Genomic DNA, 72,089 nt, shown 5'->3' with positions numbered 1-72,089 from the left:
TTTCCCATATCTTCAAAAGCCCCCAATTGATGAAAGAATGATTGATAAATGCTTGATAGGTTTTTTGATTGTTGTTGAAGACTCCAAAGATCTTCTATTTTTCTACATAGAAGGCTCCTTGCAATCGCTCCAAAATCTTTTTCAGATTCGATCCCTTAGACCTTCAAATGAAGAAAGAGAGCTCTTATGTATGAAACCCTAGATCTTAATTTCATCTTTAGACTAACCTAGGATTTGAATTTCCTACCAATATTTTGGGGTTAATCATTATAATATCATAAAAATATGCTCTTAAAATTTCGGGAAAAATGTCGAGGACCGTGTGCAAAGTGCACATGGTTTGACCAACTTTTCGGCAAATTTTCAAGGCCGTTAGATATGATGATATTAGAGCGAATCCCAAAGTTATAGCTAATTTCAAGGTGTTTTGATATGTGAAATCAGGCCTTAAAGATCAAAATAGGACATAATTAGGATTTATGATAAAATGATTACTTGGAGGAATAAAATGAAAAAAGGGCATGCTTAGGATAAAGGGCCCAACTTTATAACATGTGAAGAGGTGAAATATGAATTTAAATTTAATTAAATTAATTAATTAAATACTTAAAGGAGATGAGAAATGCAAGATGCAAAACACACTAAGGTGGGTGCTAAACCAAGCGTGGAATTGTACCACCTTAGCAAGGGTGTACAGTTTACGACGCTACATTTTTGTATCAAAAAATCCTTCTAACATGGCTCCATAAACCAATGGATTTTTTAACATGGTTTGTTTGATAGTAAATGTAGACATATAAATCTGACCACCTAGTTAAATAAATATTTAATATTTATTTAAAGCACATCCTCCCATTAATTAAATTAAATTAAATTAATTTCTCCATTATCATCTATTTGATTAAATGAATTATTCAATTTACTTAATTAAATTCATCTAACCACTTTCTAACCTTTAATTAAATAAATCACTTTATTTAATTAAATCCCCTTTTCACCATTTTAATTAAATTTACACTTAATTAAAATCATCATTGCATATAAATAAATAAAATTTATTTATAACCCCTCCACTCACATTTTCCTACAAATGCAAGTTGCATCCATTTAGTTGAAATAAATTTTTTTTATTTTAATTAAAATTCTATTTCCTCCCACTTGAATCATAAACATTCTTCTAGAATGCCCCTAATCCCACTTAACTAGCCTTAATTCTTCCAATCATATTACATCCCTAAATTTGGGTAAGTCACTTCTCAAATTTGGAAGAACATCTTCTAAATGCATTAAAGACTTTATCTCTTCAACAAGTTAACTTGTTGAGTTCCCCAAATTTGTAAGTCTCTTACAAGTTAACCTTCAAAGTCTTCCAAACAATTAATGGTTAACTCAACCTTACCCCTTGGTTAGAGAATTCATCTTTAACTTAACCCTCATCTAACCCAGGGGGTCTCATCAACCACTCATTTCTTTGACCCTAGTTATCACTTTAACCCTTGCACAAGAGTTTGCCTCTTGGGTAAAAGCTTTATCCATTGGTTAATCCTAATTAACCCTAATCACATCCTCCTAGGGTGACCCTCATGTCTTATCAAGCATTTAATGCCTCTTACATCTCCTCTCAAGCCACCTCTTGTTGACAATTGTCACCATTTCATTGGTGAAAATTGTAAACAGGGATTGAGTAACTTTTTATCCTAGCCCTTGTTAAGATTATTGAATCTTAACCATCCATTTCCCTATTTCCTCTATAAATCGAGCTCCCTTTCTTCATAATCCATCATCCAAGTTTTATGCATCGACATTATAGTCTAATTATATCAAGCATTTTAGCCTCTCTTTGTTAGAATGACATTTTAGCATTTAGAAACATTTCATATCATGGTATATCCATGTTAGTATATCATGTTAGTATAGTTTGTTAATATCTTTATCACATCATCATCTTCATCATAGCTTAGTATCATAGATTGAACATATAATATAGATCTTAGATTGCATTCATGCACATAGATCACAATATCACACATTATTGGAGTTGTCATTCCTAAGTCATTTGCTCAATGATCCGAGACAAAAAAACATTGGCTTTAGGGATCCTATGAGATAGAGAACAATGAGACACATCTTGGGAAGTTAACTTGTTTAAACTAGTTTAAGTTAGTTAATCTTGGTACTCAAAATTTTCATTGGTATGTTGGCCTTTTTTTAATCTCAATGTTAGTATTTTGATCACAACAAATCTGAGCATACATTTTTTGCGCCCACCATAGGGCCCGTCCCCAAATCTAATATCATTTTTCTTGTAGGTTGAACACAAAGATGATGTCAAAACATCATAATTTTGCTTTTGCGAGTTTTTGTAGCGCATCCACAACTTACTTTTGTTGGAATGCATTAATACCGACAATAAACTGAGAGGGGGGGTGAATCAGTTTACTAACAATAACATGAATTAATTTAAATATAAACCTTAAACTGGAGCACAACCCAATGAAGAATATAACATGAAAGAACAACACACATAGCACCAGTATTTTGATTTGGAAAACCTAGAAGGGGAAAAACCATGGTGGGAAACCCTACCCACAATCAGATGAATACTTTGCAGTAGTATTGTAAATAATTAAAATGGGGTCCACACATACAGAAGCCAATAGTCTAGAGTGCACTACTCATCACAAAGGGAAGTCTCACTAACTTACAAAATCATCAGACTACAATACAGAAAACAATGAACTGAGAAAGTAGCATCTACTAATGCCTGATACAGTTCTAGTTAAGCACCAATGTCTGCTCTACAATACAAAACCTTTCTAACCTTCACCTAAATGATATGCATTTATTCACAATTAATTATTTCTCTGGTAATGTAGACTTAACCAACCATCAATATCAAATTCATGAATAAGACACCTATAAATACATATAATTAACCTTAATGACAAGGTTGGCTAAACCCTAAAGCCATAAACCCATAATTACCAAAATTACATAACATGATACCACCGGACCAATATTATGATTTACATTTCATGGCATGTACCTAAATCAAGTAACCAAACAATTATATCCATCGAGGATTCCGCTAAGACCAAAATCTAACACGCTTCACTTGCTGGAAGAAACCCTCAGTGAAAGTTTAACCAGATCCAAATAGGACCACCATAATAGCACACCATCCAAAGAAAAGTCACCAAACACTTGGGATATGATCAAGAAGAACCAACAACATGATAGAAATCGATTCCATAAGCTGGACCAAAAATCCACAGACCAAGTCACTAAAATAGCATGTTGGCATATGCACACTCCAATGGGACATTGCATGTGATTGAAGGTTTTGTCATTGATGGAAACCTTGCAATCCGATGGCACCAACAAGGCATTACACCGACAAGTTAGTGCATTGGCATCAGCAAATCACACTTTACACTGGCACTCAGGACACCGCCACCGGCACAGAGAAAGGAAGTATACCGACACAGAGGCCGACAGGATTTTGTTATATTATATTTTGTTTATTATTGTAAAACTTTGTAAGATAACTTGGCATATTGTAAAATGATTCTTGTATATAAAAGAGATCATTGTAGACATTTTGTAAAGATCTAAGTAAGTGAAGAAAGTGATGTATGCGAAATATTAAGGCAGACCTATCATGCGAAATATAGGTTAAAGGGTTTATGTAAGAAGTAGAGCAGCAACCGGTACTAGATCAGGCATTATAGATGCTATTATAAAGCAGTACAAGATATTGGATTTGTATAATCCACATTGTAAGTCAATGAGACTTCTTATTTGAGCAGTGAGCTCTAGGCAGTTGGCCTTCCTGCATGTGCAAGCCCCTATTGTAAGTAATATTCTCTTATTGGCAAGTAAGTGGATATTGTGGGTCACAAATCCCACTGAGGCTTTTCCCACACTGGGTTTCCTCATTAAATCCTTGTGTTATGGTGTGCTTTTCATGTGGATGTTCTTAATTCTATTTATTGCATTATTTCTTGCATAGTAGTACACTATTATAATATGTTCTGCATGTTTTAAGTTAAGAAATTATGTACACCGGTTAGATACTGATTCATCCCCCCCTCTCAGTATCTGTGGGAATCCTAACAATTGGTATCAGAGCTTGGTCCTCTATTTTCAGAAGCCTAATAGCTTGAGGAAGATCTTGACACCCGTAAAGATGGAAAATCTGATGAAGCAACTTGAAGGAGCTCTTTCAGACTATGATGTAGAGAAATTGAAAAATACCAAACTAGAAGATGATTTGAGGGCAGCCTAGGATATCATTTAGGCACTTCAAGAGAATCTTACTATTGCAAGAAATAAGAGAAGAGAACTTTGAGAAAAGTTGCAAAACGAGAATGATGAAAAGGAATCACTTAATTATCAGACAAGCAAACTAAAACAAGAGAACATGACAACAAAGAATGAGATGCAGGATATGACTATGAGATTTTGTAAAGAGATTGAGGATAGGAAGAAGATTGAAGAAGAATTGACCAGAAGACTAAGTGATGCAGCAAATGAGAACACAAGACTTAGCTATGAAAATGACATGTTGAAGACAAATTTGATGCACACTCAGAATGACTCAAATGAACTGATGAGACAGAAGGAAGTCTTAGAAAGAGAACTAGAAACTGCAAATCAACATAAAGAAAAATTTAAGAAAAGCTCAGAGGAACTTGGCACCTTGCTAAAGAATCAAAAACCTAAAGGTGACACTTCTGGAATTGGCTTTGAAGTTGCTCAAAGCTCCGGTACTGCAAATACTCAGGATCACAGCAAACCAGTAAGACAACCTAATGCTTATAAATTCAATGGAAAATGATTTAACTGTAATAAGTATGGTCATAGAGAAAATGAATGTAGACCTAGAAATTATTAGAATATCAAAACACCCACCGGTCAATCTTCAAAATGCAACAAAGTTGGTCATAACTCTGAAAATTGTAGAATGAATGTGAGATGCTATGTTTGTGGAAGATTTGGACTTTTATCTAATCAATGCAGAACACAAACCGGCTTAGGTTATGGGAAATCTATTCAGAAGAATAATGTAACTTGTTATGCATGTAACAAGACTGGGCATATTGCTAAATTCTGTAGAAGTAAAGGATCACCGGTAGACAACAAAAGTTTGAGCTTGAAAGGTAATGAAGAAGTTGATGAGGTTAAGAAAGAATTCTCAAAACAATGGATTAGAAAAGCTAATCTAAATATTGGGAATACTCCTTCACCGGTAGAACTAGTCAATGCTTCACCGATAGGACAGAGTGATGCTTCACCGGTAGGACAGAGCAGTGCTCCACCGGCAGGAAGTTCATCATCTAATTGAAGAAAGTTTCCTTGAGGGTTTGGCAATCTAATGACATGTGCTATTATTCCCTCGGTTAGAGAAAATAAGTTGAAAAATTACTTATTACCGGCAGACAATGTTAAGTGAATACTTAACCGACATGCATTTAATGTGGTAGATGGCAAAAAGACACTATAAAATTGAGGTTTTGGCTCCATTTCATTTCATCGAGATTCCGAACCTACGAAGAGCTCAAATATTTTGAGCTAAGGCATTTCGAGCTAGAGGCAAGAACACTTCAAGCAATCATCCATCCTAAAGGTAGTAAAAGGTATTTTATCATGGCATCCACCTCTACAATTGAATATATAGCAAACCCTATTATTGTCAAAGTTATAAAAATACCTAGGCCCATATTTCAATTAGTTCCTGAGGTAGCAAAGAAAGATGATACCTTAGGTGCTTTTTCCCAAATTCCTAAGGGAGTTGTTTATGCTGAAGACCCCATAATTTACATCCACTGTAACATTGAGGAACTAGGAGATGAAGAGATTAAAACCATGTTTAAAACTGTGATATGTGATAAATCCGGCAATGTAAAATATGAACACAAGATCATTGAAACCCTAGGATTTACAAAGATCCTTAGTATTCCTAAATTCCCCAAGGATGTGATTAGGATAGTCTTAAGCAAGGTACATGGTGAATTTTTCTGGCTAGATGCAATCCACAAAATCACTAAGGAAGCTATGAAAGTTGTCACAGGGTTACCGACCACCGGTAAAAGGCCAAACAAAACTAAGAAGGTATCCAATGACCTAGTTACAAACCTAACTGGTGCAATGTCCGAAAAAAGGTCCTTAAGAGTAAATGATGTAATATACATTAATGTGAGATTTATCAACATGATATTAGGGTATAAAGCTACTCATGCAAATAGACTTAATTCAGTTTCAAGTTTATGCATTAAGAGTGCTTATGATATGGTCACTAATAATGTAAAGATTGATATATGTGAGTGGTTGAAGGATGAATTAATTGACAACTTAGGCAAGATTAAGAAGGACAAGAAAGGAACTTTTAGGTTTGGAAATCTGCTAGTATGTCTGATGCTACATATAACCAAACAGGTTCCTGGTATAGGCTACAAAGAACTTGGATATGATATACCGGTAGGTAAACAATTAACAGGACTATTCAATAACATGGGAGAAGACAAGGAAAACAATATCCATGATTTCTTTCAAGCACTAAAGGCCAAAATGAAGAAAAGAATCAGGTTATCACAAAAGATTGTTGACAAATATAAAGATGAAATATGCTTTGTAATCAAGAAGAATGAGATCTGGATGGAAGCAGTCATCCCTAGGACTGTTTGGGTAATAGAGATGGGCTACAAAATAGATGATCATATAATTGAAACTTATGCTAAAGCACTTCTAGAAGCCCCTAGAGAACCTAAAGAAGAAATATTTGTTAGTGCAGAAACTATTGAAAGCCAAATACAATCAAAGAAAAGAGTGAAAAAGGTTGAGGCAGTTGTGAGAAGAGATTCTAGATAGGCAAAGGCCATTAAAGAAGATGTGTTGAAGCAAACCGGTATAACAAAGGATGAGTTAGCAGCTCCACAACCTGAAACTGAACTATCACTGGTAGGTACTTCTTCAGAGAGTGACATGCTTGCAACATTCAAGAGAGTTGTAAGGAAAATAGATCCCTCATCGGCAACCACACCCTCACCCAGGAGGACAAGACAAAAACAACAAGGAGTGAGATCTCCGGTAAGAAAGGCTACACCAAATAAGAAGAAACTGACACCCAAAAAGAAGAAAAGGACAAATAAGGACTTGGCCCCTCTTGACATACTGTCAAATGAAATAACAGAGGAAGGAAAATTGAAGAATATAGAGAAACTATATGACACTCTAACAACTAATGAAAAAGAACAAGTAGAAAATAGTGTTATATTGCATATGGATATGTATAAGAAATTTTTGATGGAATTTGTAGATGATGTACCAGATGAATTGTTTAAAAGATTGGAAGCAAGGAGACAAGTAGTAATAGAACTAGGCAAGAAAATAAAGATAGAAAAGCTACTTGTTGTATATCCAGTGAATTCACCCAAAGAAATTGATGACTTAATTGTTGAAGCCAACCGGTCAATATTTTCTATTGCACACCAACACATTGTTTTAATGGTTGGAAGAGTTAATGAGGTGACTGAGGAGACAGAAAATGCATGGAACATTTTCCTAGTGGAAAAAGAAAAACAGGAAGAATAAATGAGCCACAAACCTATAAAGGTATATCAGAAGGAAAGAGACAAGGGTAAAGGTAAAGTTGGTGGACCACCTAGTATCAAAGTTAAAGACAACTTACCCCCACCTCCTTTTATTACTCCATTGGTAAAAATGACAGTTACAAAAGATCAACCAGCAGTTGAAAGTATGGATGTAGAGGATGGTAATCCTAATCCTGAAGTCTTATATACTGTGGATGTTGATACTCAAAAGATCAACATTGTGGTAGACAAAGATACAGCTAATAAAACTGAAATGGCTAGTGAGCCTTTGGTAGCTGAGCAAATTGATAACACACAAAAGAAACTAGTAGATAACCAAGAGCAAAAGGTAGAGACTTAGACTGAGACATTGCAACAAACAGAAAAAAAAATAGAGCAAAAGGCTCCGAAACAGGAACAACAATAGAAACAGGAACATGTTCACAAGGAAACAGTGCCACCGGCAACTGGAGAAGTAGAAAAACCATTGCTTAGGGAAATGCAGACACAAACATACTTACCAGAGGTCAATACAAGCTTGGTTACTTCCACTGGTGGTACTCAGAATGTTGGTTCATCATCAGGCTACAAATCAACTAATGTGACTGAGGTACTATTGGATTGAATTAAAAAGATAACAGATTGCAGCTCACAAGCTTATAAGGCAATTGATGACACCATACCAATTTTGAAGGTAATTTCTCCTAACTGTAATATAGACAACAAATATTCTTTAGGAAAACTTGATACCTTGTGTAAATATATCACAGAAAACATTGAGAAAATAAAGGAAGAGAAATTGAAGGATAAAGTAGAAATTAAAAAGTAGAAATTCTTTGATGAGCAAATAAAGAAGTGTACCATAGATTTTGACACACTTCTACCGGAATTGTGTAATTTATTGAAAGAGTACAAAACTTTGTACAAAGACACCTGTAAGACAAAATTTTTGACTATATATATAGATAAGAAGATGAGCAAGGTACAGGATGAAATCAATAAACTTGTAGATAATTTTGTCAACTCACCTGATACACTATCAGTTTTTGAACAAAAGATAACAAATTTTGAGGAAGAATTACTTAAATTGGAAAGAGAAAAAGAGAGAATAGTGAATAAGGCAAAGCATCTAAGAGTAAAACTGAGTCCAAGACTGGACTATCTAGCATCACTGTGGAAGGAAATATCTTAGGCACTAATACAGGGATGGAAAACACCAGCAGAGCATTTGCAGCATCTCACCGGTACAGCTAACAGAATAGAGACAACAATAAGAGATATTAAAAAGTTTATCGAGATTATAAACTTGATTTTGGCGGATCTATTTCAAATTGTAACTACCCAGTTACAAGGTTGAACCTAGAAACTCTACTAACATCTTGACAACCTTTGTCATTGATGCCAAAGGGGGAGTAGTGGGATGAGAAAATTCAACAGCACAAGAATCATATGCTCAGGGGGAGCACACACATTTTTTGTAACTTTTTTGGACTTCACATTTTTTGGATACACTTTTGAAATTTCTCATGAGTGTTGCCATCAATTCCAAAGGGGGAGATTGTTGGCATATGCACACTCCAATGAGACATTGTATGTGATTGAAGGTTTTGTCATTGATGGCAACCTTGCAATCCTATGGCACCGACAAGGCATTACACCGACAAGTTAGTGCATTGGCATCAACATATCACACTCTACACTAGCACTCAGGACACCGACACTGGCACAGAGAAAGGAAGTATACCGGCACAGAGGCTGACAGGATTTTGTTATATTATATTTTATTTATTATTGTAAAACTTTGTAAGCCGACTTGGCATATTGTAAAATGACTCTTGTATATAAAAGAGATCATTGTAGACATTTTGCAAAGATGTAAGTAAGTGAAGAAAGTGATATATGCAAAATATTAAGGCAGACCTATTATGTGAAATATAGGTTAAAGGGTTTATGTAAGAAGAAGAGCAGCAACCGGTACTGGATCAGGCATTATAGATGCTATTGTAAAGCAGTACAAGATATTGGATTTGTATAATCCACATTGTAAGTCAGTGAGACTTCCTATTTGAGCAGTGAGCTCTAGGTAGTTGGCCTTCCTGCATGTGCAGGCCCCTATTGTAAGTAATATTCTCTTATTGGCTAGTAAGTGGATATTGTGGGTCACAAATCCCACCGAGGTTTTTTCCACACCGGGTTTCCTCATTAAATCCTTGTGTTATGGTGTGCTTTTCATGTGGATGTTCTTAATTCTGTTTATTGCATTATTTCTTGCATACCGGTACACTGTTATAATATGTTCTACATGTTTTAAGTTAAGAAATTATGTACACCGGTTAGATACTGATTCACCCCCCACTCTCAGTATCTATGGGAATCCTAACATAGCATACCGGTAAAGCTAATTGGGAACACCAGAAGTCTGTAAAGCCAAAAGCTAGCCGGTAAAGACATAAACCAATTGGTAACGAGAAATACCAAAAGCTATAACAAAATCATGAAACCACCATAATATAACAAGCATGTGACCATCAAAATAAGCATCCAAAACCAATTTGAGAGATCTGATCATACCATATCAGAATTACAGTAAAAACCAAAATGATCAGCAAGACTAACCAAAATAGATCCGATTGGGATACAGTGTTGACATCAATGGAAACACTTAACCAAATCCAGCATAATGTCAACAATCTCCCCCTTTGGCATTGATGGAAACATTGAATGTGAAAAACATCCAAGTGCTAAGGAATGCCAGCAATCTCCAAAACCATCAAAAGATCTAGCAGTTTTCACATGAATACTTTCTCCCCCTTTGACATCAATGACAAAGTATGGATACTAAACCAAGAGTACTGAACCAAACACATGACTACTCCCCATGAGTAGTAGGACCATCTTCATCAACCTAGATCATAAAATTATGTTTGATAAGCTCACTAGATTGATGCATCTTTGCATCACTAACTCTTTCGAAGGCTTGGTTGTAGAACACAAGATGCCACTAAGAGGGGGGGGGGTGAATTAGTGGTTATCAATATTTTTACCCTTAAGCCTTTTTCTAACCTGACTATGTGTACCTATTAGCAATACCAAGACTAAGGGAGTATATCAGTGAGATAAAGGAAATGATCAAATACCAAGCATACACAAGACACATCACATAACACAAAATGTATGAGGAAAACCTTGTGGGAAAAACCTTGGTGAGAAATGTTGTTGGCATCTACTACTCCAATCCATTCTCACAATAAACAATTATATTACAATGTTTAGGGCACCAACCCAAGGAGCACCAACCCAAAGAGCACTAACCCTAACACTGAGCACCAACTCAATGATTATAATGATTGTAAGCAATACAAAAGTAATACCCCGGTTATAAATGATTTTTGTAACCTCTGCAATAATTCTCTTCACCGGTTCACCTTTGTTTTGTTCTCTATCGGTTCTCTACTCACCTTCTCTGGATATTCCTCTACTTTGTCTTTTCCTTGCGTGATCTCTTATCACTCTCCTTGCTCTCCTTTTCTCACTACAACTTCCTTACTGATTCAAACTTTGCCGGTTGAATGAACTATCAAACCATGAACCTGGTTCCTAGTTCTCAGACCTCTCTGTCTGATTCCTTTTTGCCCAGCTTTTAACTTGCTAGATCTTCTCAGATACTCACACTACACTTCCTCACTCTCTATTGCCTTCTTATTGGTTCTAACTCTACTAGTTCACTTGACTACTACAATCTTTAGCAGCTTACTAGTTACTTTGGCCTCACCAGTTTAACCCTCTATTAAACCCTCTTACCGATTTACCTTCCAACACTCGGTCACTATTACCTTTTGTAGCTTACACTTTGACTAATTCTTCTCATACACTCACACTTTGTCCTTGTGCATCCAACATCTAGCATCCGACCTCCTTCATCAGCCTCAACAACATAAACAACTTAGATCTTAAACCTACATATTTATACTTGGGCTTTCCCACAAAAATGAAAACTCAAACTTCACGCCCTAGGATTTTCTTCGATGACTCAATCCATATCAAATCTGATCAGATCTCTTCTTTGAGATTGATAATCTATATCAAGTCAAACTACACTGCCATATTTTATACTTCCAATACACATTTTCTATCTTTAGTAAATAACAACCTGTTTGTCAGCCTTGCTCTTGTCAAACACATTAAATTATCTCGCAGTCCCTTATGCCAATTCTGATCTACAACCTGATGTCCTACTTTGATCATGATGTCAAGGAATCAGATCTCTATCCTTCAACCTACTTCGAGCCACAATCCTCTACACTCAACCCATGATTTACGCAGTCTGCATAAATACTGACTTAGTCGGCAACCACCTCACCAATGCACCCTTCACCACTGCATGTTAGCTGTAAGGCCTTCCCCAAACCAAGCTTTGATTTACTTAGTTGACCATGTTTGACCTATTAATAAATGCTTTATAATTCAATAGAATGGACTGTGTTAGGCAGATAGGTTTGTAAGAAAAATAATTGAACCAAGTTATAGAGTTATCGCACCTAGTGGTGTACTTTTGATGTGTTATGAAGTTGAAATCCTAAAAGACCCATTGATTGGATAATCTTGATTTAATGTATGTCAGCTATGTCTGGATGTAGAACTTATATGATTCTGTGATTAGGTAACATTGATGAATGTGGATGCTTCATTTATATGGTTTATAAATACAAAACTCTATATGATTCTAGAATAGGATAAATTTGAGAGGAAGTATGTCATTATTAGATTTGCAAGACTTTACTATGATGATAGAAATAGGAATGCATGTTTTAATGTATGGATCAAAATTATGTGAATGATGATAATTGTTATGAGGAGTTATTTGGATGAAAGATGTATTGATTGATAAATGTATGTTGTATGTAGAGTGTTGTAGTGCATTATTATTCATGTGTTTTATATTATATGAGATTACTTGGATGTACTAATGTGTGAATTGAGTTGCGCAGGAATTATCCATGTGACCATGGAAATATTACGGAGAACCAAACCCAGACTTATGTATGTTCGTAAGCCAAGGGTTGTCTATTTGGAGAGACAACACCCCATTTGTGTTGTATTTTATTTGTAACAGTGTATGATGCATGAGTGTTAAGTGTCATTTAAATTTAATGTGTAAAACCCACAAGAGACGATTTCATGTTTTAAATTGTAAAAGTGTTTTATTTGTGTCACTTGACACGTGTGGATTTAAGTTTAAATGTTTTATTTTTGTCTCTTGGTGGGAAAGTGTTCAACTATAGCTTTTTCAAATAATATAACGTGTTGTCATAAATACCTTGGGAAAGGAATCTTTGGAGAGGTCAACATATGTTTGACCCGAAAATAAACTTCAGAGGGGTTTAAAATGGGTTAAATGAACACCTAGGGCTAGTTTAATAGGGTTTCCTAAAGCCCATAAGGTATACCTAGGGGTTAGGGGTAATTTTAGGCAAGTTTCTACTTTTAAGTGACCTTTTTGACACTTTAAAAATTGGCTTTTCTGAGTTGTGCGAAAATTGAAATTAGAAGTTTGATCTAATTGAAAACTTTCCTATTCGAATGAGAGTCTTTTTCCCATTCTGTCTTACTTTCCTTTTTGGTTTTTAGAAACTTGTGAGAACTCAGAGAATGAGCTTCTTAAGAAAGAATTTGAAAATTTGAGGGTAATCACCCACTCTCCATTTTTGGAGACAAAAGAATTTTGTAAAGAAAAAAAAAAGATAGGATTTTTGGTTGGAGAATTTTAGCTAAAGGTAGAAAGAGAAGAACCGTGGAATTGGGCTGCTCATCCTCAACCAAACTATACTACCTTTTGGGTAGATTAAGGTTGGTCATAATTATCATATAATGGATTTCTTATTGCATGTGTTTGTAAGTAATGTTTGTGAAAAAGATTTGTTTTCGTGCATGCTCTCTTGGCAATTTATTTGGTAAATTGTTTTATACTTTGTATGTGTGTTTGGGAGTAGTCAAGATCTCCTACTCTTGGGAGAGAGGAGGATCTTGTGGGTGGTAGAAGTGACAACCCTCGAGTGAGAGACTCTCGTTATGAGAGCGATCACAAGGGAATTTGTGTGACCCTTGCTGCATGGCTTGTTTATGCATTGGGGGTCATAAGGAGGGAAATAAGGCATGAATGCCTTGGGGGGCATAAGGAATAAAGGACTGATTATGTTATACTTGATGTATTTTGGTTGCCATGAGGTGGCTATATGCTTTAGTTTGCCATGAGGTGGCTATTTGTTTTGCCATACTTGCAGTCTCCTCAGGGTACTTGGTCCACTACCACCCTTGTAAGGACATCACAAATGTGTGGTGTAGTGTAGCCCGGGTTGGGAGTGTGTTTTGAGTTTGTGAGTATTTTGTCTTCTATGTTGCATGCTTGTTACCTATCTAGGGCTTGGTTCTCCAAGCTCGGGGGTGGCTACTAGTTAGCCTAGGCTGGGAGGTGAGCACTCCATGGTCATCTCTTTGTTTTATTTGCAGGTTGTTAGAAGAAAATATCAGGACATGTAGATATGGCTGGAGTTAATTGTTACAGAAATTTTTTGTAAATGTAATTAATATTCTTTGAAAGTCCTCATCTATTTGAAATGAGAGACCTATTTGTAAAATGACAATAAAGACTTGGGAATATGTTTTAAAGATATGTGATATTTATTTATGTTATATTGCAGAAAAGAAATGATTATTTCTGGTTTTTAGTTTTGAAATAAATATTTGTTGTGTATAGGATGCTTTGAAAACAAAGAAATGTATTGATTCCCTTTATGCATTTAAAATCAAGATGTTAGAAAAGAAATGGAATAGATCTACCTGCATGTAGTAGGTTGGAAAATAAAATAAAATCTAAAATTTAGATCTATACATGGAAATGTCATATTTAGTTTTATTTAAATCTGTCATTTTGTTTATTGCAGAAATTAAAATAAAAAAAACAGATTTATTATAGTCATTTCTAAAGTTTTATTTTAGTTTAGATTTATCTAGTTGCTCTTAAATTTATTAAATTGGTCATTTATATAGTTGTTGTTAAAATTATTAAATACTGTCATTTGTTTAGTTACAGGGAATAAAATCTATAGTTAAACAGATTAAATGAAATAAATAGAAATTCTAAAGTTGCTATTCTAACTGATTTAATTCTGCTTTTTACTATATTATGTCGATAGTAAATCAATATTTAAATAACCTATCTATTTCTTTTAGCAACTAGGATTTTGATAAAAAGGAAATAAATTCAATGATTCAAATCTGTAGAAATTATCCAATCTGCTAAATATGTTTCAGATTTTATATTTTTCACAGAAAGCTTTTTCATAGAAAGCTTTTATCCTAGACACCACATATATATATAAACAGCTTTTCATGCCTATATGGAATATTTAAAAAATTCATTTCTCAGATATAAACAGAAATAAATTTATTGTACAATATATCTATATATATATTAAATGTTTAAATGAATTAATTACTTAATAATAAACTTATTTGTTTGAAATATATATATATATATATATATATATATATATATATATATATATATATATATATATATATATATATATATATATTATATATATATAAACTTAAACCATATATATATATATAAACTTAAACCAACATATTCATATATCAAAATATATAATCGCACTTCTTAAATAAAGCAAAAAAAAAAAACTATTTAAAACTTTATTTTATTAAAAAAAGTATTATTACAAAACAAAATCTTTTTTAAAAAACAAATCTATAAAAAAAATAAATAAATAAATAAAAGAGGCTTTTTGTAATGATTAAAACAGAATTGAGGTTTATGGGTATCATGGTAAATTTAGGTATGTTTAACTAAAAAGGGGATAAACCTCACTTTAAATATATAAGTGTATATTAGATAGATATATATGTAATCATATGTGTATTTTAAATATATATATATATATATATATATATATATATATATATATATATATATATATATATATATATATATATATATATAGTTTAAAATTATGGAAGTGGAAAAAAAAAAATAAAAAAAAATGTCCTGAATTTAATTAGTTTATTTACCAACCTTAATTCCTTTTTATCAATGTTAAATGTGCATTTATATATAATGCATAGGACAAATTGAAGAGTTAATTATTTTATTAGGTGTTTATATTTTATAAATGTTTAAATAGTCAAGAGGGCATATTTAAAAATAAATTAAAAAAAATGCTTAAAATTCTAATTAATTTTGGAGGTTAACCTTTTAGGGGATTTTTAATGGAAAATATAATGAAATATTCTACAACATTATTATTATCATATTTGGATAAACATAGTTTAGAAGTTCAATCGGTTGAAATTAAAGCAAGGGGTAATGGGATTAATAGAAGCAAAATATTAAATAGTTGATGTTGGAAAAAGTAATATATAAACTTGATTTAAATTATTCTAATTCATTTTAGAGATCAAAATGGTTTTATTTTTATAATTAAACGAAATGATTCAATATAGTAAAATAAATAATTTAAGAGGATATTGTAATAAAATTTCTCTATAAAAAATTAAGGGACTAAGTCAGGCATACCTTATTATCCCAAGTGGAGTCTTTCATCAGACAATTTAATTAACTTAATGATGTTTGGCACCTTAATTGTATCTACTCAATTAGGCAATATTAATGAAATGAAATAGCAATAGTGTTAACATTTAGTAAATAATTGATATCAAACCCGGTCATTATATTAATGTCTGTTAACGTTGCCTCTTTGCTCGCTTATTGGTTGACATACTTATCGATTGACACTAACATGTCAATAGTCTCTAATGCATATATTCTTTCATAGCGGTGGCATGATAATCTCATACATCAATCATCAATGAGCATCTCTGTTGATATTAGCAACTTGAAGTGAATCCATGTCTACAAATGCTAACACTTACCTTTTTCTTCATTTGATCGGTTCTCCTCTCAACCGGTTTGTCAAAGTGACAAACTCATCACTCCTTAGTTGTCCTAGTAGCTCATCATGTTTACTTTTTCTGATCTGGTGCACATCCTTGGTTTCACACACCTGAGGCATCATTATGTTTCACTTTGTTCATCCGGTATGTGCCTTCAACCACCTACCTTATATCTCTTGATTGTCTTATCTTGAAGAATTCTCACTTACCGATTGCAATAGATGAACCACTGCACTCAACTTGCCAATCACTCAGTGAGTGGATCCTTGTCACCTACTAAAAAATAACAGGTGGGAACTGGTTGTCATTACATTGTGCACTCTGATTCTGATGTTGCACCAATGTGACTTCCCTATTTGAGAAAACATATCTTCAATCAAAACTCATAACCCGATAGACATCCCTTTTGTGTACCTTACTATCTACCAATATTCTCTTCATTTGGTGACAAAATCTTCATCCGGTTGGAGTCCTATTGTATGACATCCAACTGCAAACCAGTTTCCCACACTTTATCCATTAAACCTTTCTTTCTTACCGGTCACATGCTTACCAGTTGGAAACCATACACTGCCAACACATCACTCATTGGTTGGCATTGCCATAATGCCAACTGTCTCCTATGCCTATTCACTGATCAACACCCCAACAATCCATATTTACTGGTGACAAGATATACTGGTAATATAAATGACAACATAATACCAAAAATATCCCCCTTTGGCATTGATGTCAACACATGTAGTATCTGGTATACTACTGCTTTTCTCTACCCTTTTGACATAATGACAAAGGGTATTAACAAAACTTCCTACCAGTTTCTTCTCCCCCTTTGACCATTATACTCTGCAACCTTTCATCCAGCAACACTTGAGTTAGAGGGCTCAGATGCCAATTGATACTAATTACAATAAATACCAATTATATATTCTCTTCTTGTGTAGGTAACTCTCACTCTTTGTTCATAACTGGTTGAGTGAGGACTTTTCTCTTCCTTTGCATGTTGTTCTCCCGGTAGAGAAGGCTACTAGTCCTTTCACCCGGTGGCCTAATTATGATTTCAATTAAGTACAAATTGAATAGATATTGAAGGAAATCAAAAATAGGGACTGATGAACACTTCCCAATGTCTCAAACTTGCCTGTACTACATCATAGATACCTGATCTCCCCTTGTGTCCAACATGTCTGATACCAATAAGAATATATGGCCATGAAAATCTCCCTGAGCCATAGATTTCAGTGTTAGAATCCAAGAATATTGAGAGGGGGAGTGAATCAGTGTTGGAATAATCAATTTTAACCTTATTAAAATATACACACACCAATTGTTATATTGGTAAATATAGAATTGAAAGAAGTAAAGAAACCAATAAGCCAATCACATAAATGAATACCATAACACACATAATTATACGTGGAAAAATTCAAATAGGAAGAACCACGGTGAGATTTGTGACCCATAATATCAATCCACTGGCCATATGAAGAGATATTACAAAATATAAGGACCTGCACTTGCAGGAAGGCTTACAGCCTAGAGCACACTGCTTAATCACAAAAGGAGCCTCAATGACTACATAGAAATCCAGACTACAATCTGGAGAAATTATTGAACTGCAATGATAGCATCTTCTAAGACCGAATATGCTAGACAGTTTAGATAATCGAAAGACAACTGAGAGGGGGAGTGAATCAGTTGTCTCAGATTATAGGAACATTTAGCAATTGAAACTTTAATACTGAAACCCAAAACAATAATATCAGAATAGAAGTTAATCTAATTAAGCATAAACAATAATCACATAATAAATGCCATCCACACAACACAAAGATTTGTACGTGGAAAACTCAGGAAAGGGAAAAACCATGGTGGGAAGCCTACCCACAGTCAAATAATACTTCTGCAGTAAGTATGTGAACTACAATGAAGGGGCTTGCACTTACAAGAAGGCCAACAACCTAGAGCACATTTCTCATCACAAAAGGAGTCTCACTGACTACATATAAATCTAGATGAAGTGTTGAACTTCAAAAGATATCATTTCCTATTCCTGAGTACAGTTTTGGTTAAGCTCAATACTGAAGGACTAAATCCTCTTACACAAACCAAATTCGATCTCAATGATTGACCAACTCCTCTGCCTGAATGATATTACATTATTCACACATTATATTCCTTTACCATGACCTCTTACATCAACCATGATGATCTACAATGAGATCTTACATCTTATTTATACAAACCCTCGACCATAAACAATCAGGTCGGCCACCAGATAATAAACCAATTACATAATTACAAACCATGTTGGCCTTAGACCAAAAAAAAATAATATCAACACATAAGACATGCCGGAAATAGGTCCTATCCACACGTTACATTAATTTGGGTCAATAACCTATATCACCCAGAACAAAGTATAGGTCCACACGCTTCAACAATGATCTCCAAACACCAAGTCAAACATGATCACCAACAACATCATAAAACTCCATTAGAATCTGCACCAACACCAATTATGCAATTCATCAAAGATCGCCACCAAAGGCTCTTTTGGTGAAACCCTCACCAAAACCAAAAACCAATCTTCTAAACAAGTAGGATAGCATCCAATCACTAGAACAAAACCAACTGATCAAGTATGAGTATAAGCATTATGAACAAGACAATTCCATCACCAGATTATACTGGAGTCTACTCGATCATTCTGGATCCAAGTTAACTAGAAACCACTCAACCTATCGGGACTAGAAGGGTGTCGGTAAAGCATCCAAACAATTAGTGTTGACATCAATGACAAAACATCAATGCAACACATAATCAATCCCACCAAATGGCCATTAATCTCCCCCTTTGGTATTGATGGAAACACTAGATGTGAAAAACATCTAAGTACCAAGAAATGCCAAACAAGTCTCCCCTTGTGGAAGACAACCAACAATCTCTTGCATATAGCTCTGAATATCAATGTCTCTCCCCTTTGACTTTTACTTTTTCACATCAATATCTCTCCCCCTTTGACATCAATGCCAGAAATCTGACACAAATATCAAAGCAAAAACATAAGCCTCTGAATCTCAAAGCTGACTACTCCCCCTAAGCAGTAGCATCCCACATCAGTGCCAGAATGAATAGTATCTTTGATAATGCATGTTGGACTAATGCCATATCACATCAATCAAGTCTCTATCGGAGGGGTAGAATCCCCCAATCTATCTCTCAAGTACTCAAATGATTCCTTGGATAAAGGTTTAGTGAAAATATATGCAATTTGTTCTTTAGTGTTCACATAAACTAGTCTAACTTCATTTGCTTCCACCTTATCCTTCAAAAAGTTATACTTGATAGATATGTTCTTTGTCTTAGAATGAAATACCAAATTTTTTGATATATCAATAGCAGCAGAGTTAACACAGTGAATAACTACCGGTGCATCAAAATCTACCTTTATATCCTTCAACATTTACTTCATCCATAAAACTTGTGTACAGTTAGTAGCAACAACAACATACTTAGCTTCAACAATAGATAGAGAAGGCATGGTTGTTTCTTGTTGATCCATTAAACCACCTTCTTTCCAAGAAAGAAAGCTCCACCCGAAGTACGTTTCTGGTCATCAACATCTCCAGTCGAGTAAGCATCTGTATATGCACATAAAGTAAAGTTATCTATTAGGAACTGGGAAGGATGACTAAGAGGGGGGCTGAATCAGTTGTCAACTAGTTGTCAATAAATTATAATCCAAATTCAAATTATTCCAACTTTAAACTTAGTATCGGTAAACCAAACTTAAGTGTTAGTAAAAGAGATTAACAATTATAGCAATACCGATATAACTTAATGCATGAAATAAAAAGAGAAACAACATCCACAACACATGACACAAATATTTTGACGTGGAAACTCGGTAAGGGAAAAACCACAGCGGGAAACCTTACCCACAATCAGATGATACTACTATAGATAGTAAGTGTAAACAAATGGGGTATGAACATGCAGAAAGGCCAACCACCTAGAGCTCACTGCTGAATCACAAGACAGGAGTCACACTGACTACAATTGGATGGTTAAATCCAATAACAATGTACTGCTCAAAATAGCATCTGCAATGTTGGATTCAATACTAGTTTAAGTTCAGAACATGAGTGTCAAACACCTTCATAACCTTCCTTCAACCTTCAAGTAATGTATGTGTGATTCACACAAGGATCTACTTATTTTCACTCTTCAATATGCGCACACGCTCATCGTAATCCTATGATCTTCTATAAGATCTTACAATCATATATACAAAACCTAAGACCTATAAATGAGGTCGGCTCACAAAAGATATTACAATTAAATCAATTACAAATAAGTCTTGATGCGATACAATATGTTGGCTCAATACATTTACCAATCAATAAATCATTTCCAAGATGTGTCATGCTGATTTGGAATATGTAGTGTCCACCCTTGATTTGACTTTTATATTATGCTTGATAGACTTACCTAGACTATATTTTGATGATTTGGATGATGTTAGACAATATTGGACATATGCTATTTTGATTTATCTATGTGGATGTTGGTATTGTCATGATGGATCATGTGATTTGATGATATATGTACTCGATGGATTTTATATGCTCCCTATGTGATGGATTATTTATAAATTAGATTTAGCATGGTTTTGATGATGATTATGATTACGCTAACCCTACTTTATGTTTACATATGATGAGATTTTTATGAGATGTGTCTGACTATTGTTTGATTGTCTTCGTGATAGAGATGATTCCACATCACTCATTGTGAGCAGTATGTGTTGTTGCGATTCTCTATCACTTGCTTGTTCTATATATGTATATGTATATGTTGTATTAGCATTTTGTGGTTGCAGGATTTTGCAGGTACCAGACATCGACTCCACCTGGCTTCACAGGTTTGAGCATGTCTTTAGTTCCAATGGCTTATGTGGTTTGGAGATGGCATGAGTTTCACTTCACATACTCTAGGTTTAAGTTGTCACTAGGCGCAATTGGTCATGTCAGTTGTTAGCTTGGCTCTTTCAGTTTTGGAGTATGTTAGTATTGATTGAGTCTTTTGGTATGAGGATTATTTATGTTGTGGTTGATTTTATGGTCACATGGTTATTTATATGGCGTTGGATTATTTGTCTATTTGTTGAGAGATTTGATAATTAGTATTATTTATTTTTAATTATTTGATTTAAGCTATTTGAGCTTTTGATTATTTGATTTATGATTTTTAGAATTATAGTATTTAATTAATTAATAATTTTGTAAAGATTATTTAATTAATTATTGATTATAGTCTAAATATTAATTAATATTTAATATTGGAAGTAATAAATTATTTAATGGTTAAATTATTTAATTATTTGATATTTAATTTTATTTGATAATTAAAATTTATTGATTATATGATTATTTTAATATTTGATAAGCTTTGTTGTTGATTATTAATCTTTTCATTCCCGTGAGGTTTTTCGGTTGGGTTGGTTATTTTCTGGGAATTTCTCTAGCATTTTCTTCCTTGGTTTTGGGAGATTTTTGCATTCTTGGTTTTGGCTGGAGTTTTGGTTGGATTTTGGGTTTGGCTTGTGGGAACTCTTCTTCAACTACAAACCATCAGACAGGTTGCAGGTTGGAGGCCTCTCCATTGGTTTCTTATTTTTCTTTCAAAGTTTTGAAAACCTGTATGCTTCGTGTTTGATTTATTTAAAAAAAAAAAAGAGGATTGGTTTATGCATTCTCTTTAGTCTTCCTAGATTTGGAATGTGTATCCATGGGATTTTAGATTCTTTGCTTGGTTTATAGTTCTATAAATAATGCTTTCTGTGCATTGCTGTGAATGTTTGACATGAGGAATATCTTGCAGATCTTATATATATCTTGTATGAATTATTTTAATAGATTTCTATTTCACTCATCCTCTTGTGTATGGATGTTATTTATTATGTGGAATGTCTTTTTAAATGTATTTGAGTTATATACTATGCTTTCTATGTTTTAGATTCAAGGTTGTTGAGTATTGCCTCAGTTTTGATAGTTCTGGAGATTTTCTTCCTCCAAAAAAATCTGCATTATGTTTTCAATTGGAGCTCCTTGGGTGAATTTTATTATCTTATTTTGTTTACATATTCTTATAGTTCATTTCGTGCCGATTCCAACGAGTATAAATACGCCATATTTGGCTGATTATATTTCGAGTAGTTTTGATTCCACACTTAAGTAGTTTTCTGCTGAAATTTACACTTTTTTCCCATGCGCTTAAGGAATGACTACATGCGCTAAGGTAATCACCCTACGCGCTAAGAGATCACCCAGACACACTAATCTGTCAGTCTTTTGTGCCATTATGTGTATTTTTAGGGTTTTTTTCCTAGTTTGAAGCTTGTTTGATGTAAGTTGGATTTGGGGCCGTACCAGAGGCTTTTTGAGGGCACTTATGATGTTGTCTAATGTTGATTTATGATTGGTAATGTCTTCATATGATTTAATTTTGAGTTTTGTATGAATTTTACTCCATTTGAGTTGTTTGTGCTTCTTCTCTTGTTGATGCGCCAAGAGAGAGATCGAGATTCTTGTGATTATGCGCCAGCAAGTGGATAGGCCTTGCTAAGATTATTTGATGATTCATTTCAGATTTGATGGCATTTCTTATGGCCTTGATATGTTTATTTTTCCAAGAGGCTCATTTATTTTTGGTTCTCATGATGTTAACTTTCACATGTTTCATGATTATGAGATGAGATTGTTGTTTGCATATGGATTATTTATGATTTCAGATTTATGTATGATTCTCAGATCTAATTATGATTCTAGAGCCTCTTGTGTTGCCATGTTTGAGACCATGTTAGGGGGGGAGTGGGCTTCCTTGTGATGACCGAGATCATGAGAGATAGGCTTGCATGAGGTTTCATGTAAGGATGCATGAAGTCTAGACCACCAAGGCACATTGGAGTTTTTCGTGATTTGTAAATAAGTGATAACCTAATAATTGATGGGTTGGGTAGTTAGATTAATTAATAAGATGATAAATTGATTTGTGCCTCATGACTTAGTCCTAGGGAGGATGTTTTAGGATAAGCATGAGAAGGCCGTGAAGACGGTAAGCTAATCTCCCTTAGTCTCTCATAGGTTGAGATGGCTCCACATGTCCATCAGGCTAGTGCCTTGTGATATTATGTTATTGTGTTATAAGGATGGCATGTGATGACACTCCACTCCTACATATGTTTCCCCTCTATGATTTATGATTATGCTTATTGGATGCATTTATATTTTGATGATTTTTATGCCTCTGGGAGTTCATTCTTGTTGTATTGTGTAAGTTCTTGCTTGAGAGTCCTTGTGTGGTTAGTCTCCTTGGTTATAGGTGTCAGCTTAGGTTTAGAGTATGTGTTGGGACCTTGTGTCACCTCCTAGCATGGGGGGTGGTTCCTTTGGTTCCACATGGTTGGGAGGTTGGTGCTTTTTAGCCATTGGGAGGTTCTTTGGGATTCTTCTTGCGTGGATGTGGATTATTCTTCATGATGTACTATGGATGTACCTTGTAGTAGATTTATGTAATGAATAAGATAAAATGTATGTAATGTAATACTTTTATATATCATAGACAGAATCTTGTAGTAGGAAGAGCTATGCTCATGATGTATTTAATGTACTTATATTTGTAGATGAATTGTAGTTGGAATAGAATGGAATTGGATTACAGATCAGTTGTATTATCTTATGGAATGATTAGAGGCTAGTTAGAATGTTAAATAATCTTGAAAGATGAATGCTCATTGAGTAATAAATGAATATGTTATAGGATGTTGAATGGACTTAGTAAACATGAATGTTTCATATAGATGCATTGGTAGAAAGAAAATTATGCATATCATGAGAAGTAAGTAATGTTGTAGGTTGCATATCTCATGAGTAGATAATTAGATTATGATGCATTAATGAAGGTGATATATGCCTATCATGGGCGTAGTATGCTATTGTGGAAATGAATTTAAGTAATGATGCTAAGTACCCTAGGGAAAGATCAATGATGTTGTGTTATTTTTGCTTGCATTAATTCATGAAATGAGTAATGATATATGTTCATATTGGTTAATTGATGAAAATATGTAAATTGATGGAGATGTTATGTGTTGTATTAGTTGTTATTAGATGATAATTTTAAAAAAAACTATCTCTATTTGTATATTATTGTTTAGTTTCTCTAGGGTATTTTGGTGGGCATTACAGAATCTATATCATGTACCAGTCCATAACCTAGACCTATCTGCCAGTAAAGGCAAATCTGTCAACCTGATTAGACCAATAAGCAAAACACCAAATCCAAACTTCGAGTCCATGTCTTCGACATAACCAAATGATCTCCAAGTTATCATCACTTCTGGTGAACCATATATCCTGCTGGTGAACATATACCGGTGATTGTACATAAGCCAATATCCATGGCAGTGAACAAAATATGTCGGTTCAACAATAAACCAATATAACCATAGTGCCAAATCAACAATATAGACCTCCAAGAAGATAAGTGTTGATATCAATGACAAAACCAATGCAACAAATGATGAAGTCATCCATAATACCAACAATCTCCCCCTTTGGCATTGATGGCAACACTAGATGGAAAAAAATCTAAGTGCCAAGAACAGAATTCCAAAAACCAATAAACCAAAAATCTCCCAAAATAGATCAATACAAAGTTTGATACAGAAACATAAACTAAAATACATCTCTCCAAAGAGTATATCTCTCCCTCAAGGTATAATTTTTTTCAATAGATATCTCTCCCCCTTTGACATCAAATGCCAAAATAGTTAAGAATTCAAAATATACATTCAACTAACTACTCCCCCTGAGTAGTAGCTCTCCTTCATCAAAGCCAGAAAAAATATTTTTTTGTTAGTCCCTTCTAGTTTGATGCCAATCTTCATCATCTAAGTCTCTTCCGGTGGGGAAATTACCCCAAGTTTCTCTCTGAGATATTTAAATGTTTCCTTAGGCAAAGGCTTTGTAAAGATATCTACAATTTTCTCTTTAGTATTCACATAAACCAATCTTACTTCATTTGCTTCAACATTCTCTTTTAGAAAATTGTACTTAATAGAAACATGCTTTGTCTTAGAGTAAAATATCGGATTCTTTGATATATAAATTGCTGCTGAATTATCATAGTAAAAAATTATCGATTCTTTGCATTTTGCCTTTATATCCTTCAACATTTGCTTGATCCATAATACCTGAGTACAATTAGTTGTTGCTGCAACATATTCTGATTCTGCTATTGATAATGATGTACAAGTCTTCTTCTTGCTTATCCATGAAATCAATCTTCTGCCAAGAAAGAATGCACCGCCAATGGTACTCTTTATGTCATCTACATCTCCTGCCCAATTTGCATCAGTGTATGCATATAAATCAAAATTTTTATCCTTAAGATACCATAAACCAAGATTTGTTGTGCCTTGTAGGTATTGGAAAATCCTTTTAACTATTGATTCATGATTTTCTTTAGGATTTCTTTGAAATATAGATACAATACACACTGCATTCATTATATCAAGTCTGGTTTGTGTCAAATACAGTAATCCTCCAATCATAGATTTGTACCTTGTCGGATTAATAGGAGCTGGATCATCCTTCAATGTTAAATTAATCAGTTGTAGTCATAGGAGTGCTTACTGGTTTGGAATTTTCCATACCAAATTTCTTCAAAAGTTCCTTCAAGTACTTTGTTTGACATATGAATATACCTTTATCTATTTGTGAAATCTTCAAACCTGGAAATTTTTTTATCTCTCCAATCATAGACATTTCAAATTCTTCTTGCATCTTGTTAGCAAAGTCTTTACATAACTTATCTTCACCTCCAAAAATGATATCATCCTTAAATACTTCAATAACCAAAATATCATCATTGGTACTTTCAATGATTTTATGTAACCTTCTATTATAACATCTATATGCCTTACTTCTAGAAGAATAACCAAGAAATATTCCTTCATCACTTCTAGGATCAAATTTACCAATATACTCATCTCTTCTAATACAACATTTGCTTCCAAATATTCTAAAGTACTTAAGAGTAGGAGTATGACCAAACCATAGTTCATAAGGGGTCTTACCGGTTTCACTTTTGATGTGAAGTCAATTGAAAGTATGAACCGTTATACTCACTTCTTCTCTCCAGTACACATGAGGTAGATTTGCTTCCATCAACATGGTTCTTGTTGCATCCAGAATAGTTATGTTCTTCCTTTCCACAACTCCATTTTGCTGGGGTGTTTGGGGTGTTGATAGTTTTCTTTTGATTCTATTCACTCCACAGAATGCATTAAATTCTCTAGATGTAAATTCTCCTCCTTTATCTAATCTCAAACATTTGATTTTCTTGCTGATTTCATTCTCTACCATTGCCTTGTATATCTTGAATCTTCCAAAAGCTTCTAATTTCTCCCTAAGAAAAGTAACCCAATACATTCTGGAATAATCATCAATTATTAGCATAAAGTATCTATCACCCTGTAGACTTCTTGTTCTTACTGGACCACATAAATCAGTATGAATTAAACCAAGAATATTATTGGATTTCTCAGTAATGCTCTTAAATGTTATTCTAACTTGCTTTCCCATTTGACATTCCTTATATACCGGATTATGAGGCTTCACAATCTTAGGTAAATCCCTTACTGCCTTAGTTGAACTGATATATATAATGCAATCAAAATTCACATGACAGAGTCTCTTATGCCATAACCAACTTTCATCAATGTGTGCAATCAACCATGTCTTATCACTGGTATTCAAATGAAAGATATTACCTTTAGTTTGATTACCGGTTGCAATATCCAATCCAGTTCTGTTTATGATTTTGCATTTTCCATTCTTTAATTGTAATTGAAATCCTTTCTCACCTAACTGACCAACACTCAAAAGATTATGCTTTAAACCTTCTACATAATAAACATTTCCAGTATTATGCTTACCATCCAAAGATATAGTGCCTCTTCCTTTGATTAAACAAGCTTTATTATCTCCAAACCTTACTAGACCGCCATGAATTTCTTGAAAAGATAATAATTTTCTCTTTTCACCATTCATATGATGCGAGCATCCACTATCTATTATCCATTCATCCTTTTCTTCAATTTTTGCTGCCAATTTCTGCTCTACTAGTTTGATAGTAGGTGTCGGTTGATCTTCTTTTATTGCAACAAAACCCCTTCCGCTATCTGCTAGATCTTCATCTGAATCATCTGTAACACCTCCATCTACATAGTAACATGACTTATCTCTATTTTTCTTAAATCCGTATCTCTAATACTCAGGGTTAGGCTTATATGATCTTTTTACTTTCTCCCTTAATCTTGCATGTCTATCAGGACACCTAGAAGACATATGACCAACTTTATTGCAATTAAAACATTTGAAAGGTACTTTACCTTCATACTTACTTCTTGGTGGACCTTTAGGCATCTTCCTTGCATATTGTGCTTCAAGTTCTTCATTTTCTCTTCTCATATCTTCAAGTTCTTTTGCATAAAGTGCTTTCCAGTCAGTTTTGTCAGATGATGATGATGATGCTTGGAAATCCAAATCTGTCTTAACTATAGCAACAAGACCACATTCCTCAAGCTCAAATGTTGAAAGTTTTCCAACCAAAGTATCTCTAGAAACTGATGTATTAGGCATTATTCTTAACTCATTAATAGTAGTCACTTTCATTTTGTAAGCCGGTGACAATGCTCTTAAAAATTTAGACACAATTTCATTTTCACTTAAGGATCCTCCACAATATTGTATTCCTAAAACAATTTCATTAACTCTTTTCATTAAATTTTCATACCTGACCCGGTAACATTCCACTTTTGCAATCTTGACAATGGTATCTCCTTCATTCAATGTTTCCAGTTTATCCCAAATAGCTTTAGTAGTAGATCAGTCTAATAATCCCATGATTTGTTGATCTGATAATGTGCTCAGAAGTGCTTCTCTTGCTTTGCAATCATTCTCCAAGTCCTTAGCCAATGTTAGTGGATGAGGTTGATTCGGAGTAGTACCAACATAGCCATTCTTAGTAACATCCCATATATCTCTTCCAATGTAGTTTAGATGTGTTTCCATTCTGATCTTCCATATACCATAGTTAGTTCCATCAAGTTTCAAACTATTCTTTCTGAAAAATATTTGTTGCCATAGGATCTCCTCAAGCTGTTAGGCTTTTGCAAAAAGAGGACTTGGCTCTGATACCAATTGTTAGGAACTGGGAAGGACAACTGAGAGGGGGGTGTGAATTAGTTGTCAACCAATTGTCAATAAGTTATAATCCAAATGCAACTCGGTAGGGGAAAATCCACCGCGGGAAACCTTACCCATAATCAAATGATACTACTATAGATAATAAGTGTAAACAAATGGGGTCTGCACATGCAGAAAGGCCAACCGCCTAGAGCTCACTACTCAATCACAAGATAGGAGTCACACTAACTACAATTGGATGGTTAAATCCAATAACAAAGTACTGCTCAAAATAGCATCTACAATGCCAAATTCAGTACTGGTTTAAGTTTTGAACATGAGTCTCAAACACCTTCATAATCTTCCTTCAACCTTCAAATAATGTCTGCGTGATTCACACAAGGATCTACCTATTTTCGCTCTTCAATATTCGAACACACTCATCATAATCCTATGATCTTCAATAAGGTCTTACAATCATATATAGAAAACCTAAGACCTATACATGAGGTCGGCTCACTAAAGATATTGCAATTAAATCAATTACAAATAAGTCTTGATGCGATACAATATGTCGGCTCAATACATTTACCAATCAATAAATCATTTCCAAGACGTGTCGTACTGATCTAGAATAGATATCATGGTCCATAACCTAGACCTATCTACGGGTAAAGGCAAATCTATCAACCTGATTAGACCAATAAGAAAAACACCAAATCCAAACTTCCAGTCCATGTCTTCAACATAACCAAATGATCTCCAAGTTATCATCACTTCCAGTGAACCATATATCCTGCTGCTGAACATATATCGGTGATTGTGCATAAGCCAATATCCATGCCGGTGAATAGAATATGTTGGTTCAATAATAAAACAATATAACCATAGTTCCAAATCAACAATGTATACCTCCAAGAAGATACGTGTTGGCATCAATGACAAACCCAATGCAATACATGACACAGTCATCCATAATACCAACATTATCATCCTTAGGGTACCATAAGCTATATTCTGATGTACCTTGCAAGTATCTAAAAATCCTTTTCACCGCCATATCATGATTTTCTCTAGGATCACTCTGAAGTCTTGAAATAATACAAACAACATTCATAATGTTAGGCCTAGTTCGTGTCAAATAAAATAGAGCTCCAATCATAGATTTGTATCTTGTAGGATTTATCGGTGCAGAAACATCTTTTCTTTTCAATTTCTCACTTGTAACCATAGGTTTACCAACTGGTTTAGAATCTCCCATACCAAATCTCTTCAACAATTCCTTAGCATATTTAGTTTGAAAGATAAAAATACCTTTGTTAGTCTGAGTAATCTGCAAACCAAAAAAAAATTTCATCTCACCAATCATAGACATCTCAAATTCTTTCTCCATATTCTTAGAAAATTCTATGCATAACTTGTCTTCACCTCCAAAAATAATGTCATCAACAAATACTTTAGCAATCAGTATATCATCATCAGTAATTTTATAATATAAATTATTGTCAGCACTACCCTTATTAAAACCAAGATTCAAAAGATATTTATCCAACCTTCAATACCAAGCTCTAGGTGCTTGTTTCAATCCATATAAAGCGTTCTTTAACCTGCAAACCATATCTATATCATCTGATAGTTAAAAACAATCAGGTTGCTCAATATAAACTTCCTCATCAAGATCCCCATTCAAGAATGCACATTTAACATCCATTTGATAAACCTTGTATTTTTTATAAGCAACATAGACAAGAAATAATCTTACAACTTCAATCCTAGCTACCGGTGCAAAAGTTTCTCCATAATCAATTCCTTCCTTCTGAGAATATCCTTTACAAACCAATCTAGCCTTATTCCTTATGACTTGACCATCCTCATTCATTTATTCCTAAAATCCCATTTAGTTCCAATGACATTTTTATTTTTAGGCTGGGGAACCAAAGTCCGTGTGTTATTTTTCTCAATCTGATCTAATTATTCTTCCATAGCTTTTAACCATTATTCATCTTTACATGCCTCAATTACTAATACCGGTTCAACTTGTGAAATTAAACATACCTCATTAGTTACTAGTCTTCTTCTTGTCAACATTCCATTGCTCTTATCCCCAATGATCTGATCTTTTGAATGATTCAATTTCACATACCTAGGAGTCTTTTGACTTTCTGTTCCTCTTCCCTGTTCTTCAGTTACTATAGAATTATCTGATACTACTGGATTAAATGGTTCAACACTCTATTCTGGTAAAGGTGCTACCGGTTCAGATATAATCATTTCTACTGTCGGTTCCTTCTCATAAACTCTGATTTAACTTCTGCTTAGCTCATCTACTTTGACATTATCACTCTCCACAATTCTCTTCAATCTTTTTGTATAACATATATATGATTTGCTTTCATTAGAATAACCAATAAATATGCCTTCATCACTTTTAGGATCAAATTTCCCAATAGTATCATCTCTCCTGATATAACATTTACTACCAAATATTTTAAAATACTTAACTATAGATGTATTGCCAAACCATAATTCATAAGGTGTCTTACCAATTTCTCCTTTGATATGTACTCTAATGAATGTGTAAACTGTTGTACTCACTGCTTCTCTCTAATAGATATGAGGTAGATTACCTTCCATCATTATTATTCTAGCAACATCCAAGATAGTTCTATTTTTCCTTTCCACAACTCTATTCTCCTGAGGTGTCCGGGGAGCAGAAAATTGTCTTCTTATAGCATTCTTTTCACAAAAGTTATTAAACTCACCGGATGTGAATTCTCCACCATGATCTGATATCAAACATTTAATCTTCAATCCTATCTTAGTTTCCACTTTAGCCTTAAAGATTTTAAACTTTTCAAATGCTTCATATTTTTCTCTCAAAAAAGTAACCCACATCATTCTAGAATAATCATCAATAATTAGCATGAAATATATATCACCATAAAAACTTTTAACTTTAGCAAGGCCACACAAATCAGTATGAATAATATCAATAACATCATTTGGTTTATCTTGTATACTCCTAAAAGAGGTTCTGACCTATTTACCCATATGACATTCTTTACATATGAGATTATAGGGTTGTATATCTCTAACAACCTTAGTTGAATTGATCTTCAAAATGCAATCAAAATTCACATGACACGACCTTTTATGCCATAGCCAACTCTCATCAATCTGTGTAATCAAACATATCTTCTCACCAGAGTTCAAATGAAATATGTTACCTTTTGTATGTGTATCGATTGCAATCTCCAAGCCAGATTTGTTAATGATTTTGCATTTTCCATCCTTGAACTGTAATTGAAATCCCTTGTCTACCAATTGTCCTACACTCAAAATATTATACTTCAAACCTTCAACATAATAAACATTGTTTGTATCATTCTTACTATCCAATGATATAGTTCCTTTTCCTTTAATCATATATGCCTTTTCATCTCTAAATCTAACTAGTCCACCATCAAATTCTTGCAAAGATAGAAATTTCTCTTTATCTCCAGTCATATGATGTGAACAACCACTATCAATTACCCATTCATCCTTGTCCTTAATTTTAGCAGCAAGTGCCTTCTCCCCGGGTACATTGTCTTCTAGTGCCGGATCATCTTCATTGATAGCCAAGAATACCCATTCCTTCCCATTGCTGGATCCACTAGCAGAGTCTTTTGCCGGTTCATCATCTGAATGAGTAATGCCTTCCTCATCCGCTATGTAGGATGATTTGTCTCTATTTTTCTTGAATCTATACTTGTTCTGATATCCAGGGTTAGGCTTAAATGATCTTTTAACTTTCTTCAAATCTTGAATTCCTTTCAGGACATCTAGATGTAAAATAACCAATCTTATTGCATGCAAAACATTTAAAAGGTGCTTTTCCTTCATACTTACTTCCTATCGGTCCTTTCGGTACTCTTCTAGCAAATAGTGTGTCAATTTGCTCAAACTCGTCATCTTCTCTCTTCATATATTCTAATTATTTTGCATATAAATGTTTCCAATATTTCTTACTAGTTGTTTATGTAGATGCATGAAAAGGAGGTTTAGTCTTCACAGCTCCAAAAGGTCCAAATTCCTCAAGCTCAAAAGCAGATAGTTTCCCAACCAAAGTATCTCTATTGATAGATGTATTAGCCACTGTTCTCAACTCATTAATAGAAGTAGCCTTCATTTTGTAAGCCGGTGGTAGGGCTCTTGGGACTTTAGAAATAATTTCATCTTCACTCAAAATTCTACCACAATATTGAATTCCCATAACAATCTCACTTACTCTTTCCATGAATGCAGTAATCCTTTCATCTTCTTCCATCTTTAGTTTTTCATATTTCACCCGATAACCATCAAGTTTAGCAATCTTCACTATAGGATCACCTTCATTAAGAGTCTACAAACTTATCCCATATAGCCTTTCCATGTGATTTGTCTATTAATCCCATTATTTATTGATCAGAAAGTGCACACAAGAGGGCTTCTCTTGCTCTATAATCATTCTCAAGCTCCTTGTCCAGGTTAGCCGGAGGAGGATTGCCATATCCCGGATTAAAGGGTGTGATCTCCCAAATATCCTTGCCAAGACATCTCATATGAGTCTATATCTGAATCTTCCATACTGTGTAATTTGTTCCTTCAAGCCTCAATATATCCCTTTGAATGATAGCTCCAAAAGAACTAGATGAACTTGAACTGTTAGTCGCCATAGGATCTTCTTCAAGTGGTTAAGCTTTCTGCAGAGAGGACCAAAGCTTTGATACCAATTGTTAGACAATTTAGATAACCGAAAGACAACTAAGAGGGGGGGTGGGGTTGAATTAGTTGTCTTAGATTATAGGAACATTTAACAATTGAAACTTTAATACTAGAACCCAAACCAATAATATCAGAATAGCAATTAATATAATTAAGCATAAACAATAATCACAAAATAAATACCATCCACACAACACCAAGATTTGTATGTGGAAAACTTGGTAAAGGAAAAAAAACACGGTGGGAAGCCTACCCACAGTCAAATAATACTTCTACAGTAAGTATGTGAATTACAACGAAAGGGCCTGCTCTTGCAGGAAGGCCAATAGCCTAGAGCACACTACTCATCACAAAAGGAGTCTCACTGACTACATATAAATCTAGACTAAAATCCGAAGAAGTGTTGAACTATAAAAGGTAGCATGTCAATACCAAAGGACTAGATCCTCTTACACAAACCCAATTCGATCTCAATGATTGACCAACTCCTCTGCCTAAATGATATTATATTATTTGCACATTACATTCCTTGACCATGACCTATTTCATCAACCATGATGATCTACAATGAGATCTTACATCTTATTTATACAAAGCCTCAACCGTAAACAATCAGGTCAGCCACTGGACAATAAACCAATTACATAATTACAAACCATGTCGGCCTTAGACCAAAACAAATAATATCAACACATAAGACATCCCAGAAATAGGTCCTATCCACACGTTACATTAAAGTCAGTCCATAACCTAGATCAATTGGGACCAAGTATAGGTCCACATGCTTCAACAATGATCTCCAAACACCAAGTTGAACATGATCACCAACAACATCCTGAAACTCCATTAGAAGCTGCACCAACACTAGTTATGCAATTTATCAAAGATCTCCACCAAAGGCTCTTTCGGTGAAACCCTCGCCGGAACCAAAAACCAATCTTCTAAACAAGCAGGATAGCATCTAGTCACCAGAACAAAACCAACTGATTAAGTATGAGTATAAACATTATGAACAAGCCAATTCCATCACCAAATTATACCGAAGTCTACCAAGTCATGCCGGATCCAAGTTAACCAGAAACCACTTAGCTTACTGGGACTAGAAGGGTGTCAGTAAAGCATCCAAATAGCTAGTACTGACATTAATGACAAAACATCAATGCAACACATAATCAATTACACCAAATGGCCAACAAAATACAGTTCTAGTTAAGCTCTGTCTGTTCCAGTCCAAAAATCTAAACTCTTTACCAGAATAACCCTTTACAAAAATATCCTCACATACATGATCTCTCTCATATATTTTTCATCTCCTCCATTATTTCCTTTCTTATACATATTCATATCCCTATAATATGATATATCAAAATGATCTAACCATCTGAACTATATAATTTATCATGCCTTATGTCGGCTTACGAAGATATTTACAATAGACATATACATGTCAGTTAGATAACATAAATACATGAATATAAAAAACAATTGCCGATGCCAGATCCAAAATATGTCGACCTCCAATATTGATAGCTTGAGTCTAAACCATGTCATCCTGCATTTTCGGCAACCAAAGAATTCCTTCCAACTTGTCGGTGTTGGTGAAGTGTCTGTGAAGTGCTTGTCAGTACACAACTAACCCAAAATATGAAGCCAAAATAAATTACCATGTTTCCATCAATGACAACATAGTCAAACCAACCAATTGAGTGTCAATTGCCAACAATATCCCCCTTTGGCATTGATGGCAACACTCACGTGAAATTTTTTTATGGTTTCGAACCGCTAGTTTCAATGAATATGTCCCAAAATACCTTACCGGAGTTGAATGTATTTGACAATATCCGGATAGGCCTTCTCCAATAGCTCAAGATAGGTATCTTAACTTGATTTGAAAGTGCCAAAAAATAGATACAAGTCCATTTAGCATATGGGTAAATAATTCTTTTCCATTAAGCTCTGTCAGTGTGGGCTTACCAACCAAATCTATACATTCCTTCTTATGTACAATAAGTAAATCCAACCGGGGACTCACCAATCCTCAAAGACTTCTGGCTCTTCTTATGATTTTGTCTTTTTCCCTCTCAAGAGCAAAAACTTGGGCTTCCAAAACCAAAATTTGACTATCAATGGATGTAGTTAATGAATTCAATCCATCAAAAGAATTGGCTATACCTGCAATCTCCTCCTAAATATCCTCAATCTTTTTATCTGTCTCATCTGTGAGAAAACCTGTATTACAACATACTCTATAGATGTTAGTACACTCCCTCAATGCATTATCTATTAATTTTGACTTATGATTAATCTTCTTCCTCTCAAACTCAATCACTTGATCAAATGCAACTCTTTTTGCCTATGTGAACCTCTCTAGTACTTGTCAGTTTGGTATCTACAGAAAGGATTGAAAATCCTTTCAAATGTGCTTTGTGATTATCTTAAGCTTTCTGGATGGGCTCGCTTCTTTGTCAAACTTGCACTCTGGGACTAGTCTATGAAAAATAGTAGACTGATCAATAACCCCTTTATCCATAGACCCTTCCTTCATCATTTTTTGTGCAGCCATCATTATGAGTTCAGTAGAAATCATCTCGGTTATTCTTTTCTTTTCAACGTGCGAGGTGTCAATTGACAACAATGATGGACTCACTACCGGTTCCCTGCCAGATTACTCTTTCTTCTTATCTGATGATTTAACCTTTATATCTTCCTCACTTGCACCGATGGCTTTTCCACTTGATGTAGTCTCTGTAACTATTGGTTCCTTCCTAGGAACTATAACCTCATCCTTTACATCTATATCTGGAGGACTCTTGTCCTCAACATTAGTATCATGTAAATTATCAACCTTTACACTCTCTGTATTTGTCGATATCTCAACATTTGTGTTTACTTTTGTATGTACCAGGGGCTCAATTTCCACTATCTTAATGTTTTTCAAAATTGACGATTAAGCACCCATAATACCTTTACCCTTCCCTTTAACTAGGATGTCTATAGTATTTGTCTTAGATTCTGGTGAAGTATAAAAACCATGATTCTCTTCAAAGAACTTAACCCATGCCTTGTGGGTCTCCTTGATTATCTCATTGACCCTTTCTAACATGAGACTAATTATTCTATGATTGTTGTTAAATATTTTTCTATCTACAACTTCAAGTGTCTTATCCATCTCCTCTGGAGCAATATAAAAATAAACAAATAATAACTCATGAATCTTTATATGCTTTTCCTATTGCATTGTTGATAGTCTTCTAGCATCTAGCATATCATACAACTATGTTGGTATTTGGTCTTCAATTTCTAACAGGGCTTTCTTATAAATACCCAAATATAACAAAATTGCTTCCTCTACTTTTCTTTGTTCATCATCCTCTAAATGTTCATTATAAAATTGTACATTCTTTAACATACCATCTTTAGTAATTTCATCAACTAACTCTGCACAATTCTTTGGTGGAATGATAGTTACATTACCAAATTCAATTACCAGGTCAATGTCATCCTTCTTCTTTCTCCTTCCAGTACTGGATGGGGCTAAAGGTGTTACTTTTGGTGCTTTCTTCTGTGTCGGTACCCTGATAGTAACTTTCCTAACTAGTTGCTTCTTCGCCTCTACCTTGGTCTCTTTAGTTTTCTTCCTTATTACCCTTTTGAAAGTTAGGGGTGTGTCTATTGGTATTTGCATGAAGCTTGAATTGATGAACTATTATATTGTCATTGATGTCAATTGTAACTGGTAATGATGTTGTTTTGCAACCAGTAGATGAGCTAGTGAAGGAAATGGGTATTATGTAAGAAGCAATGAGATTAACCGGTAACCCTACCTGTTGATGTGCCAAACCCTAATCAATGGAGCTTGGTGAATCATTTGTATTCGTTTATGATCAAATGATGAACGCTAATGATTATGCCACATATGCATATTGTATGTGCTGAGTTTCAAATGGTTTTTGGGACATAGAGATAACAATTTTCTCTTGGGAAAGAGCGAGTACATTGTATGAAGAGGAAACTACATGATGAGTTACAGGATTCAATGAAGCGGTGATCAAGGAGTGGTCAAGGTTGTCTTGAACAATGTGCAATGATTGCTATGTAATGTAACGGTCATACTTGAACTGATTTGTTTGTAATCTCTATGAGATCTTAGGTTTGTGATGTGTTATCGACCTATTGTTTTGCTTATAAGGTTGATGAGTTGTTTTTTTGTAGTGGTGGAAATTTTGGTTAAGTGTCAATGTGATTGATTGTCAAACTAGAAGGTGTATTTGTAGTATGTGTAAAGGCAGATAGGAGCATGAAAAGGATCTAATCAAGAAGAGTAGTTCTATTTACCAAATCAGCAAACCCATGTTGTTCTCTAATAATTACAATAGTCAAATCCCTTAACTGAGTAAACTTTAATAGGCTTAGTGCTATCTAAATCCTCTAACCAAGTGATCCATTATCTTGGATTTCAAATCCTCTACCAAGGTTACTCCTAACAGAGTATTGCTTCTAATAGGGCATTATAGTCAATCCCTTAACCGGGTGGTCCCTAACAAGATCTGTTCCTAATAGGACTTTTTGTAAAGATTTAACAGGCTTGCTTCCTAATAGGGAAAACTTTAGAAGAGTTCAAAATACTTGTGAGCATTCATCCCCATTGAGGTTTTTCCCATTAGGGTTTCCACATCAAAAATCATTGTGTCAAGTGGTGAATGGTTTTTGTAGTTATGTTTGATATGGTTAATTTACTTAATTGTTAAATCCACTTAGATATGATAAGATGACCGACAATAATCTGAAATGTACTTTTACTATTGTTAGTAAAGTATTTTGATATTTTGGATAAATGGTTTGGGAGTTTCAGAGCTGTTATACTATTATTTTGATATGTCAGTCAAACCGGTAAACTGTCAATGCTATTGAAGTTTGTATTTCAGTGTTTGAACCAGTTAGTTCTGAGATTGGCTTGTGAGATTGTTATAGAGGTTGGTGAAAGTTTAGTCAGTTTTCTAACTACTGATTCACCCTCCCCCCTATTAGTAGTTTTCCAGATCCTTATTGATTCATCATACCATCAATTGGTATCAGAGCATTTCAGGTCCTCTAGTGTCTAAGCCTAATAGATTGAGGTAAAGATATAGAAGAACATGATGAAGAAAGAAGGTTTGAAGTTTAATAGGGAAAACTATAGAATATAGAGTGATAGGATGAAAATCTATATCAAGAGTCTAGGAAGTCAATACTAGAAACATGTTGTTACACAATATTTTGCACCTAGTGGGACTATGTCTGATGATCAAAAGAAAGAGCAACAAGAGAATAATCAAGCATTGGAGGCCATTATCATTTCTTTGCCTGATTCAGAGTATGTTGATGTCCATGGTCTGGAGACTTCTTATGATGTGTGGAAAAAGCTTGAGGAAATCTATAGCGGTGATGAGCATGTGAAGATTTCCAAAGAAGAGAGACTGAGAGGTAAATTTGATGACATGCAGATGGCTGAAGATAAGAATATTCAATAGTATGGTCAAAGGAATAAGGAGATAGTTGGTGAGATCAAGAGTGCTGGTGGTAAAGTAGAGGATGCCACAATGGTTAGTAATGTGTTGAGAACCCTTCTATCGGTCTACGCTATCTAAGTTGCAGCCATTCAGGAGCTAAAGTCTATTGATAAAACAAAGGTAACTATTGACTCCATCATTGGTAAACTTATTGCATTTGAATTAAATACTTATGAGGGTAGTGCTCATAAATCCAAATCTGCATTTAGAGCTTCAATTTCTAACTCTTATGAGGAAAAGAAGAGTGTTAGTCATTGTTATGAGTCTAGACCCAACAAAGAAGATGATGAAGACAATCTGATCGAGATTGAAGCATTATTGGTCAAGTGGTTACCCAAAGGTACTGATAAGTACAGAGGTAAATTACCTTTGAAATGTTTTGCATGTAATAAGATTGGACACATTGCAGCTAACTGTCCTAATGGTGAAAATGAGCATAAATGTGAGAAGTACAGGAAGTACAAAGAAAAAGGCAAAAGAGATTGCCTCATTGCAGTTGATGGTGGTATCACTGATGAGGAATCTGAGGGAGATACTAATGAAGACATTGTCTTTGTTTCCATTAAAGAGGAGACATCGAATCAAAAGGCATTAGTTTCTTGCATGAATATCTCTGATGATTAGATCATAGATAGTGGTTATTCACACCACATGACCGATGACCAGATTAAATTTCTTACTTTAAAGGAATTTGATGGAGGATTTATGAGATTTGGAAACACCTCACCCTACATGGTGAAAGGAAAGGGAACCATTTCTCTTAATGGACAGAGTAGTGCAAATGATGTCTACTGGGTTGAAAGATTAAAGAACAATCTTTTAAGTGTAGCTCAACTCAATGAAAGAGGTTATTCATTGAAATTTAAGAATGAAATGTGCAAAATCTATGGGAGAAAAGGTGAACTAATTGCAACCGGAAAGAAGACAAAAGGTAACCTGTTTCACCTAAATCCTAAAGTCAATAATTGTTTAACTGCTAAAGTAGATGATAGTTGGTTTTCCCATCGGAGATTTTGTCATATAAATTTTGATAACATTGTCAAACTCAGTAAGTCCAAGTCGGTAAGAGGTTTGCCTCAATTGGACAAACCGGTGAATGCTCTATGTAAGGAATATCAGCTAGGAAAGATGACATCCTCAACTTTTAAGGGAAAATCTTTCTCAGCAGAACATTTGTTATATTTGGTTCATACATATCTTTGTGGACCAATAAGGACTAAAAGTATTCAAGGTGATAGATATTTTATGATCTTCATTGATGATTGCTCAAGAATGATTTTTAGGATTAATGATAGTCCGAAAGATACTCAGAGGGGGGGGTGAATTAGTATCTAATCGATTTACAAAATATTTAACCTTATTAAGTATTTTGCATCCCAAAACAATGTATTGGTAAACAAGAATTAATGCAGTAAATAGGAACAATAAAGACAACATAGAAAGAACACCACAATACAAGATGTTTAATGAGGAAACCCAGTGTGGGAAAAACCTTGGTGGGATTTGTGACCCACAATATTCACTCACTAGCCAATGAGTGGATATTACTTACAAGAGGGGGCCGCACATGCAGGAAGGCCAACTGCCTAGAGCTCACTACTCAATTACAAAAGGAAGTCTCACTGATTTACAAAATGGATTATGAAAATCCAATATAATGTACTGCTACAATTCAACATCTGCTATGCCAAGTTCAGTACCGGTTTAAGCTCATACTACAACCATAAACCCTTATACAAAATTTGCCTTAATATTCGCTCATCACTTCTACATTATCCATGTGTCCATTCTCTATATATCAAAATGATTTGCAAGATCTCATACATATATGAGTCATATTACAATATGCCATGTCATCTTTACAAAAGATATTTACAATTAAATACAATAAACAAAATCTTGTCAGCTGGGGTGCTAGTATACATTGTTGTCATTGCCGGTGAAGTGTATGTCGGTGATTTATCAGATGAATGTCGGGTGGCTGTTTGTAGGTTGTCGGTAGGTTTCCATGAATGACAACACCATCATTTCTCACTAGAGTTTAGAATGCCAACAATCTCCCCCTTTGGCATTGATGATAACACTTATGAGAAAAATCCAAAAATCTGTCCTAAAAAGTGAAGTCCAAAATTTTTACCAAAAATGTGTGCTCCCCCTGAGCAGATGATCTCCTCAGATGACCATTTTTCTCTGTCCACTACTTCCCCTTTGACATCAATGACAAAGGTTGTCAAAAATTGTCAAATGAGTGCAAAATTTCAACTTGAACTTTGTAACCGGTTGGTTACAATCTGGAATACATATGCTAATTCCAAGTTTAGGCTTTGTATAAACCTGTTACTGTCCTTCATAGTTGCCTCAGTTCTCTGAATTGTACCGGTGAGATGATGCATATGTTCCTCTGGTTTCTTTTGTCCTTGAACTAATGCCTCAAAGATTTATTTCCTTAGAGAGATAAGGTTATCTAGCTTAGGACTTAGTTTGCACTTAAGCTCTCTGGCTTTTCCCTTTATCCTTTCCTTCTCTTTCTCTCACTTCTCTAGTTTTTCCTCAAATCCAACAATTTCTTGTTCAATAACTGATTTAGGTTCAGATGAACCAATGATATTATCATCTATATTATTTATCTCTTTTTGAACTTTGCTAATTTCCTTATCAATTTCAACTGTCAACATATTTTTCTTGCAAGTATCTTTGTACAGTTCCTTATACTCTAAAATTGTTTTATTCAATGCCGGTAAAAGTGTATTGATGTGTTCTGTGCACTTGTTTATTGTTTCCTCAAAGAATTTTCCTTTTTCCTTTTCCATTTCTCCTTAAATGTTTCCTCATTTATTTGATCAACTATTAGTATATTACCAGTAATATGTTTAGACAATGTGTCTAACTGACCTAAAAAATCCTTTACATGCTCTAAATTGCATTTGGGTGCAATCATCTTAAGAATAGGAATTGTGTGATCAATTGCCTTATAGGCCAATGCATTACAATCTGTTATTTTCTTTATTGAATCCAAAAGTACTTCAATCACATTAGTAGGTCTGAATTTTGTTAGTGAAGTACCAGATTTTCTGGCCAACTACCTTTACAATTTATGTGCTTCCAGTGGGAGTAACCAATTTGCTTGAATTGACCTCTGGTGGGTCAATCTATGTCTGAATTTCCACTAGCAATGGTTTTAGTTTCTCTATGATTTCCAGTTTCACTACCTCAATGTGTACCTGTGACTACTGGTTTCTCAGTTTGTTTTTCTATGTTATCCACTACCAGTGTCTCAGTTACTATTTCTGCAGGTTTCTTTGTATCAATATTATCAATAACCATTCTACTGTCCAATGTTTCCACTGAATGCTCAGCTCGCTCTATTTGTGTCTCAACCCCAATATTATCTGCCTATGTTCCAATCTCAATATTATCTATTGGTTGCTCAGTAAAAATATCATTTTTATTTTCCTTTGTGTTCTCCTTATCAACTACAATGTTTACTTCCTGAGTGTCAATATTCATAGTGTACAAAATTTCTGACTCAGGGTTAGTATCCTCATGTGGTGTATCCACATTCTCAGTAGTTGGTGTGCTATCAGTCTGTACCAATGGAGTAACCAAAGGTGGTGGTAGATTATTAGTTACTTTCATGTTGGGTAATCCACCTACTTTACCTTTCCCCTTGTCTCTATCCTTTTGATAAACTTTGAAAGTTTTCTTTGGTCTGTTCAACTCTTCCTGTTTTTCTTTCTCTACAAAGAAGATATCCCACTTGTCTATTGTTTCTTCTGCAATTTCATTTACCCTTCCAGCCATTAGTCTCACATGCCAGTGTCCACTTACAAAAAATGATCTATTAGGTTCACTAATTAATTCATCAATTTGTTCTACAGAGTTGATCAGATGTACAATTAGTAGTTTTTCAATCTTAAGTTTCTTGTCAAGCTCCATGATTGCAATTCTCTTTGCATCTAACCGCCTATATAATTCACTAGGCAAATCATCTACAAATTTAATTAATACTTTCTTGTAAATATCAAGATGTAAAATAATGTTGTTCTCAATACTTTCTTTCTCTGCATTAGTAAATGTATTGTATAGTTTGCTAACATTAGCTAAGTTGCCTTCATCAGTTATTTCACTCAATAAGTTATCTAATGGTGGTATAACTTGTTGTTTCTTTTTCTTCTTTGGTGTCAACTTCTTTGTCGGTGGTCTCATTGCCTGTTGCTTCTGCCTTGGTGTTATTGTTTTCTTGGGAGGAGGAGAGGGTACCGGTGATGGTTTTCTCTTCCTATCAACTCGCTTAAACTTAGCAGGAATTTCACTATTAGAGGATGTACCAACCGGTGAGAGATGTGCCTCCAGTTGTAATCCTTCTAAGTCACTTTCCTTTATTCTAGTTATGTTCATGAAATTTTCTTTTATTTCCTTAACTTGTTTAGATGCACTTCTTATGTACTTTTCTCTTATCTTTCTCTGTTTCAATGTTTGTACATCACTTTCTATTGTTTGTGCATTTCCAAAAACCTTTTCTTTCGGTTCTCTAGGGGCTTCTAATAGGGCTTTGGCATAAGTTTCAATGATGTTTACATCTGCCTCATACCCTATTTATGTTACCCATACAGTTTTAGGAAGAACTGCCTCCATCCATATCTCATCATTTTTAATTACAAAACATACTTCCTTTTCATACTTGTCTACAATACTTTGTGGTAATCTCTCTCTTGTTTTCATTTTTGCTTTAAATGTTTTGAAGTATTCTGTTATATTGTTATTCTTATCAGTGCCCATACTGGTGAAGATTTCTAACAGTTGTTTTCCTATTGGTATATCATAACCATAGTCTTTCTTACCAATATTAGGAACCACTTTTGTGAGATACAACATCAGACATACCAGAATACTGCCAAAACGAAAAGTACCTTTCTTATCACCTTTGATCTTTTTTAGGTTGTTTATCAACTCATCCTTTAACCACTCACATACATCTATTTTTGCATCATTGTTGACCATATCATCTACGCTTTTAATACAAAGACTGGATACTAAGTTAAGTTGGTTTGCATGTGTGGTTTTATAACCTAGGATCATGCTTATAAATCTGACATTCTCATCCTTAACATCATTTACTCTCAGGGATCTTCTTTCATAGGTTGCTCCTATTAATGTCATCACTGAGTTATTAGGAACCTTCTTAGTCTTATCTGGCCTACTATCGGTGGAGGGTAAACCAGTCACTGCCCTAACTGCTTCTTTGGTAATTTTACAAACAAAATCTAGCCAAAAAAATTCTCCATGAACTCTGCTAAGGAAAATTCTTACTACCTCCTTAGGAAAATCAGGGATGTCCAAGATCTCCACAAAATGTAAAGTCTCAATTACCTTGTGTTCGGTTTTTACATTTCCATTTTTATCACAAATAACAGTTTTAAATATTTTCAATACTTCCTCTTAACCTAATTCCTCAATATTGCAATGAATATAGATTCTAGGGTCTTTAGCATATGCAACACCTTTTGGAATTTTTGAAAAAGCACCTAGGGAATCATCCTAGTTCACTATCTCAGGAATGATCTTAAAAATGCACCTAGGGTGCTTCACAACTTATACAGCAGTACGGTTTCCAATAAATTCCAGAGTAGAGGAGGAAGCCATTGATAAATACCTTAATCTGTCTGATAATGGTTTGAGTGCTTGAAAGAAATTGCTTCACTTCTCCTTGGATGCCCTCGCTTGTATTTCACGCTCTCAAAAAGTTTGAATGCTTGGTGAATTGAAAAAGAGGGAAAAATAATTGATTTATAATATCTTTTCCTCTAACAACCGCATTAAATGCTTGCTGGTTAAGTGAAACTTAATGCATCTGTTGGTAGAGAAGAATTCCATCTTCTCACCATCAACCAAGGGTAAACTTGGATGATTTTCAACTTGTTGCAATACCCCCAAGAGTTACCTTTTCAGTTGGATGAAGAGTCTCCTACCAGTGGAGTAATACTTTGTTCTACTGGTGAAGGAATAGTCTCATCAACATTTTGATCTGTCTTTCTAATCTATTATCTTGAAAATTCTTGCTTTACCTCATCAACCTTCTCTTTGTCTTTCAAATGAGGTCCTTTATTGTTTGTCAGTGAAGTCTTGCTTCTACAAAATTTTGCAATATGTCCAATCTTGTTATAAGCATAACAAGTCACATTGTTTTTTTGAATAGCCTTTCCATATCTTATGCCGGATTGTGTTCTGCATTGATTAGATAAGTGCCCAAATCTTCCACAAACATAATATCTTACATTCATTTTGTAGTTTTCTGACTTGTGACCAATTTTGTTGCATTTGGAACATTGACCGGTGGGTCCATTAATGTTCTGATTGTTTCTAGATCTACATTGATTTTCTCTATGACCATACTTGTTATAGTTAAAGCATTTCCCATTAAATTTGTAAGCATTAGGTTGTCTTACCGGTTTACTATGATTATGATTGTTTGCAGTACCAGAACTTTCTCCAACTTCAAATCCAAGTCCATTAGTGTCTCCATTAAGTTTCTGACTTTTCAGCATACCATCAAGTTCTTCTAAACTTTTCTTGAATTTATCTTTATGTTGATTTGCAGTAGCCAACTCATTTTCCAGAATTCCCTTTTGTCTCATAAGTTCAGTTTTATCATGTTCCATGTGAATCAAATCTATCTTCAGCATATCATTTCCATGGCTGAGTCTTAGATTTTCATTTCTAGCATCATTGAGTCTTCTAGTCAAGTCATCTTTATTCTTCTTTCTATCTTCATTCTTCATTCCTCATCTTTCTTACAAGCTCAGTAAGAGTTTCCATTTCATCATCATCACTCTGCATCTTCTCATGAAGTTCTTTTCTCTTATTTTTAGTAATAGTGAGATTCTCTTGTAGTCCTTGAATGAAATCCTATGCAGTCCTTAGATCATCTACAAGTTTGATATTCTTCAACTTTTTTGCATCATAGTCCACAAGAGCTCCTTCTAATTGCTTCCTTAAGTTCTCCATTTGTACCAGTGTCAAAATCTTCCTCAAGTTGTTAGACTTTTGAAAATAGAGGACCGGGATTTGATACCAATTGTTATGATTAATGATAGTCCCAAAGATACTGAGAGGGGGGGTGAATTAGTATCTAACCAGTTTACAGAATATTTAACCTTATTAAGTATTTTGCATTCCGAAATAGTGTATCAGTAAACAAGAATTAATGCAGTAAATAGGAACAATAAAGACAACATAGAAAGCACACCATAACACAAGATGTTTAACAAGGAAACCCAGTATGAGAAAAACCTCAGTGGGATTTGTGACCCACAATATTCACTCATAGGCCAATGAATGGATATTACTTACAAGAGGGTCCTACACATGCAGGAAGGCGAACTACCTAGAGCTCACTGCTAATTACAAAAGGAAGTCTCATTGACTTACAAAATGGATTATGAAAATCCAATATAATGTACTGTTATGCCAGGTTCAGTACCGGTTTAAGCTCATACCATAACCATAAATCCTTATACAAAATCTGCCTTAATATTCGCTCATCACTTCTACATTATCCATGTATCCATTCTCTATATATCAAAATGATTTGCAAGATCTCATACATATATGACTCTTATTACAATATGACATGTCGGCTTTACAAAAGATATTTACAATTAAATACAATAAACAAAATCCTGTCGACTAGGGTGTCGGTATACATTATTGTCATTGTCAGTGAAATGTCTGCTGGTGATTTACCAGATGAATGTCAGGTGGCTGTCTATAGGTTGCGAGTAGGTTGCCATCAATGACAACACCATCATTTCTCACTAGAGTGTAGAATACCAACATGATGTGGGTCACATTCTTGAAGTACAAAACAAAATCCTTTAGTAAGTTCAAGGCATTCAGTGCCTTAGATGAAAAGGAAAGTGGTAAGAAGATAATGTGTCTGAGGACTAATCAAGGAGGTGAATTTACTTTAGAGGAATTCACTAGATATTGTGAAGACAATGGAATTAAGAGGCAACTTTCTACACTTAGGACACCACAGTAAAATGGTATTGTAGAGAGGAGCAACCGATCAGTTGTTGAAGCTGCTAGAACAATGCTAATACAAGGAGGAGTAGCCAAAACTTTCTAGAGAGAAGCTATCAGCATAGGTGTCTACACTATGAACCAGATATTGGTAAAGAGAGGTAAGTATAAAAATCCTTATGAATACTGGTATGGTAGATCACCTAATGTCAGTTATTTTAAAATTTTTGGCAGTAAATATTTTACCAAGAGAGGTGACTATGTTAGTAAGTTTGATGCTAAGAGTGATGAAGGCATATTTCCTGGTCACTCCACCAAGAGTAAGGCCTACAAATGTTACAACAACTAGACAAAGAGAATCATTGAAAGTGCCAATGTCTGAGTGGATGAGTGTCCTGCAGTTTTAGGAGAAACCAGTGAGGAGAAAAAGGAAGATGAACCTTACATTCTGATTTTGGAATCAGAACCGGTGAAGCCAAAAGCTGGTGAAGTGAATGTTGTAGTACCAGTTCAAGTAGAATAGGTAGATTCTAAAGATGATGATAGTGAGGAAGAAGAACCTAAAGATAATGATCTTGTCATTCCAAAGTATGTGATAGTCATTCATAATCATGACCGGATTATTAGAGATAAAGATGATGGAGTGTTGACCAGAGGAATACTTAGAGAGAATTCTTGCATGATCTCCACTATTGAGCCTAGAACTATTAAGGAAGCATTTGGAGATGATCACCGGTTCAAAACTATGGAAGATGAGCTTGACCATTTTGAGAAGAATAATACATGGACCCTAGTACCCATACCGATGAATAAAACTATGATAGGTACTAAATGGGTATTCAGGAATAAACTCAATGAAGGTGTAGTAGTAATAAAAAACAAAGCTAGATTGGTATGCAAAGGTTATGCATAGTAATAAGGAGAAGAATATGGTGAGACATTTGCACCAGTATATCAGATGGATGTGAAGTCAACATTTTTTAATGGAATACTGGAAGAGGAAGTATACATTGAGCAGCCAGATGGTTATGCTTTGACTGATGCAAAGGATATGGTGTGTAAACTACATAAGGACCTATATGGTTTGAAGCAAGCACCAAGAGCATGGTATGAAAGACTACATTCACATCCGATGAAGATAGGTTTTCAGAGAACCAGTCAAGACAACAATATATATCTCAAGACTAAAGGAGATAAGATACTGGTTAGTGAAGTGTTTTTGTTTGATATCATATTTGGAGGCAATGATGACATGAGTGATGACTTTTCAAATGAGATGAAAAGTGAATTTGAAATGTCTCTACTAGGAGAGATAAAAAATTTCATAGGTTTGCAAATTCAGCAGATGAAGAGTGGTATTTTTATCACACAATCTAAATATGTGAAAGAGGTATTGAAGACATTTGGAATGAGTTACTGTAGACCAGTTGAGACACCAATGGTTACACGTTGTAAACTATCTAAGGAGGATGATTTTGCATCTGTTGATGAAAAGGAGTACAGATCAATGATAGGGAAATTATATTATGTTGTTCACAACAAACTGGATATTGGTCATGTAGTTGGTTTAGTTGCCAGATTTTAGAAGAACCCAAATGAGACACACATGATTGCAACTAAAAGGATATTCAAATATTTCAAAGGTACTATTTATTATGGATTATGGAATCCATATGTAGGTTACCTTGATTTCACGGTTTATACAGATGCAGACTGGGTAGGAAATGTTGATGGCAGGAAGAGCACAACTGATGGTGTATTCTTTCTTGGAGGAAGACTTGTATCTTGGAGTAGAAAGAAGAAGAGTTGTATATCATAGTCCACTACTGAAGCTGAATATGTTACAACGTATATGAATTGTACCCAGACAATCTGGATGAAACACATTCTGGAAGGATTCAAGTTGAGAATCACAGAACTAGTAAATATTTTATGTGATAACACCAATGCAATAAATATCTCAAAGAACTTGGTGTTGCATGCTAGAACTAGGCATATTGAGGTGAAATATCATTTCTTGAGGGAGAAAGTGCAGAGTAAATATGTGTAACTGGAGTATGTATCTACTAAGGAGCAATTAGCAGATATCTTTACTAAACCTTTGCCTAAGACTAATTTTGAGTATCTTATAGGTTAGATAGGGGTTGTGCCCCTAAATGAGGTCAATTGAGAAAGATGTGGATTACATCAGTCCTGGAGCTAATTGAAGAATCTTGAAGCAGGATTGGTGTAGACTGGAGTTACTCCATAGGGGGAGCATCAAGTTGTAGATTGTTTATGTAGAATAGTGAAGTATGACATTGCATGTTTTACTTTCACTTTAGCATTGTTGTCAAAGGGGAAGAAGAACTATATGATTATGGAGAAGAACTATATGATTGATAGAGAGAAGATCTATAGCTAGTTACCAACTAAAGACATGGAGACTAAGTTGAACGAGAGTACTTGGTAAAATATAAACTAGGATTCCTATACCTCTGTATGTGCATTACTCTTAAGCATCACAATCAAGGGTATTGATATTTGTATTGCCATCAATGCCAAAGGGGGAGATTGTTGGCATTTGCATGAAGATTGCATTGATGAACTATTATGTTATCATTGATGTCAATTATAACTGGTAATGATGATGTTATGATGTTGTTTTGCAACCGTTAAGTGAGCTAGTGAAGGAAACTGGTATTAATTAAGAAGCAATGAGATCATCTGGTAACCCTACTTGTTGATGTATGTCAAACCCTAACCAATGGAGCTTGGTGAATCGGTTGTATGGGTTTATGATCAAATGATGAATGGTAATGATTATGACATGTATGCATGTTGTATGGGATGACTTTGAAATGGTTTTTGGCATGTAGAGATAACGGTTTTATCTTGGGGAAGAATGAGTACATTGCATGAAGAGCAAACTGAGTGATGAGTTACATGATTCGATAAAGCGGTGATCAAGGAGAGGTCAAGGTTGTATTGAACAGTGCACAATGATTGCTATGTAATCTAATAGTCATACTTGAACCGGTTTTTTTGTAATCTCTATGAGATCTTAGGTTTGTGGTGTGTTACCAACCTGTTGTTTTGCTTATAAGGTTGATGAGTTGTTTTGTTGTAGTGTTAGAAATTTTGGTTAAGTGTTAGTGTGATTGATTGCCAAACCAGAAGGTGTATCTATAGTATGTGTAATGGTAGAGAGGAGCATGAAAAGGATTTGATCAAGCAGAGTAGTCCTATTTACCAGATCAACAAACCCATGTTGTTCTCTAACAATTACAATAGTCAAATCCCTTAACCGAGTAAGCTTTAGCAGGCTTAGTGCTATCTAAATCCTCTAACCAAGTGATCCATTATCTTGGATTTCAAATCCTCTACTGAGGTTAATCCTAATAGTGTATTGCTTCTAACAAGGCATTATAGTCAATCCCTTAATCGGGTGGTCCCTAGCAGGATCTATTCCTAATAGGACTTTTTGTAAAGATTTAACAGGCTTGGCTCCTAACAGGCCGAACTTCAGAAGAGTTTAGAATACTTGTGGGTATTCATTCCCACCGTGGTTTTTCCCATTTGGGTTTCCAAGTCAAAAATCATTGTGTCACGTGGTGAATGGTTTTTATGGTTATGTTTGATATGGTTAATTTGCTTAACTGTTAAATCCACTTAGATATGATAAGATGACTGACAGTAGTCTTAAATGTGCTTTTACTATTGTTAGTAAAGTATTTTGATGTTTTGGATAAATATTTTGGGAGTTTCAGAGTTGTTATACTATTATTTTGATGTTAGTCAAACCGGTAAACTGTCAATGCTATTGAAGTTTGTAGTTCAGTGTTTGAACTAGTTAGTTCTGAGATTGGCTTGTGAGATTGTTATAGAGGCTGGTGAAAGTTAAGTCAGTTTTCTATCTACTTATTCACCCCCCCTCTCTCAGTAGTTGTCCAGATCCTTATTGATTCATCATACCATCAGTGTCATCATCATATGTAGACTCTACTAAAATAGGCTCAATGAATATTTTTGGTTCTCTCCTCTTCCTGTCTTTCTCTGGGACAACATCAATCAATGCTTTATGTCCTGTTGTTCACCAAAAGTGATAACCCAAGACACCTATAAATCTATCTATGAGATAGCCAATCTCAATCAATGAAACACCTCAGGGCTTGGACAACATAACATAGGATCCTAATGATCCTCCTGCACTTCAGGTTCTGCTAGACCTAGGGGGGGACACCCTTTTGATGCACTGAATACAACAATCACAAACATAGGACTGCATCAACAATGAGCAGACAAACCATTCCACAAGCTCACCAAATTAGGAACACATTACAGATTGGCTAGATCTGTATAAATCATAAATGAAAACAGAGCTTGGAATGAGAAGAACACACCCCTAAACATAAAGGGAAATAGATTTATCTTTTAAAATGTATATTTGAGACCATTCCCAAATCTGTAAGATCAGTGCCTTATCCAAGGGCAACAGAGTCACACATCAAACTATAAATGAAACCTTATACTGCAAATCCATCTTCATTATTAAATATTCATGCATTTAATGCCTTGCATAAATGCACTACTCAGTTCACTCACAGAAAATATCAAATCCAGACACTATATTCCATTATTCATGATTTATTACAGAATTTAAATTCTTCCTTGAAGAATCCCTGCAAACAATCACAATTACCTCCCTGAGGATCTGATTTGAATATAATGAAAATACAAATCCAGAGACAACTTCTGTGTGAATTTGTGCATGCCTTACATACACAAGAACCTGCAACTAAGAACACCTATAGCAAAGAATTGAACTCCATTACTGAAAGGATAGCCCTGCTCTGTACAATCTGGAAGAATACTCAGAATTGGAAGCCATGAAAATTGGAGCCATTCTCACAGAATTCTAGAACCCTTACAACTGAGAAGAATTCGGAATAAAAAGAGGGGAGAAGAAAATCAAATCTGCAACTGAATTGCCAAGTGTTTCCTCTCTAACTGAATTTTGTTCCCATGGAAACTGCTTCTAAAATATCTCACATTTGTCAAAATTAACTTCATAATCAGATTCCTCACTTTGAGAGCTTTCCGAAAACATATAACACTTTATACTTTGGCAAAAAATTGAGCCCTGGGCGAATTAATCCTCAACACAGACCCATCATTTAAATTTTTCGAATTTCTCTATAGTTTAAACTATATCATTTAATCATTTTAAATTTGATTTTTGCCTCCATTTGTGCTCTGACGCCTTGCCACGTGGCAACCTCTGATTGGTCGATGGGGTTGACTGGACGCCAGCTGGGATGACACCTCATCATCGCCATGTCATCTGCTTCGTCACTGCCACTTGGCCGCCACATCATCGCCACTGGACTGCCACCTGTGCGCCACGTGGACAGCTTTCGTTCACTTTCGCTATTTCGTGGGGTTTAAACTACGTGCATCTTCCTTCGCGAAATAGCGCGAGCCGTTGATCTCTCTCGAACTTGCTCGCTTGTTAACTCGGCCTTCGTCTGCAAAATTTCGCCTGTTTGCCTCGGGAAGCGTGCTCGCGTGGGTCCACTTGGTCTTTGTCCAGTCAACTCCTCTGTCGCCTCGAGAAGCGTGCTCACACGTGGGCCCGCCTTGGGTGCCATCAAGCACCATCCATCAAAAGCCTTTATGGCTTAGACATTATACATGCGTGGAGCTTTGCTTATAAACATTTAAAAATAACACTTCCTAGTGCATGTGGGATATTATGTTTTGCCTGGAACTACAAATTTTGGAGCTTTTCCTGAGTGTTAATGGCATTTTCAAGGCTACCAATTCATTTTGTTTGGGATTTCAATGCACCTGGCTTCATACCAAATGCAGAGAGACTACTGCCAAGGTCGAATTTGTATTTGCCATATGCATTAATTTGCTTTCAAACTTCTTTCCCCATCCACCACGTCAGAGAGGAGGCTGCCCTGTGCATTTGTTTGGGAATTTTTTGCAGCTACCAAACTCCATGTCCAGCATTAGCTTCTGCACTCAGCTACAATCCCTTCAACCACGTGAGCATTTAGTTGTTGGTGGTTTCTTTGCTGCCCCTTTCTTCACCACATGAACATTGGAGATGAGCATTTACACCAACTAATATGCGTTTGCTTGAGATGCTTCTATTTGTCTCTTTACTCACCACATGAACTGCTGGGAGGAGAGCATGTGAGAGAGAAGCTGCATTCATTTTTTAAAATTGTCTGAAGCTTCTCTACATCTTCTGCAGTATTTCATTAACCACATTTTCCTAGAGGTCTATTTTACTGCACTCCAAACTCCATTTTGCATTCACTTGGTTTTTTGACTTTATGTGCTGGCTGCTACCATGTGGGAGGAGGAAGATTTGGTTGAGATTCATTTGTTATTAAAGTCTGAAATATTATTTACCATGTCACCCAGGCTGCTGCTTGCATTTGCTTAGTTTCTCAATGCTCCTTCAAACACACATAGGAGGGAGGAGGCATTTGCTATGACATTTGCTTGAAAGATTCTAAAAACCCTTCCACCAGCCATCACGTGAGAGAGGGAAAGAGTTTGTATTAGTCTTTAAAAAGTTGGAATTGCATCTTTCACCTTCTATTCCTTTTGAAATTTCTGCTCTACACCCACTTTCATGGTTGCCTTGATTATCATACATTGCGTGGGATTTTCTTTTTATGTTGTTTTGTTGAATCCTCTCCTTGGATTCAGTCTCTAGACACCATTCACATATTTCCACCTTACTTTCCCAACTTGTAAACAATTGACTCCAGTACTTCTAAAAGTTTGAAGACCCCATGTTGGCTGCCAATTTGCATTTGGGTGTTTGCCATGAACTCTTAAAATGCCTTGGTTGTTTTGACTACAAGGGGCATTTTCATTTTGCATTACCTTCTGGTGGGAAACATACAAGTTCTCTACTCCAATAATGGATGTCAATATTACTCTAAAAATGCTCATAGGGCCAAGTCGCCAATAAAATAATAGTGCACAGGCATGAGCCAGGTCGGGCCCCAAAGTGGGTCCGACTAAAAAAATTTTCGTTTTCATGCAACTGACCCCTGGAATGCTTCACAGACCTCAAAAATACCTCTGGGAATGATCGACATCGTTTTCAGATCATTAATCCGCATTTTACAACCTTCAGGCAATTACGCCACAATTTTCGCATTTAATCGCGAAGACGTAATTTTCAAACAAAACACCTTTCTAGAGCTCGCCATCTGACAGGCGTGTACTTTGATATACAAGGATGACATCTACCAAACGGTTTCTCAAGACGAGTCCCAAGCGAAGAGATATTAATTTCCGAAAACGGCCAACTGGCTTTGTCGACACTGCGGACCTGATGAAGTCAATGTTCTGGCAACACATGATGCCTTTCTCAAAAATATCAAACGACCTCCGTGGGTCCTCAAATTTGAAACATAGGTACCTTAAAGTACATATTAAATCTTTGAATTCTCAGTTCGATCACCAGACTGACAGGATGCAGACGGTGCGCTCACCAAAACGGCTACATTAATTGATCTAACGCTGGAAGTGCGGATAACTGAATTTGATGGCAAAATGAGTCCTTTTGAAAACCAATCAAACGGATTGATAAAAGCTTGAAATTTGAAATGTAGCACACCATTTATACCAACATTAGCCCGGAACAAACATTCTGACATGACATTCACTGGGACATTTTTACACTTGTGCAAACCTCATAAACTACAAATGGATTTGGCTATGAAAATGGAGCAAACAGATTCGTTAGGACTTGAAATTTTGTAGGCTGACTCACTTTTATGCATACAATTGAATCCATTTTTAATTTCTCCATGACGATCAACAGGGCAAAAGATATAAACACCCAAAGTAGGCTACTTAATAAAATTTGCACTTGTGCCTAGAATGCACTTTCAGCTCACCCCTCGAAATGGGTACCTAGTAAACTTATCCAAATTGAATTCTGAAAGTTGCACATCATTGAATAGGCCAAATGAAAGGTGTGGGACATGAATCCCGAGCCTTACCCTCTGAAAATCAACTGGCTCCATTTTACCCCCTTGCTAACTAGGCATTCAAACTGACTTATTTAGGTACTTTTCTGACATGCAGAGCAAAATTTTGAAATAGGCCTATAAACTTGACTCAGCTTTTAAATACTCCCAACATGTCCTATGAAACCTTTTCAATAAACTTAGTTGCCTTTCCTTCTTGCTTATCTCTCTTCTTCTGGTTGAACTCAGTTTCAACCTCTTGTGTCTTATGCTTGGTAGTGCCAAAGTTTTTTACCGTTTCATCTACCCGTGTATCAATTAGCATTTGTGCATAAGCATCAAAAATCTGTACATCAACTTCATAATCCATTTCCTCAAGCCAAATCTTTTGAGGCGTAACATCGTCCATCAAATTTTTTTCTTTCTTGACCATGAAGCATATGTCGGTTGAGTACTTCTCAACAATGTGCTTAGCAACCCTCATCCTAGAATTCATAGCCTATTGAAATTCTTTAAAGTATCCCCATACTTTGTCATCTCTCTGACTACCCAATGTATCAATAGACTGTTGCATCCCTACCAGGATATCGAATGCCCATTTTTTCTTCCCAAAAATGGGAGTCTCATTGATGAAAAATAACATTAAACAGACAATTAGGTTACCATACTGAAATGTCCCTTTCTCTTCTCCTTTAATCTTTCCTAGGTTAATCAACAATTCATCCATCATCCAACCATATAGATCCAATTTCTCATTCTCCCTCATCATCTTATGAGTTGCATAAATGTGGGAGCTAGAAACAAAATTCAGTCGGTTTGATTGAGTTACCTTATAACCGATGACCATGCTTCCGAATTTGATGTATATGCCAGTGATAGTATTGATTCTCATTGATCATCTATCTGATCTTGCATCGATAATCCTGTTAACCTGATCATTTGAAACATTCTTCTCTGGATGATGTCCAACTTGTAGTAAACTAGTGATTTCCCTGATGGCCTCCTTTGTAATCTTATATGGTCTATCCGACCAGATGAAATTTCTATGCACTCTAATCAAAATGAACCTAACAATTTCATCTTTGAATTCCAAAATCCAAAATGTTGGTAAACCCTAGATCAACAATATGCTAGTATTTGGGCTTAATCTTTCCAGAATCTCTTATTAGCTCATTCATGTACATTCTCTTAGTATCAATGATTCCCAAATCCTCAATATGATAGTGAATATAATCTCTTACATCTTCAACATACACGACTCCTTCTGGAACACAGGAAAAAGCTCCAACCAAATCGTCCAAGGTAGCAACATGTGGGTATGCTTGAAAATTGGTCTGGGATGGTCCTTGACCTCAACAAAAGCCGGATTTGCAACAAAGATAGGTACAAATGATGATCTCACTTCCATGATTGAAGATAAATACCTGTGAATTGTTGTCGGTGAAAGACCCTAAAGACCTCTTCCAACCACTAGTGAAATCATTCAAGATGATATTGATCACTCTGATTCACCTTAGACTTCCTCTGAATCACTTTGAATTGCTCTAAATGCAAAGTGATCAGAAATGAAGTGAATTCAACCTTTAATCCTCCAAGAAACCTTAATCTATCAATGATATAAATGACTTTCGGTGGAAGATATTGAATCTTGATAAAACATCTCCATACTGGATAAGAATCTCTAATGTCTGGAACATCTTCCAGAACCTCTTTCCGAAGCATATGTAGCATCTTCATGAATTTTTCCTACTCCTAAGGCATCTTCCTTAGATACCAAATGAGCTACTTGTTGGTGCAAGAGCAACCTCCTCTACTGGATAAGTAACTGGTGCATTCCCATCTGCAGATTGATCTTCTGACTTCATAACCCATCTCTGGGTATGATCTTGCCAAATTTCATTAATCTTCTCTTTTCCTTTCTCATTTGATCCTCCATTACCAACCGGTGGATTTCTACTTCTACAAAATTTAGCAATATATCCAACCTCATTACATGCATAACTTGTAAAATTGTTCTTTTAAATTGCTTTGCTAAAACCAATGTAATTGCTTGACCTGCACTGATTAGCCATATGTCCAAATTGTCCACATGCATAACATTTAACATTCATTCTGCAATCTTCTATCTTATGACCATTCTTATTATATTTAAAACATTGACTGGGAGCAGAATCAGGGTTGTGATTTTCTCTATTTCTACATTGCCTAGGCATGTGACCAAATTTATTACAAACAAAGCATCTACCATTAAATTTATAAGCATTAAACTACCTTACCATTTCTTTATGGTTTTGATCTTCATTTTCAATATCAAAACTTTGTCCTTGTTCAAATCCAAGTCCACTGGAGTCTCCATTCTGCCTTTGTCTCTTTAGTAACTCACCTAGTTGTGCTGAACTAATCTTGAATTTTTTTTTATACTCACTTGCAATAGTCAGATCATCTCTCAGAATTATCATTTGTCTCTCAAGCTCTTGTTCATTACTCTGGGATTGTACTAAATCAGTTCACAACATATCATTCTCATGAACCAACCTACCACATTCTTCAAAGATACAACAATATTTTCTTCCTTTTTCTTTTGGTGCTCAACCTCTTTAGACATCCTCATAGTTAGAGCTTGAATTTCATTTCTCATAACCATGTTCTCCCGACTTAGCTTTTGACACTGTTCCTTAGGTGCATCTTTCTTATCATCATCCTTATTCTGCAAAAGTTCCTTCCTCCTAGCTTGAACAAATGACAACCTCTCGTCTAGAACAATAATGAATTCGTAAGCAGAATTCAATTCATTTTATAGCTTCAAGTTCTTAATCATTTCAGCATCATAATCTTCAAGTGCCACCTCAATTTTCTTTTCCAAACTCATATCTATGGTGGATTTAGGATCTTCCTCAAGCTGTTAAAATTCCTCCAAGGCACCGTTGGCATATGCACACTCCAATGAGACATTATATGTGATTCAAGGTTTTGTCATTGATGGCAACCTTACAATCCTATGGCACTAGCAAGATAGTTCACTAGCATCAACAGATCACACTCAGAACACCAACACCGGCACAGAGAAAGGAAGCATACTGGCACAGAGGCTGATAGGAATTTTGATATATTATATTTTGTTTATTATTTGAAAAACCTTGTAAGCCGACTTGATATCATTGTAAAATGACTTATATATATAATAAGTCATTGTAGGACATTTTTGTAAGTAAGGAGAAAAAGATTAAGCAGACCTATTATGCGAGATATAGGTTAAGGGGTATATGTAAAGAACAGAGCAGAAACCAATACTGAATCTAGCATTGAAGATGTTATTGTAAAGTAGTACAAGTTATTGGATTTGTATAATCCACATTGTAAGTCAGTGAGACTTCCCATTTGAGCAGTGAGCTCTAGGCACTTGGCCTTCCTACATGTGCATGCCCCTATTGTAAGTAATATTCTCTTATTGGGCAGTAAGTGAATATTGTGGGTCACAAATCCCACCGAGGTTTTTCCCACACCAGGTTTCCTCATTAAATCATTGTGTTATGGTGTGATTTTTATGTGGTTTCTTTCATTTCTATTTATTGCATTATTTCTTGCATACCGGTACACTATTACAATCTGTTCTGCATGTTTTAAGTTGAGAAATTCTAATTACCGGTTAGATATTGATTCACCCCCCCCCCCCCTCTCAGTATCTATGAGTTTCCTAACAATTGGTATCAGAGCCTGGTCCTCTATTTTCAAAAGCCTAATAGCTTGAGGAAGATCTTGACACCGGTAAAGGGAAAATCTGATGAAGCAACTTGAAGCAACTCTCTCAGACTATGATACAGAAAAATTGAAAATTATCAAACTAGAAGATGATCTGAAAGCAGCTCAGGATATCATTCAGGCACTACAAGAGAATCTTACTATTGCAAGAAATAAGAGAAGAGAACTTTATGAAAAGATGCAAAATGAGAATGATGAAAAGAAATCACTTAATGATATGTTAAGTAAGCTAAAACTAGAGAACATAACTAAAAAGAATGAGATGCAGGATATGACTATGAGATTTTGTAAAGAGTTTGAAGATAGGAAGAAGAATTGACCAGAAGACTAAGTGATGTAGCAAATGAGAACACAAGACTTAGCTATGAAAATGATCTATTAAAGACAGATCTGATGCACACTAAGAATGACTCCAATGAGCTAATGAGACAGAAAGAAGTCTTAGAAAGAGAACTAGAAACTGCAAATCAACATAAAGAAAAATTCAAGAAAAGCTCAGAGGAACTTGGCACCTTGTTGAAGAATAAAAAACCTAAAGGTGACACTTCTAGAATTGGCTTTGAAGTTGGTGAAAGCTCTGGTACTGCAAACACACAGGATCACAACAAACCGATAAGGCAACCTAATGCTTATAAATTCAATGGAAAATGCTTTAACTATAATAAGTATGGTCATAAAGCAAATGAATGTAGATCTAGAAATTATCAGAATATCAACACACCCACTGGTCACTGTTCTAAATGCAACAAAGTTGGTCACAATTCTGAGAATTGCAGAATGAATGTGAGATGTTATGTTTGTGGAAGATTTGGACATTTATCTAATCAATGCAGAACACAAACCAACATAGGTTATGGGAAAGCTATTCAGAAGAATAATGTAACTTGTTCTGCATGTAACAAGATTGGGCATATTGCAAAATTCTGTAGAAGTAAAGGATCACCGGCAGACAACAAAAGTTTTAGCTTGAAAGTTAAAGAAAAAGTTGAAGAGGTTAAGCAAGAATTCTCAAAACAATGGATTAGAAAAGTTGATCTAAATATTGGGAATACTCCTCCACCAGTAGAACCAGTCAATGCTTCACCGGTAGGACAGAGTGATGCTTCACCAACAGGAGAGAGTGATGCTCCACCGGCAGGAAGTTCTTCATCAAATTGAAGAAAGTTTCCTTGAGGGTTTGGCAGTCTAATGACACATGTGCTATTATTCCCTAGGTTAGAGATGAGAAGTTGGAAATTACTTCATTACCGACAGACAATGTTAAGTGAATACTTAACCGGTATGCATTTAATGTGGTAGATGGCAAATTAACACTATAAATTTGTGGTTTTGGCTCCATTTCATTTCACCGAGATTTTAAACCTACGAGGAGTGTGAAGATTCTGAGCTAAGGCATTTCGAGCAAGAGGCAAGAACACTTCAAGCAAACATCCATCCTAAAGCCAGTAAAAGGTATTATATCATGGCATCCACCTTTGCACTTGAATATATAGCAAACCCTACTATTGTCGAAGTTGTAAAAAGACCTAGGCCCGCATTTTAATTAGTTCATGAGGTAGCCAAGAAAGATGATACTTTAGATGTTTTTTCTCAAATTCCTAAGGGAGTTGTTTATGCTGAAGAACCCAAAATTTACATTCACTGCAACATTGAGGAACTAGGAGATGAAGAGATTAAAACCATGTTTAAATCTTTCATATGTGATGAATCTGGTAATGTAAAAGATGAACATAAGATCATTGAAACTCTAGGATTTATAGAGATCCTTGGCATTCTTGAATTCCCCAAGGATGTGATCAGGATAGCCCTAAGCAGGGTACATGGTGAATTTTTTCTGGTTAGATGCAATTCACAAAATCACCAAGGACGCTGTGAAAGTTGTCACAGGGTTACCGACCACTGGTAAAAGGCCATACAAGACTAAGAAGGTCTCCAATGACCTAGTTATGAACCTAACGGGTGCAACATCCGACAGAAGGTCCTTAAGAGTCAATGATGTAAAAGATACTAATGTAAGATTTATCAGCATGATATTAGGATATAAGGCAACTCATGCAAACAAACTCAATTAGTGTCAAGTCTATGCATTGAGAGTTCTTATGACATGGTCATAGATAATGCAAAGATTGATGTATGTGAGTGGCTGAAGGAGAAATTAATTGACAACTTAGGCAAGATTAAGAAGGACAAGAAAGAAACTTTTAGGTTTGGAAATCTGCTAGTATGTCTGATGCTACATATAACCAAACAAGTTCCTACTATAGGCTACAAAGAACTTGGATATGATATACCAATAGGTAAATAGCTAATAGAACTATTCAACAATATGGGAGAAGATAAGGATCAGAATATCCAAGACTATTTTCAAGCACTTAAAGCCAAAATGAAGAAAAGAATCAGATTATCACAAAAGATTGTTGACAAATATAAGGATGAAATATGTTTTGTAATAAAAAAGGATGAAATCTGGATGGAAGCAGTCATCCCAAGAACAATCTAGGTAATAGAGATGGGCTACGAAACAGATGATCATATCATTGAAACATATGCTAAAGCACTTCTGGAAGCCCCTAAAGAACCAAAGGAAGAAGTATTTGGTAGTGCTAAGACTATTGAAAGCCAAATACAATCCCATAAAATAATGAAAGAGGTTGAGGTAGTTGTAAGAAGAGGTTCTAGGTAAGCAAAGGAAATCAAGGATAAAGTAATGAAACAAACCGGTATAACAGAGGATGAGTTAACAGCTCCACAACCTAAAACTCACCTATCACCTGTAGGAACATCTTCAGAGAATGACATTCCTGCAACTTTCAAAAGGGTTGGAAGGAAAAGAGATCCCTCATTGGCAACCACACCCTCACCTAGGAGGACGAGACAAAAACAACAAGCAGTGAGATCTCCGGTAAGAAAGGCTACACCAAAGAAGAAATTGACACCCAAGAAGAAGAAGAGGACAAATAAGGACATGGCCCCTCTTGACATACTGTTGAATGACATTATAGAGGAAGGGAAACTAAAGAATATAGAGAAATTATATGACACTCTGATAGCTGATGAAAAAGAACAAGTAGAAAATAGTGTTATATTGTATATGGACATATATAAGAAATTTTTGATGGAAGTTGTAGATGAAGTACCAGATGAACTATTCAAAAGGCTGGAAGCAAGGAGACAAGCAGTAATAGAACTTGACAAGAAAATAAAGATAGAAAAGCTACTTGCTATATACCTGGTGAATTCACCCAAAGAAATTGATGACTTAATTGCTGAAGCCATCCGGTCAGTATTTTCTACTGCACACCGACACATTGCTTTAATGGTTGGAAGAGTTAATGAGGTGTCCAAGGAGACAAAAAATGCATGGGACATTTTCCTAGTGGAAAAAGAAAAACAAGAAGAATACATGAGCCACAAACCTATAAAGGTATATCAGAAAGAAAGAGACAAGGGTAAAGGTAAAGTTGGTGGACCACCTAGTATCAAGGTTAAAGACAACTTACCCCCACCTCCTTTGATTACTCCACCGGTAAGAACAACAACTACAAAAGAGAAACTGACAGTTGAAAGTATGGATGTAGTAGATGTCAATCCTAATCCTAAAGTCTTATATACAGTGGATGTTGATACTCAAAAGATCAACATTATGGTAGACAAAGATACATCTAATAAGTTTGACATGGCTAGTGAGCCTTCGGTAGATGAGCAAACTGAAAACACACAAGAGAAACCAGCAAATTTTAAAGAGCAATAGGTAGAAACTCAGACTCAGATTGAGACAATGCAACAAACAGAGCAAAAGGCTCTGGAACAGGAACAACAATAGGTATAGGAATAGGTTCATGAGGAAATAGTGCAACCGACAACTGGAGAAGTAGAAAAACCATTGCTTAAGGAAATGCAAACACAAACAGACCTACCAGAGGTCAATACAAGCTTGGTTACTTACACTGGCAGTACTCAGAATGTAGCTTCCTCATCATCAGGCTACAAATCAACTAATGTGACTGAAGTACTCTTAGATTCAATTAAAAGGATAACAGATTGCAACTCACAAGCTTATAAAGCAATAGATGACACAATCCCAATTTTGAAGGTAATTGCTCCTAACTATAATATAGACAATAAAGATTCTTTAGGACAACTTGATACTTTGTGTAAATATATCACAGAGAACATTGAGAAAATAAAGGAAGAGGCATTGAAGGATAAATTGGAAATTGAAAAACAAAGATTCTTTGATGATCAAATGAAGAAGTGTACCAAGGATTTTGACACACTTCTACCGGAACTATGTAACTTATTGAAAGAGTAAAAAACTCTATACAAAGACACCTGTACGACAAACTTTTTGACTATAGACATAGATAAGAAAATAAGCAAGGTACAAGATGAAATCAATAAACTTGCTGATAATTTTGTTAACTCACCTGATACATTATCAGTTTTTGAGCAAAGGATAACAAATTTTGAGGAACAGTTACTTAAACTAGACAGAGAAAAGGAGAGAATAGTGAATAAGGCAAAGCATCTGAGATTAAAACTAAGTCGAAGATTGGACTATCTAGCATCATTGCAGAAGGAAATATCTGAGGCACTGATACAAGGACAGAAAAGACTAGCATAGTATTTGCAACACCTCACCGGTACAACTAAAAGAACATAGACAACAATAAGAGACAGTAAAAAGTTTATGGAGAGTATAAACTTGATTTTGGCGGATCTATTTCAAATTGTAACTACCCAGTTACAAGGTTGAAACTACAAACTCTACTGACATCTTGACAACCTTTGTCATTGATGCCAAAGGGGGAGTAGTGGTATGAGAAAATTCAATATCACAGGAATCATATGATCAGGGGGAGCACACATTTTTGGTAACATTTTTGGACTTCACATTTTTGGATACAGTTTTGAAATTTCTCATGAGTGTTGCCATCAATGCCAAAGGGGGAGATTGTTGGCATATGCACACTCCAATGAGACATTGTATGTGATTGAAGGTTTTGTCATTGATGGCAACCTTACAATCCTATGGCACTAGCAAGGCATTAAACTGGCAAGATAGTTCACCGACATCAATAGATCACACTCAGAAAATCGGTACCGGTACAGAGAAAGGAAACATACCGGCACAGAGACCGATAGGATTTTTGATATATTATATTTTGTTTATTATTTGAAAAACCTTGTAAGCTGACTTGATATCATTGTAAAATGGCTTATATATATAAGAAGTCATTGTAGGACATTTTTGTAAGTAAGGAGAAAAAGATTAGGCAGACCTATTATGCGAAATATAGGTTAAGGGGTATATATAAAGAACAGAGTAGAAACCGGTACTGAATTTGGCATTGAAGATGCTATTGTAAAGTAGTACAAGTTATTGGATTTGTATAATCCACATTGTAAGTTAGTGAGACTTCCCATTTGAGTAGTGAGCTCTAGCCACTTGGCCTTCCTGCATGTGTAGGCCCCTATTGTAAGTAATATTCTCTTATTGGCCAGTAAGTGAATATTGTGGGTCACAAATCCCACCGAGGTTTTTCCCACACCGGGTTTCCTCATTAAATAATTGTGTTATTGTGTGATTTTCATGTGGTTTCTTTCATTTCTGTTTATTGCATTATTTCTTGCATACCGGTACATTGTTACAATATGTTCTGCATGTTTTAAGTTGAGAAATTATAATTACTGGTTAGATATTAATTCACCCTGTGCTCTCAGTATCTGTGATTTTCCTAATAGGCACAAGGATCTGATACCAATTGTTGGAATCCAAGAACACTGAGAGGGGGGGTGAATTAGTGTTCTACCAGAGTAATCAATTTTAACCTTATTAAAACATGCATACACCAACCGGTATACCAGTACATATAGAATTGAAAGAAGTAAAGAAACCAATTATCCAATCACATAAAATTAATACCATAACAAACATATTATACGTGTAAATCCTCAAAGAGGAAAAACCACGATGGGATTTGTGACCCACAATATCAATCCACTGGTCATATGAAGAGATATTACAAAATATAGGGGCCTGCACTTGTAGGAAGGCTTACAGCCTAGAGCACACTGCTCAATCACAAAAGGAGCTTGACTGACTACATACAAATCCAAACTACAATCCAAAGAAATGATTGAACTACAAAGATAGGATCCTCTATGCCTGAATACAGTTCCAGTTAAGCTTTGTCTGTTCTGGTTTGAAACCCTAAACTCTTTACTAGAATAACCCTTTACAAAAATATCCTCACATACATGATCTCTCATATATTTTGCATCTCCATTATTTCCTTCCTTATACATATTCATATCCCTATAATATCATATATCAAAATGATCTAACCAACTGACCTATATACGCTTTTCAATTTATCATGCCTTATGTCAGCTTACAAAGATATTTATAATATGAATATACATGTAGGATAGATAACATAAATACATGAATATCAAAAATAATTGCCGATGCCGGATCCAAAAGATGTCAGCCTCCAATACCGATAACTTGATTCTAAACCATGTCGATCTGCATTGTCGGTAACCAAAGAATTCCTTCCAACCTGTCAGTGTCGGTGCCGATGTTAGTGAAGTGTTTTTGAAATGCCTACCGGTGTACAACTAACCCAAAATATGAAGCCGGAATAAATTACCATGTTGCCATCAATGACAACATAGTGAAACCAACCAATTGAGTGTCAATTGCCAACACTCAGGTCTTATTTGCTTGTCAGGTTCTAAGTCGAGACTCCAAACTATACCTTGTACTAGTATAAATGAGTATATGTGATCTACAGATGGTCTTTCACTTCCATGATTTCCATCACAACTTGATACATGATCTTACATGACCACAAAGTTGGCATTTACCTCAACATCATGTCAAATATCGAACCAATTAAATCAAGATGATGCATGCATATAAGATCAACTACCAAACCAACATATTGTCATTTAGGACTTTTCCAATATCACCTGAGACATAATATCCTCAATCCAAGCCACTAGAGTCACTGCATTGATCCCAAAACACATTGACTCACATAATCTTCAATACCAATGAATATCCATACCAGTAACATACTATACATATCATTTTACCATACCAGTCCAATACCTCTACCGAAATACTTTGTCCATCATTCTCTATCTTCTTGTGTCAAGTGCCTTTGATCCCAATTGTAATTTGAACCATCCATTGACACTTGCAGTAATAATTCATCTCACATATGTAGATGTGTAGGTAAAGTAGTAACTACACACTATCATCTCATCTTCTTCCTTGTGCTGGCAACAAACAATCCTTTCATTTGTCCATTTCAACTATGGGGGTGAATGATGTGATCAATATGTAGCTCCCCCTAAGGTCATGCATCTTATTTAAGCCTTAGGAGATATCACTTGTGCATTGAATGTACAGTGCTTGCTCATGGTTGTATTCTCTTTCTTTTTTCTCCACACATTATTGACTTGTCCCCTTTTCTCATTTGCAGTCTTTGGAGCAGTATTAATTTTCTTTTGCTTAATAGTCCTTTCTCTACAAAATTTTGTAGTATGATCAAAAGTATTGCTGTAGTAACATACTATGTTCATCCCAACCTGATGATCATGGGATCTTCTATTAATCTGACCTACTCCTCTTCTGTTGACCATGTTGTTGTAGCCAGCTACTAGAACCAATGGATTTCTTGATCTCGTAGGAACACTTCTCCTTTTGTTCTATGTCAGTCTTTGATTCTCATACATTCTATTATCTTTTCCATGCTTACCATACTTGCTATACCTTGCAATTTTGTTGGAAGAGAAAGTGGAAGGGCTGCCATATGTCTGAGGCTTCTTCTTTTTGCATTCATGACTTCTATGGCCAAATCCATTGCATCTTTGATAAACTAACTTGTTATTCCTAGGAAAAGCCTTTTGTCTATTCCTAGACCTTATTTTATAATCATCTGCTCTATGGCCATATTCTTTACTTGAAAAAAAACAACTGGGAAAGGAGGGCTTATAACTTACAAATTTATTCTCCCAAGCATGAGGTGGTCTTGCCGGTTTGTTTTCTCTATTCCTTCTTCCTTTGTTTTTTAATCCTCAAATGCTCAGTTACAATAGACATATGTCTTGGTCTTCTACTGGTAGAAGGTCTTCTAGGTTGTCTTCTTATGTTCTTATTTATGATGAAACCATCTTCTCTCAACTTCCCCTTCCCTTTTTGATCAACATTATTCCTCCTTACAACACCAGTCTTCATCCTCATGTCTTCACTCGTCATAGTTAGATCTATCTTTCTTCTTGGATAATTTTTGACAATGAAGGTTTGTCCCTTGTTATTTCCACTTTTGGAGACAAACTACATTTCTTTGTTGGATATGTCCTTGCTTGTGGAGCATTCACCTGCATCAAATCCTAGTCCTTTAGTATTCTTGGAGTGTTTTTGTTTATTTAACATTTTATCCAAGGCATAAGTGCTGCCATAAAACCGGATCCTCACCTTGAGCTCATCTTGACACTTCTCAAGGTCTTTTCAAAGATTCTCCATTTCACCTTCTATCTTCTTATATTCTTAATCCTTTGTCTCCAATTCTAGCTCCAAATCCTCACATTTTCTCTTCTTGTCATCGAAGACTAATTTTAATTTATCAGTCATTTCTTTGGCTTCTTCTAGTTTAGTTTTCAACATGCAAATATTTTTATTTGACTCTTCAAGGCATCTTCTCCACTGGTTGCATTCTTCATGAACTGATTTTTTGTAATTCATAAATTCAATCCTAATTTTTTTCAGCTCTTCTAGGGTGCTTACGAGTTCACCTTCAATATCAAAATTAGCATCAAAATCTTCTTCATCACTTCCAAACACATCTTGTCGGTAGGATTGATTTGAGTTATCATGTTTTGGTGTGTGCATCTCACCTTCTATCTCTTGAGCCATGAAGAGATGGGTTTCTTCTTCATCATTGCTGTAGTAGCTAGCTGATCTATCTTCATCATCTGCAGATGTGTTTGTTCTATCATTTCTCTCACAAAATGGTTCAGTAGTGCTAGGTCCATTTCCATATAGCTTCTTCAATCTATCCAACAAAATCTTTGTAGACTTGCACTTATCCACCTTTGAAGAAACATCACTAGAAAGTCCACTGAGTATAGCTTTCATTGCATCAACATTACATTCATATCTTGTTTTTGCTTCAAGATCGGTAGGAGGAGTAGCAGGACTAGAGAACCCATTTACAACTGACATCCAAACATCATAGCCTAATGAGGATAGGTAAGTTAGGTCCCAGAGGCAACTGAGAGGGGGGGCTGAATTAGTTGTCTAATAAATTCAAACCAAAAACAACTTAACCAATTTAATTCTTAATACCGGTAAACCAATCTTTTATACCGGTAGACAATTTTCTCAGTTAATTGCAATATCGGTAAGGATTAATGCATGAAGCAGAAAGACAAATTCATCCACAACATATAACACCAATATTTGTACGTGGAAACCCTGTAAGGGGAAAAACCATGATGGGAAACCTTACACACAATCAGATGATACTACTGTAGATAGTAAGTGTATACAAATGGGGTCTGCACATACAAAAAGGCCAAGTGCCTAGAGCTCACTGCTCAAACACAAAATAGGAGTCATACTGACTACAATTGGATGGTTAAATCCAATAAGGATGTACTGCTCAAGTTAGCATCTTTCTATGCTGGATTCAGTACCGGTGTAGTTCTAATTGTCTTCACAAAAACCCTCCTTTAACCCTCAAATGATGTCTACATGTATAGCTCTGCTTATTCTCGCATATACCTTCACACAATCCTTTTTTGCATTCCACATCAGATCTTACAAATAAGATCTTACATTTATATCATAACCTAGGACCAATTTTAGTAGGTCGCCTCTAAAGGATATTATAATAAAATCAATTTACAAATAAATTAATTCCCAATGCAATAACTGATTCAACATGTCGGCATAATGCATTTACAACAATAAAAAATCATCTCCATAGCGTGCCATGCTGAGCTAGAAAAGATAAGCCTGTCGGTGTATAACCTGGACCTATTTTGCCGGTAACAACAAATATGCTAATACAAATATGCCAATAAACAAATCTTCAAAACAAAGTGTCCAAATGATGTCTTCTACATAACCAAGTGCTTTCCATGCCATTCCAAGTGTTGGTGATCATTATATCCTACCGGTGTACCAGATACCGGTGACTGTGCATGAGTCATTTGCTTGTCGATGAATGTTGCTGATTCTCCAAAGTGCCAAAGTTGATAAGTGTTAGTAGGTGTTGACATCAATGACAAAACCATACCAAAATACCAACAATCTCCTCCTTTGGTATTGATGGCAACACAAGATGGAAAAACCATCAAAGTGCCAAAACAAAAATGCCAAATACCAAAAGCCACAAAAGACAACAATCTCCCAAAAGAGATCATAACCAGAAATCAAAATACAGACACAAAGAGTAACAATCTCTCCTCCAATGAATAATCTCTTCCCAAAAGATAATGTGATTTTCCATATCAATCTCTCCCCCTTTGATATCAAATGCCAAAGTAGAAATAAAAAACCATTTTTCAGATACAAAATACGAACCAATTCAGTATACCAACTACTCCCCCCGGAGAAGTAGCTTCCTCATCAAAGCCGGAGTAAAAGATTTCTCTATTAATTCTGTCAGTTGATGACTATCATCAACTTTCTAAGTTTCTACCTGTGGGGGTATGACCCCAAGCTGGTCTCTGAGATATTCAAAAGTCTCCTTAGGCAGAGGTTTAGTGAAAATATCTACAATCTACTTTTTAGTATTTACATAAACCAGTTTTATTTCTTTTGCTTCAACATTTTCCCTTAGAAAATTCAGTTTGATAGAAACATGTTTGGTTTTAGAATGTAATACTAGATTCTTCGATATATCAATTGCTGCAGTGTCATCACAATAGATAGTAATAGGTTCCTTGCACTTTACCTTTATATCCTTCAACATTTGCTTAATCCATAATACTTGTGTACAGTTAGTTGCTGCTGCAACGTATTTTGATTCTGCTGTTGATAAAGATGTACAACTTTGTTTCTTACTCAGCCAAGAAATTAATCTGCTTCCAAGAAAAAATGCTCCATCGGTGGTTCTTTTTCTATCATCCACATCTCCTTCCCAATTTGGATCTGTGTATGCACATAATTCAAAGTTTTCATCTCTAGGATACCATAAGCCAAGATTTGTAGTGCCTTGTAAGTACCGGAAAATCCTTTTTACTGCTGATTCATGATTTTCTCTAGGATTACTCTAAAATCTTGACACAATAAATACTGCATTCATAACATTAGGTCTTGTTTGTGTCAAATATAGTAGGCCTCTTATCATAGACTTGTATCTAGTTGGATTAATAGATGTAGATTCATCCCTTAGTGATAATTTGTCATTTATAGTCATAGGTGTGCTTACCGGTTTAGAGTTCTCCATCCCAAATTTCTTTAATAACTCCTTCAAGTACTTGGATTGACTCAAGAATATACCTTTATCAATCTGTGAAATCTGCAATCCTAAAAAGAATTTTATTTCTCCAATCATAGACATTTCAAATTCTTGTCGCACTTCAATAGAAAATTCTTTACATAATCCATCTTCTCCTCCAAAGATTATATCATCAACAAAAACTTCTATAACCAAGATGTCATCATTTGTCACTTTATAATATAAGTTGTTGTCACCATTACCATTAGAAAAACCAATCTTCAAAAGATACTTATCCAATCTTGCATACCAAGCTCTTGGAGCTTGCTTCAACCCATACAAAGCTTTCCTAAGCCTGCAAACCATATCCTTGTTATCTGTCAAAGAAAATCCATCAGGTTGTTCAATGTAAACTTCTTCTTCAAGACCTCCATTTAGAAATGCACATTTAATATCCATTTGATATACTTTGTAGTTCTTGTTGCTGCAAAAGCTAAGAATAATCTAACTGCCTCAATTCTAGCTACCGGTGCAAAGGTCTCATTATAATCAATTCCTTCTTTCTGAGAATATCCCTTACACACTAGTCTTGTTTTATTTCTGATAACCTTACCATGTTCATTAAGTTTGTTTCTGAATACCCATTTTGTTCCAATCACATTTTTGTCTTTAGGCCGGGGAACTAATGTCCAAGTGTTATTCTTCTTAATTTTCTCTAATTCTTCTTCCATAGCTTTAATCTAGTGTTTATCTTCACATTCCTCATTAACAGATGATGGTTCAATTTGAGAAATAAGACATACCTCTTCATTTGCCAATCTTCCTCTTGTCATAACTCCTTTATACTTGTTTCCAATTATCTGATCTTCAGAATGATTCAGTCTTACATATCGGGGTGTCTTCGTTTGCTGTTGTTCCTCAGTTACTGTGGAATTTTTAGATGATACCGATGTAACTGGATCTTCATTCTATACTGGTGGGTTCAATGTAGGTACATTTGTTAGAATCTCTGATGCCAGTTCAAAGTCTATGTACCTTGAAGTTTCTCTGAATTGTTCATCAATCTTCACATTTGTACTCTCATCAATTTTCTGCAATCTTTTGTTAAAACATCTATATGCCTTGCTCTTAGATGAATAACCAAGAAATATTCCTTCATCACTTCTAGGATCAAATTTTCCAATATACTCATCCCTTCTAATATAGCATTTACTTCCAAATATTTGAAAATAATTAAGAGTAGGAGTAATACCAAACCATAGTTCATGAGGGGTCTTACTGGTTTCACCTTTGATGTGAACTTTGTTAAATGTATAGACCGTTGTACTTACTACCTCTCTCCAATACACATGTGGTAGATTTGCTTCTAATAACATACTTCTTGCTGCATCCAAGATAGTTTTGTTTTTCCTTTCAACAACTCCATTCTGCTGTGGTGTCTGGGTGCTGATAGTTGTCTTCTAATTCCATTCACTTCACAGAATGTATTAAATTCCTTAGATATAAATTCTCCTCGATCTAATCTCAGACATTTGATTTTCTTACCAGTTTCATTCTCTACCATTGCTTTGAACAGTTTGAACTTTCCAAGTGCTTCTAATTTTTCTCTGAGAAAAGTAATCCAACACATTCTAGAGTAGTCATCAATGATTAGCATGAAATATTTATCACCTTGCAAACTTTTAGTTCTAGCTGGACCACATAAATCAGTATGAATTAAGTAAAGAGAATTATTTGATTTTTCTAG

The sequence above is a fragment of the Cryptomeria japonica genome, chromosome 6 (genome assembly GCF_030272615.1).
Source record: "Cryptomeria japonica chromosome 6, Sugi_1.0, whole genome shotgun sequence".
Taxonomy (NCBI): domain Eukaryota; kingdom Viridiplantae; phylum Streptophyta; class Pinopsida; order Cupressales; family Cupressaceae; genus Cryptomeria; species Cryptomeria japonica.
This window is presented reverse-complemented; position numbering follows the sequence as displayed.